Raw genomic sequence first — 72,089 nt, forward strand, 5'->3', positions numbered from 1 at the left:
TACACTGGTAACATTTTGACTAACACCTATATTATTCAAATACTGAGAATAGCATACGAAAAGGGGAGATAAAAGGAAAGGATTGCCATAGATTCTTTATCAAACATCAATAGATTGCCGGCGGGTGTGGCCGTGCTGTTATAGGAGCTTCAGTCTGGAACCGCGTGACCGCTACGGTCGCAGGTTCGAATCCTGCCTCGGGCATGGATGTGTGTGATGTCCTTAGGTTGGTTAGGTTTAAGTAGTTCTAAGTTCTAGGGGACTGATGACCACAGATGTTAATTCCCATAGTGCTCAGAGCCATTTCTACCATCTATAGAATAAATTCAAAATCATATGAACGAAGGTCAAATCCAAGAAAGTAATTCAGTCAAAGATAACATGTACCATGGATGAGAGTTGTAGCCACATCGAAAAGGAAATTCAATACTACTACAATGCAACTCGGATATGGAAATGTTCAGTTAGTTAGTTGCTCTTGAGTCGCTCTAGAGCACTTTTGCGATAGTTGTCTGGACGCAAACGCTATTAGATTGTTTCAGTTTCGCAAGTCTGATAATTCGTGAGGTAGAGACTGAAGTATTGGTCAGTCATTCGGGTGATGAAAGTTAATCTTTACCGTTCTCAGCGCGACGGTACAGTAAGACGATTGTTAGACTTTAGTTGAGTGATATTGGTGTATCAGACTTAGCCTTCGTACTGATGAATAGTTACAAACCTTGGGAGCAATGGATCGACGACAGAAAAACAACTCGTAGTCTTGAGTAGGACTCAATAAAACGAAGACACGAAGAAAGACAAGTACGGCGATTAGTCAAAAGTTGTTGTCAGCGTCACGATTACTGAACTGAGCAGAAGTTAATCTTGAATGACATATCGGTGTGCGTTTGTTGTAGGGACAAACAATTAATTACAGAAAGAACAATAAAATCTGAATCAAAAGGTAGATCTTACGTGTCGCCTAACTCATTAAACGGACAATACAATGTGTATTAATGCACGTTGATTGACATTTAAACATTTTAAGTGACTAAGAGAATACATGAATAATGGACAGTGAAGAGTGATTAGTTTAAACCAGTATTACGGCTTAGTAATAAAAAAAAACATTTACTCCAGCATTAGTTATCTCTGGAGTTACGTCGGACCGTTGTTAATAACTGGACGTAGCAACGGCATAGCAACGGAAAAGTAGACAGCCAATTTTCATCCTCGCTAAGTATGAAGTGGAAAACGACCGTAATTATGAAATCAACAATGAAGATTTTATTTCATCACGGAACTAACCGGGCATAAAAATAAAAATAAACGATTGCAGTTTATCAGTTCGCAAAAACTGAGAAGACTGTTGGGGACAGATAACCGATTATTTCCAAACCATGCGAGGAGTTGTGTTCTTACTAGGGTTACAGGTGCTGTTCCAAGTCACACCGACGGGCACGAACATCGTTACGAGTCACGTCTCTTCCCGGCGAGTGAAGAAGGAGGGAAGGAACGTCACACTAGGTAGCAGAATGCCTTAACTACATCTACTTCGTCATCACCAATCCTGATGTTAAGCATCTCGCTGCTCTCATTTCTGTTACATCTCATTACATTCGCCTTTCGTCCATTTACTCTCAATCTATATGTTGTATTCATTAAACTGTTCATTCTGTTCAGCAGATCATATAATTCTTCTTCTCTGTCACTGGGATAGCAATATCATCGGCGAATCTTATCATTGATATCTTTTCACCTAGAATTTTAATTCCACTCTTGAAACATCGATACATAGATTGAACAGTAGGGCCGAAAGACTACATCCCACTCTTACACCCTTTTCCATCCGAGCACTTCGTTCTTTGTCTTCCACTCCTATTGCTCCGTCTTGGTTCTTGTACATATCGTGTATTATCCGTCATTCTCCACACCTTATCCTTTTTTTTACTATTCCCAAGCTCATTGTCTCCGGCAGCCTTGGCCAAACAGCGCTCCTCTACCACAGGCACTCCGGTCTCATTCCTGCCTAGCGCTCTCAGCTTAGTGTCGATTTGTCCAGAGGTGTGTGGAGGAACAGCAAGGCTGTATCCGGACGCCCTATTGCAAGTACCTCCAAGGATTACCATCTGAGTTCACGAAAAACTTCCGTGATACTTGTGTGCTGATCGCTCCTAATGCAAACAAATCTATCACAACGCTTCTGAATTGCTTCTATGTCTTCCTTTAATCTGACCTGTTGGGGATCCAAAAACTAGAGCAGTATTCGAGAATGGGTCGCACTAGTGTTCTTTAATCTGTCTTCTTTATAGATTAGCTACACGTTCCCAGATTTCTGCCAATGGAACGAAGTGGAGCACTCGCCTTCCCTACTGCCGACGTGACGTGATCATTCTATTTTATGTCGCTTTACGACGTTACTTCTACGTGTTTAATCGACGAGCCTTTGTCAAACAGCACCCCACTGACGATCTATTCGAACATTAAAGGATAGTTTTCTCCTACCCATCCGCATCAATTTACATTTTCCACGTTTAGAGCAAGCTGCCATACATCACATCAAGTAGAAAATCTGTCCTAGTCATCTTGGATCTTGTAATGCTGAAAGGGTATTGCTTTACTTTTCATATAGTTCAAAGCCCATGCAACGTGCTTGTTACGCCATTGCACTATTATAAGCTGGAAAAACATTCATTCGAACATCACTACAATCATTACAACACCAGTCACAAAGACGATATGATGCACTTGTTTTCGCGAGTGAATGGTGACTGAACTTAAGGCGGCCAAACTGGAAATGACTGACTTAGTGTTAAATAGAACAGTGAAAAAAAACTCTTGTGATCGTCTGCACAAATAATTTTAATTCTTCAAGTCTTTTAGTGCAAACGTCAATAACTGGTAACAGATGTGACGAACAAGATTAGTGCTATCAAACAAAAATTAATGATACGGAAAAGTGAACTTCGCGCTGCTAACATGGAACATGTCCCGGAACTCAAGGCACATATTCGTGCCCCATCCATGACTCACGTTTTCATAATTAAAACATTTCATCATGAGTTCTCAAAGATATTTCAAGGTTTTGCACATTGAAAACTGATTCTGATTCATTTGTCAGAGCGTTCTCGCTTTTGCCTGCGGATGTACCTTGTCATCACCTCCAACTTTAGCCCATGAGCCGATTAGCAACACCTGTCTCAGTGACATGTTTGTCCAATTCAGGAGTTCACAAGACCTTTCTAAAATGTTACCAGCCGGCCAGAGTGGCCGAGCGGTTAAAGGCGCTACAGTCTGGAACCGCACGACCGCTACGGTCGCAGGTTCGAATCCTGCCTCGGGCATGGATGTGTGTGATGTCCTTAGGTTAGTTAGGTTTAAGTAGTTCTATGTTCTAGGGGACTTGTGACCACAGCAGTTGAGTCCCATAGTGCTCAGAGCCATCTTTAAAATGTTACCACTGCAGCAACATCCACAACTGCTGAGACAAGCCTTCAAGTTATTTCAATGTTGCTTCAAATTAAGTATGCGAACGGTTTTTATCTGTCATGAAATTGATGAAGTACCGTCAACGATGGGGTTTAACAGATTTTAATCTGCACAACTCCATCTGTTTGACTCTATCACAAACCATAGTTGCAAATATATTACGTGTTCTAAAATCGAAACGTGTATAAATCGATAAATGCCTCACGTAACAGTTTTTTAGTTTTGCTCACAGTGCTAGCGCAGTCTATTGTTCTTACTGAAGTAAGTAGTGAAGTTAGTGCTTAGGTAGAAAAATAAAAACCTTAAAGACTAGAGATAAAGTCCTGCTTAAAAAAGAATGCAGCCAATATTCCCCTGTTGTAAACACGCCTTCAGAAGTTTACCGAGCGTGCAGCCGTCTCATTAACACACCTGCTATGAATAGCATAATGGCGGGGGAAGCCGGAGAGCTGGAAAGACTCGGCTTCGCTCGCTGGGCGCATTTCGTGGTCAGGCTTGGTCTAGGGCAGCAGTGGTCAGCAGAGAACGGTTCGCGAGCCACGTGCGACTTTCTGACGCGTTGAGGGTGGCCCTTCCACAAAGTACCACGTGCATTGAGAACATAGCGTATTGATGCTACTGTAAAGGATTAAATTTTTCTCCCTTTAATACTGACATTGGCAACTATGAAATTCAATTTTTAGAATTAAAAAACAGTTGTGTAACTCGAAATTTGAACGTTTTTGTGTTTATTAAGAAATAATAGAGAAAAACGTAAACTTAATGTGCAGCACAAGCTGTCTGCTTTGAAAGACCTGAATGTGGAAGATATGTTGATATGTAATACCTATAACAGTATTCCTTACTCATATATTCAGCTGAAAAAATTGGGATTTGATTTTCATTTATTATTCGGGTCTACATCTTCACGCGAACAATCATTTTTAAGCTGAACCTTACCAGGAGTAAACTGAGAAGTGGTCTCGTTGATGAAAACCTGGAATCGCGCCTAAAATTAATAACAGAATACAAACTTCACTTACCCAAAATTTACAAGGAGATGCAAACCTATTGTCGACATAAGTATTCGTCAGTCATTGTCCTGTTAAAATTTTATGGATATCAAACAACTTAATTTTATCAAAAATGGTTCAAATGGCTCTGAGCACTATGGGACTTAACATCTGAGGTCATCAGTCCCCTAGAACTTAGAACTACTTAAACCTAACTAACCTAAGTACATCACACACATCGATCCCCGAGGCAGGATTTGAACCTGCGACCGTAGCAGTTTCGCGGTTCCGGACTGGGTGTTGTGTGATGTCCTTAGGTTAGTTAGGTTTAAGTCGTTCCAAGTTCTAGGGGACTGATGACCATAGATGTTAAGTCCCATAGTGCTCAGATCCATCTGAACCATTTTCTACTTAAAATCTATTAATTTTAGGAAGCACCGTGGAGTGAAAAACAGACGTAGTTTCGACGAATATTGACAAAGGTGTGTTGAGAGGGTTTACACATTCGGGGAGAAATGAACGAAAGGAGGTAAATGAAACAAGTATACAAGATGAGTGTGGATGGGAGAGTTAGAATGGATCTAGCTCAGCTAACATTCCTCAATTGAATTGAGGATGTTTCTAGTAAAGTTCGACTTGAGAGAGCCGTAGTTACGTTAATAACAATGCAGCTGCGTACATAGTTTAAGTTTAAAAAACTTGGCTCTCAAAAGAAATTTTAGTTGTTGTACATCGGATATTTGGCTCTGTTGACTAATGTGCTTTGCCATCACTGGTCTAGGGTTTAGCGGCACTGGCTCTGAAGACTGCGGGTCCTGGGTTCGATTTTCGAGCAGGTTGCATGTGTTCTGCGCTCCGGTACTGCGTGTCTGTGTTGTCCTGTCAGGGTTCATCTTTATCACAAGTGCAAGTCTCTGAAGTGGCGCCAGACAGAAAGATTTGCTACAAAATGGCGAAATAACCTCAAATGGTCACTCCCAGACAATATTGTCGTATCATCATTTCTTTTGCTCTCTTATTTGTTGGCTATATTCCAATTCCTGTCTTCTTTTACTGTTTTTTTCCCACTACAACTCTTTGTACCTTCTTCCACATATTTCTTTTCTCGTAAAATCTGCAGAGGGTCTCATTTATTATTTTACAAGTCCACTCAATTTTCAACGTCCTTCCTCAACACCGCATCTCAAACGGTTCAGACCTCTTCATTTCTGTTTGTCCCCCATACAGGAGGGCAATAGTGACTTTAGTTAAAATATGACCTTTAACCGTAGTGTTACCTACATGCAGGAACAAACACATGACGTCATCATGCCCCCACCCTCCCCTGACCCACGCCTCCGTCATAAGTCACATCCCTCCCCCTACCTCCCCTCTCTGGAGAAGAATGTGGTTAAGGACATGTAGCTTCTTCACTGATAAAAAGTGCCTTGTGTCTCAATTTCTCTGGATCCTATCTTTGAGTTCAGGCTTATTAATTTATGAAAGTTTCACAAAGTCACACCTCGATATTCACACAATTATTGCACCTACGTTTGTATATGTAGAATCCTGACAGACAAGTCAGTTACAGAGCAGCCAACATAGTAAGCACTGACAGATTTGCCATATCTCTACATCTCACAATGCATCAAACCCAAAACATTCTCCCAAAAAGATGTGTCACGGCATTTGCTCTTAAATGAATTAAACTGTCTGATTCAAATAACTGTAATTTGTACTAAGACCAAGAAACATGACTTTAAAAACGACCTGCAGTCAAAAGTGAGTGTATAGATTTCTCTAGTTGTCAGAAATAAGAATGTGGGAAATTGTGTTTTACAGTATTTAGTTACGATAATTTCTCTCAGACTCATTCAAAATACTAAAATATCACTTGAAAGTTGTCAAAATGTTTTCGGGCTCGAAATTATGCAACCTGTTTGGGTTGAGGACTTGCTTCGTCGTTTCGCAGTCAGTATAAACAAAATACTACGGCAATAAAACGAATCATTACAAATTTAATCTAAAACTTTGCTAAGTAATGCACTGGTCAGCTAGAACATTATGACCGTCGATCTGCTACCGATACAAACCCGTCCAGGCGATAGCACCGTCACCTGGAAAGGAAGGAGCGGTAGTCAAACACAAGCACGCTGCATCTAGTATCAATGAGCGTGCTGTCTGTATATAGAATGAGGAAGGCGCGCGTTCTACCTGAGTTTGACCGAGGGCAAATTGTGATGTCCCGAAGGCTCATCACGAGAATTTCGGAAACTGTACGACTTGTCGAACGTTCGTGGAGTGCTGTGGTGAGTGTCTTCAACAAGTGGTGAAACAAGGTGTAACCACGTCCAAAGGCCGCGGGTGTGGGCGGCCACCCCTCATCACAGCTATCGGACGTCGTAGGCTGGGCAGACTGGTCAAGCAGGACAGGCGGCGAACTGTGATGGATCTAACGTCAGATTTTAATGCAGGGCACAGTACAAGTGTCTCTGAACACACAGTGCACCGAACAATCCTAACGATAGGTCTCCGCATCGGACGACCCGGCCTGTGTCAATGTTAACACCACGACATCGGCAACTGTGACGAAAATGGGCACGTGACTACCGGCATTGGGAGTTGGTGCAGTGGCAGAGCGCTGCGTGGTTTCATGAATCCTGTTAAGTTCTTCATCATGCCGATGGAAGGGAGCGAATCCGTCATCTACCAGGGAAACAGCTCCTTGATACCAATACTGTAGAAAGAGACAAACCGGCGGCGGTTCCATTATGCCTGGGGAACATTCACGTTGGCATCCATGGGTTCAGTGGAGCTCGTGCAAGGCACCATGGCGGCCAAGCAGTATCATACACTGTGTGATCTGAGGTTTTCCCGGCGTACAGAAATCTTGAAAATTTCTCGGGTATTCAGCCAGGCCTTTTGGACGACGCTACCTGTCCGAATAACCGATAAATTTTCAAGTATGATACACTGTTTGCAGACCATGTACACTCCCTCGTGACGATCATGACAGCAATGGTATTACAACGAGATAATACGATATGTCACAAGGCGAGGAGAGTGATAGAGTGGTTCGAGGAACACAGTGGCGAATTCCAGTGCTGGCCCCCCAACTCACCAGATCTGAACCCTGTTGAACGTATCTGGGATGCGGCTAAATGTGGCGTCTGTTCTTACCTACACCCCCCCCCCCGCCTCCCTCCCTTTCCCCGGAATGTACGGAAATTAGGTGACTTATGTGTGCAGACGTGGTGCCAAGTCCCTCCTACGAATGCCTCATTGCTTCCTTATCACGACGCTTCACCGCTGTTATCAGCGCCGAAGGTGAAACTACCGAGTATTAGGTAAGTTATGATGGATAAGTGTAAGTACATATTTTATGAATATCGTCTGCATGTTTAAAAGAATTATGTACGGTTGTTAAAGTAATCGATCTGTGGTCGGGGGGGGGGGGAGGTTGACTTCCCTTTACGTTAGGTTTTGGGCAACTAGAGTCATATTGTGGATAGCCATAACATCCACAGACATAGATTTCACTCTACAGTCCCGTATTGTGTATACATAATACAGGGTGTTACAATAAGGTATGGCCAAACTTTCAGGAAACATTCCTCACACACAAAGAAAGAAAATATGTTATGTGGACATGTTTCCGGAAACGCTTACATTCCATGTTAGAGCTCATTTTATTACTTCCCTTCAAATCACATTAATCATGGAATGGAAACACACAGCAACAGAACGTACCAGCGTGACTTCAAACACTTTGTTACAGGAAATGTTCAAAATGTCCTCCGTTAGCGAGGACACATGCATCCACCCTCCAACGCATGGAATCCCTGATGCGCTGATGCAGCCCTGGAGAGTGGCGTATTGTATCACAGCCGTCCACAATACGAGCACGAAGAGTCTCTACATTTGGTACCGGGGTTGCGTAGACAAGAGCTTTCAAATGCCCCCATAAATGAAAGTCAAGAGGGTTGAGGGCAGGAGAGCGTGGAGGCCATGGAATTGGTCCGCCTCTACCAATCCATCGGTCACAGAATCTGTTGTTGAGAAGCGTACGAACACCTCGACTGAAATGTGCAGGAGCTCCATCGTGCATGAACCACATGTTGTGTCGTACTTGTAAAGGCACATGTTCTAGCAGCACAGGTAGAGTATCCCGTATGAAATCATGATAACGTGCTCCATTGAGCGTAGGTGGAAGAACAAACTAAAATGAGCTATAACATGGAAATTAAGCGTTTCCGGACACATGTCCGCATAACATCTTTTCTGTATTTGTGTTTGAGGAATGTTTCCTGAAAGTTTGGCCGTACCTTTTTGTAACACCCTGTATGAGTGGGGATTGTGATTGTGAGAAAATGATCGATTTCATGTCAAGCATTTTTGGTTTCATTATCAGTCGTTTCCTGCGATTAATGAAACTGAATGTTTGTTATCACATTCAAAAAAGCCAGTTTTTCAGCCGAATTTTAGTCATAATCCCATTTTGTTAATGGTTTCTCTTCTTCCAGGATTTTCATCTGGAGACAGAAACACAGGGCTTGGTATTTTACTGGTAAGGCTACAGAACGATCCTCAAAGCTTACGTTCGTGGTGCGGACAGAACACCACAATGCAAAAGAACTTCGACGAACGTACTGTCCCCCGAAAATATACACGTTGGCGACACACCAGACCTGCTAACGGTCCCCATTGGTTCCTTCAACGCTTGGCAAGAATCGTGTGAGCGGCGACGCAGCATGCGTCAATCGGCTATTCGCTCCATCGCCACCGGTCAGGAAAATAACTCGACAAGGAATCGATACAAATACGCAGGCACTACGACCTACCCAGCAGCAAAAAGTCTGACGACAGAACTCAGAGGACCTGTAAATGGGTAGGAGGCCACCGCCAGTCAATAGCAGGCCACCCTACTACGGGTCTGAGAATCGGCGCCGTTGGGCTGTCCACGGAATGTAGGAAGCGTGGCGGGTCTTCGTCAAGTCGCTTCGCTTAGCAAACATCTCCTGCACATTACATAGTTCCGCCGTCGCCGTGGGATTTTTCACTGTATTTATTTATGTATAAAGGTGGATCCATATATTCATGAAAAGAGAAAGGGCAGGTAAATGTGATAACTTGGCAGATTGTATATGCATGCTGACCTGAATAACGCGCAAAAGAATGAAAAAGGGTAGGAGGATCTGTTCTCCGACGGAAAAGTAAAGGCACGACAGGTAAGACATCGCGCTTTTATTGGGCATTGGGGAAGCTTATTCAAGAAAAATCAAAACACCTTCATAGGATCTAGTAAAGACACATTCTAATAGATGCATTAATATGCTCTATTAGAAAAACGAATTATTGTATAAGAATGGAGCCGGCAGCAGATATTCTAGAATTAGAAAGAGTGTAACCTGTTTATCGAAGAAGCGGTTAAGGAAATAATAGGGAGAAAAGGCTATCAATAATAAGCTTCGATGACGACATTACTAACCTTGATTAACACACAGGACTTACAATCGGGAGGACAATGGTTCAGCTCCTCATTAGACCATCTAGATTTAAGAAGATTGCATCTGTTCTTTTGAACATGTCCGAAAGAACAGTTGCCATCTTCATATCGTTAAGGCCAACCCGCTGATGACCTTCTTCAGTGCGGATGCCCACGAATTTCCTGAACTCTTACGGGACCCGGTGGTTTGTCTGCCGCAAATAATGAGTATAATGGCAGGGGCACTACGAATGTAGTGTGTGGACTGTAAGCTAAGATTGTAGGTCTCGTGGGGAGCGTGCCAGAGATAAATCCCTGCAGTCGCACTATCCTCTTTTGCCTCGGTGACTGAGATGGATAGAGCGTCTGCCATGTAAGCAGGAGATCCGGGATTCGAGTCCCGGTCGGGGCACACATTTTCAACTGTTCCCTTTGGTGTATGTCAACGTCTGTGGGCAACTAATGGTATTGATTTAATTGTAATTTCATCTAGATTTAGGTTTTCCATGAGCTCCAGGTAAATCCCAATTTTTTTTTTTTTTCCAACCGACAGGCCCGACTTTTGTCCTCGAAACAGTCCGAGCTTGCGCTCCGTCTCTAATGCCCTCGATGTAGAATCTACGTTAAACTCTAATCTTCCTTCATTTATTACTTTTCTGTGAGTAATAAGGAATAAGAACAAGATATGTTTAATGGCCGCGCTGTGTAGCAGCGTGGCCGCGTGGTCAGGGCGCCTTGCCTGCTCCTCGTCGGAGGTTTGAGTCCTCCCTCGGCAAGTGGTGTGTGTGTTGACCTTAGCGTAAGTCAGTTTCAGTTAGATTAAGTAGTGTGTTAGCCTACTTTGGTCCCCACATGTTGAATGTAGTTAACTGCATGCCGATCACAGGATACTAATTGTATGTAAACCAAAGAAAGAGGAAAGTGTTTCAGAACATAAAAAGTCATATTAGGGACAAACTTAACAATCAAACAGGGAACCAAGTACAAGACAAAGCGAAAGAATTCTTCCGCTTTCGGAACAAAATAATGCTTCGCGGTTAAAGGCATGAGAAACAGACCAGCTAGGGTAAATAGAGCAATCTTCGCTAAAATAGGTCTTGTAGAATCACTTTTAGGACTAAATTCGAGACAGAAATTTCGAGAAGTTGCGTCTGGAGCACAGCACAGTATGGAAGTTAAACATGAAGTGTAGGAGAACTACAAAAGAGAAAATTCGAAGCATTTGAGATGTGATATTGTAGACTAGTGCACTGAGTAGAAACAAATAAATTGTGAGGACAGGAATAAGTGGCCAAAATTAGCTAGTAGACGAGACATGATGATGGGGTACATGTTAAGGCACCATGGAATAGCTTCCATGGTACTAGAAGGAGTCATAGTGGATAAAAACCATACGGGAGGAAAGAGATAGGAATCTTCTTCCTCTTAATAATTTTCTTGCCAACAAGGATAAACTTTTAGGGACTTGTTCAGGCTTCATAGGATCTATTTCCATTTTTTCTTCGGTCTTATCACACTTCTTCTACCGATTGGCTTGTATGTACTTCCTGCTCTTGGTACTTTTCTCTCACTCACACATTCTAAATCGTCTCCCATTTCTTTTTAGGTAGTTGTGTTTTAATGTTTATGTTACTTCTTTGCAGTTCTCCTCTAATCTTTTATTTGTAAAGCGATCTCGATTAGAATATCATTTTCCGCTGTTTTTGTGCGACTACTGTCTCTCTCTCTCTCTCTCTCATTATCCACGACTCACTTCCATAAAACAGTAGAGGGACAGTTTTTACTATATTATAAACTCTGAGAAGTGTGTTAGCCCAGATTTTGTTTCTTAATATCCTTCTTATGGAGCGGCACATTTTAACTTCTTTAATTTAGTATCTGTGTCAGTGTAATATACATTTGCACCGCCCGGTTGCCTGTGCGGTCTAACGCACGGCTTTCCGGGCGGGAAGGAGTGCCTGGTCCCCAGCACGAATCCGCCCGGTGGATTTATGTCGAGGTCCGGTGAACCGGCCAGTCTGTCGATGGTTTTTAGGCGGTTTTCCATCTGCCTCGGCTAATGCGGGCTGGTTCCCCTTATTCCACCTCAGTTACACTATGTCGGTGATTGCTGCGCAAGCAAGTTCTCCACGTACGCGTACACCACCATTACTCTGCCACGCAACCATAGGGGTTACACTCGTCTGATGTGAGACGTTCCCTGGGGAGTCCACCGGGGGCCGAACCGCACAATAACCCTGGGTTCGGTGTGGGGCGGCGGCGGGGTGAAGTGGACTGCGGTAGTCGTCGTGGGGTTGTGGACCACTGCGGCTGCGGCGGTGACGGAGCCTCTCCGTCGTTTCTAGGTCCCCGGTTAACATACAATACAATACATACAATATACATTTAGACGACGTCATTCGTATGTGCCAAAGTACCCTTCCAGCACAAGGCATTAAGGTAGGACGAAGCGAATTTATTAATGCCCTGCTGTTCGTTGACGACCTGGTGTTTGTAGGTAAGACAGAAGCTGGTTGCAAAGAGCGTTATATAAATTGCATCTGTGCTCAATTCATTAAATCTAAATATATTTCTTAGGGAGAATCTAAATGTCTTTCTTAGGAAGACATCATCTAAGAGCAAAAATAATGAACAGTAACTAAGTAAAAGTTTTCGATGGTACTGAACCACAGTCATATAGTATTTTTTTAAAGAATGCACAGCCATTTGAGTGGATATTATTGTACTATTCTTCTGTGCATCTAGATTTCGGCTTTTGCGCCATTATCGAGTACAATGATAAAACTTCCTAGAATTAAGAGGTCATATCTGGTACAGTTGGCCAAAGGAGGTAAACATCACAGTCAAATGGCGTTGTATTCTTTCAAATAAATCTTCAACTTGAGCTACCTTGGATATCATATGACTTTTGACAACACCAGAGACAGGTTGGATAAGCAGCTGCAGCAGCAAGTCGTATACTCCTAGCTCACTCATTTCTTACATAGTTTAATTCTTAATTTCTTTGAGTGTTTTTGGTACTTGCATTGTTTGATACATAAATTTCGGGCGTATTATAGTATTTGCGAGTTGTAGCATCGCGTTTTAGTACCTGAATAGTGTAAAATCGCGTAGTCTCCTTCCGCTGCCGAGCAGTGTGTCAGCAGTGCGTTAGTAGCAGCATTACTGCATTTACTAGGCAATCTTGTATTTTAATAACCGTTTAAATTTTGTCGATTTGTTTGCGCTCTCTGTAGATTAGTTCAGACGTTCTTTGCAAAACAGTTTTTAGCATGGATAGGGACTGCAACTGCTGTGTTCGGATGCAGGCTGGGTTGGCATCCCTTCGCTCCCAGCTTCAGGTAGTGTTGGCTTCGGTCACACAGCTTGAGGCTGTTGCCAATGGGCATCACTGTGGGGGTCCGGATGGGGGTTTGTCGGGGACGGCCAGCTCGTCCCACGCATCCCCCGATCGGACTAAGACTGTGGTTGCCCGGGATACTGCCCACATTGAGGCTGATCCCTCACCTGTGGTAGAGTGGGAGGTAGTCTCAAGGTGTGGCAGGGGGCGAAAGACATTCCGGAGGGCTGAACGGAAGGCCTCTCCAGTTTGTCTGACGAACCGGTTTCAGGTTCTGTCTCAGGCTGATACTGATCTTCGGCCTGACATGGCTGCTTGTCCTGTTCCAGAGGTTGCCCCTCAGTCTGCAAGATCCGGGCGGTCGCAGAGGGTGGGCTTACTGGTAGTTGGGAGCTCCAACGTCAGGCGCGTAATGGGGCCCCTTAGAGAAATGGCAGCAAGAGAGGGGAAGAAAACCAATGTGCACTCCGTGTGCATACCGGGGGGAGTCATTCCAGATGTGGAAAGGGTCCTTCCGGATGCCATGAAGGGTACAGGGTGCACCCATCTGCAGGTGGTCGCTCATGTCGGCACCAATGATGTGTGTCGCTATGGATCGGAGGAAATCCTCTCTGGCTTCCGACGGCTATCTGATTTGGTGAAGACTGCCAGTCTCGCTAGCGGGATGAAAGCAGAGCTCACCATCTGCAGCATCGTCGACAGGACTGACTGCGGACCTTTGGTACAGAGCCGAGTGGAGGGTCTGAATCAGAGGCTGAGACGGTTCTGCGACCATGTGGGCTGCAGATTCCTCGACTTGCGCCATAGGGTGGTGGGGTTTCGGGTTCCGCTGGATAGGTCAGGAGTCCACTACACGCAGCAAGCGGCTACACGGGTAGCAGGGGTTGTGTGGCGTGGACTGGGCGGTTTTTTAGGTTAGATGGCCTCGGGCAAGTACAGAAAGGGCAACAGCCTCAAAGGGTGCGGAGCAAAGTCAGGACATGCGGGGACCAAGCAGCAATCGGTATTGTAATTGTCAACTGTCGAAGCTGCGTTGGTAAAGTACCGGAACTTCAAGCGCTGATAGAAAGCACCGAAGCTGAAATCGTTATAGGTACAGAGAGCTGGCTTAAGCCAGAGATAAATTCTGCCGAAATTTTTACAGAGGTACAGACGGTGTTTAGGAAGGATAGATTGCATGCAACCGGTGGTGGAGTGTTTGTCGCTGTTAGTAGTAGTTTATCCTGTAGTGAAGTAGAAGTGGATAGTTCCTGTGAATTATTATGGGTGGAGGTTACACTCAACAACCGAACTGGGTTAATAATTGGCTCCTTTTACCGACCTCCCGACTCAGCAGCGTTAGTGGCAGAACAACTGAGAGAAAATTTGGAATACATTTCGCATAAATTTCCTCAGCATGTTATAGTCTTAGGTGGAGATTTCAATTTACCAGATATAGACTGGGACACTCAGATGTTTAGGACGGGTGGTAGGGACAGAGCATCGAGTGACATTATACTGAGTGCACTATCCGAAAATTACCTCGAGCAATTAAACAGAGAACCGACTCATGGAGATAACATCTTGGACCTACTGATAACAAACAGACCCCAACTTTTCGACTCTGTAAGTGCAGAACAGGGAATCAGTGATAATAAGGCCGTTGTAGCATCCCTGAATATGGAAGTTAATAGGAATATAAAAAAATTGAGGAAGGTTTATCTGTTTAGCAAGAGTAATAGAAGGCAGATTTCAGACCACCTAACAGATCAAAACGAAAATTTCTGTTCCGACACTGACAATGTTGAGTGTTTATGGAAAAAGTTCAAGGCAATCGTAAAATGCGTTTTAGACAGGTACGTGCCGAGTAAAACTGTGAGGGACGGGAAAAACCCACCGTGGTACAACAACAAAGTTAGGAAACTACTGCGAAAGCAAAGAGAGCTTCACTCCAAGTTTAAACGCAGCCAAAACCTCTCAGACAAACAGAAACTAAGCGACGTCAAAGTTAGCGTAAGGAGGGCTATGCGAGAAGCGTTCAGTGAATTCGAAAGTAAAATTCTATGTACAGACTTGACAGAAAATCCTAGGAAGTTCTGGTCTTACGTTAAATCAGTAAGTGGCTCGAAACAGCATATCCAGACACTCCGGGATGATGATGGCATTGAAACAGAGGATGACACGCGTAAAGCTGAAATACTAAACACCTTTTTCCAAAGCTGTTTCACAGAGGAAGACCGCACTGCAGTTCCTTCTCTAAATCCTCGCACAAACGAAAAAATGGCTGACATCGAAATAAGTGTCCAAGGAATAGAAAAGCAATTGGAATCACTCAACAGAGGAAAGTCCACTGGACCTGACGGGATACCAATTCGATTCTACACAGAGTACGCGAAAGAACTTGCCCCCCTTCTAACAGCCGTGTATTGCAAGTCTCTAGAGGAACGGAGGGTTCCGAATGATTGGATAAGAGCACAGGTAGTCCCAGTCTTCAAGAAGGGTCGTCGAGCAGATGCACAAAACTATAGACCTATATCTCTGACGTCGATCTGTTGTAGAATTTTAGAACATGTTTTTGCTCGAGTATCATGTCGTTTTTGGAAACCCAGAATCTACTATGTAGGAATCAACATGGATTGCGGAAACAGCGATCGTGTGAGACCCAACTCGCGTTATTTGTTCATGAGACCCAGAAAATATTAGATACAGGCTCCCAGGTAGATGCTATTTTTCTTGACTTCCGGAAGGCGTTCGATACAGTTCCGCACTGTCGCCTGATAAACAAAGTAAGAGCCTACGGAACATCAGACCAGCTGTGTGGCTGGATCGAAGATTTTTTAGCAAACAGAACACAGCATGTTGTTATCAATGGAGAGACGTCTACAGACGTTAAGGTAACCTCTGGCGTGCCACAGGGGAGTGTTATGGGACCATTGCTTTTCACAATATATATAAATGACCTAGTAGATAGTGTCGGAAGTTCCTTGCGGCTTTTCGCGGATGATGCTGTGGTATACAGAGAAGTTGCAGCATTAGAAAATTGTAGCGAAATGCAGGAAGATCTGCAGCGGATAGGCACTTGGTGCAGGGAGTGGCAACTGTCCCTTAACATAGACAAATGTAATGTATTGCGAATACATAGAAAGAAGGATCCTTTATTGTATGATTATATGATCGCGGAACAAACACTGGTAGCAGTTACTTGTGTAAAATATCTGGGAGTATGCGTGCGGAACGATTTGAAGTGGAATGATCATATAAAACTAATTGTTGGTAAGGCGGGTACCAGGTTGAGATTCATTGGGAGAGTGCTTAGAAAATGTAGTCCAGCAACAAAGGAGGTGGCTTACAAAACACTCGTTCGACCTATACTTGAGTATTGGTCATCAGTGTGGGATCCGTACCAGATCGGGTTGACGGAGGAGATAGAGAAGATCCAAAGAAGAGCGGCGCGTTTCGTCACAGGGTTATTTGGTAAGCGCGATAGCGTTACGGAGATGTTTAATAAACTCAAGTGGCAGACTCTGCAAGAGAGGCGCTCTGCATCGCGGTGTAGCTTGCTCGCCAGGTTTCGAGAGGGTGCGTTTCTGGATGAGGTATCGAGTATATTGCTTCCCCCTACTTATACCTCCCGAGGAGATCACGAATGTAAAATTAGAGACATTACAGCGCGCACGGAGGCTTTCAGACAGTCGTTCTTCCCGCGAACCATACGCGACTGGAACAGGAAAGGGAGGTAATGACAGTGGCACGTAAAGTGCCCTCCGCCACACACCGTTGGGTGGCTTGCGGAGTATGAATGTAGATGTAGATGTAGGTAGGAATATTTACAACAAATAATTGTGGATGTTTAGTGTTAGTGAGAGAAGAGAGAAGAAAATCGTGGGCATCCCCGTCAATCCAGTCAGAAGACCGAGGACGTCCCCCCCCCCCTCCCCCGTCCTCCCTCCCACTCCCTCGCAAAAAATATTTAAGGCCGTTTCGGTGAGCACAGCGTGCAGTGGAAGGAAACATATTCATTAGCTTTCACCGAGATTATAAACCGTGGGGGGGGGGGGGGGGGCGAAACATTGCACGCTAGCGGCCCTTGGGCACGGGGGCCGCTCTCTCTCTCCCGTCTCACTGCACGTCTTCCCCACCATCATGCTACGCTCTCTAAGCGAAAACGCTGGGGGAAGTGCAAAACACGCCGCTTGGACGGGAGAATAGTCGCACACGGAACACACACCGGCTTGTATGCGGCTCGGTTTCATATTACGCTACAGTATGAAATTCGAAATATTAAGCAATGTATCATGAAGAGCAGTATTATACTGTTGGTATTAGCGCAGATACCTACAAAAATGAATTATTAAAATGAAGTTGAATTTGTACTTGCATTAAGTTAGTAATATTGTGTCAGCCACATATTTCCATGCAAAAGTCTTACAGCATTTCTGCTGGGATATATAAAAATATGGAGAAACAAATAGTGTCTACAGCATGCCGTTAGAGATGGAGAAAATTGTCATAGCTATATGTGAAAGGAAAAAAGTTATTATTTAGCACTTATTTACTGACATTGGCATGGCTACAATTCACAACAAAATATATCAGAACAAAACAAAATTTTCACCATTGTTTAATTACTTTTGGTTCGCTGAAGATACAATAAAACTGATATCTGGTGCAAACAGTCAGCACACTGAGAGGCGTAGGCTGTTTATCAGATTGTCATTACTCAGGCTGCCACGTCATTAGGACCCTTTTAGTTGAACTGTTGAAACAAGTCTTTCATACATATAAGTCTATTCAAACATGGATATCATAAGGGATATAATGGAAACTTCCCGACGAAAATATTAGTAGAAATCCAGAATGGTTTTCACGTAATAGCATTTGTCTCTCAATATAAAATTACACTGCAGATCGGTCAGTTCAATCCGCAAATGAACAGGGGTGCTTTCAACTGATATGCCAGGAGAAAGAGTACAGCATCGCTCCACTACATGAAATGTCGGGCCGTACCGAGTAGTTCAAAGAAGCCGAGACAGACGGAACATTGGCCCCCACGCGGTCCGCACATTGGGGACTCGTGCACTTTGGCAGGCCGTGACCGGTCCTGTGACAATCCCTTTTCGGAACCAGGGCTCCATTCCACCTGGTGTACACAACCAGTACTGCCAAAACACATGTTGTCTTTTTTTGTTTTTAGGCCTCCTTTATTCCCCAATCACAGTAATGCAAGCAAGAGAGGTTGTATACCATTTTTTACGACTGTAATAAAATTCGTCATACTTACGCCTTCAAAATATACTTTATTACAGTCACGAAGAAAGGTATGTAGACTGGGTGTTGTGTGCTGTCCTTAGGTTAGTTAGGTTTAAGTAGTTCTAAGTTCTAGGGGACTGATGACCATAGATGTTAAGTCCCATAGTGCTCAGAGCCATTTGAACCATTTGAAAGGTATGTAGCCTATATTACTTCCAAAATATCTTTGACGAAATCTGGATGACAGTAAAGCTTGAGATGTATGCAGTCAGTTGAATGTACACATAAAGCCTTTCGTATTGTCGGTCTAAAGGTGCTCTGTAGGATATTGTTAGCCCCTACTCTCTTTAAATGGAGGTAGAGATATAGTTTCAGAAAAAAATGCTTTATGTTAGATGATTAATTCGGTCGTTATATCGTGCACTAACAATCAGAGCAGCTATTAATTTCATGCATGTGCTATCGTCTGGTTACTGTGTCTTATGTGCTACATGTTAGCTTGCAAAAATGCATGCGCAAACACTATAAAAGTTTGGTTTCGTCCCCGAGACGCAATATATCACTTTTCTTTTATTCAAAAACATCGCTGACGCTCGAAATCTCAGAGCATGATTTAAAACACCGTTCAAAGTGCCTGACAAAGATGTGGAGCACCCAGAAGACACGGCTGGATATCACTGCAACTTTGTGCATGAATATACCATCGCCAGGTATTATGCATTAATGTTGAGATATCTGATTTTTACTCTGCGCGATTGATTGATGGTATGGTATGCTTCCTGGAATTCTGCGGAGTTGTTTCCATTTTACGTGCCTAAAGATGACGTCTGCGCCGGTCGTCAAAATACTGTGCATATAACGGAACAACTAATCGGCAGAGCCCAGACAGCAAACCATTAATACATTAGTGTTTCTCGTCTTGCTACCAAGCCTGTAGGGTATAAGGGGAGTGACCAGCGTCACAACTTGAGTGATCACTGTGAAGGACACAAAATGATGCGTGCTGGTGTGAGACAACATTGCCAACACGAGACAGAGTTTGAAAGGGCCGTCGTTGTATATGATGTGTCGACAGAAGTGCCGACACAGTGTGGTTTGAGGAGACCGAAATACACGCTATAAGCTCACGCAGGATGGCGTGAGGTCTGAAACAGGATACGTAATGAATGCTATAAAGAAAAGTACGTAGCTGCTGGAATACTTAACTTTAATCCATCATTGTTGTACATCGCTCTTGACGATACAAGTGAGACTCTTTAGATACATGCAATGTTACTAATGGCGCCTTGCTAGGTCGTAGCCATTGACTTAGCTGAAGGCTATTCTAACTATCTGCTCTGCAAATGAGCGAGGCTTCGTCCGTGTAGTCGCTAGCAAAGTCGTCCGTACAACTGGGGCGAGTGCTAGTCCGTCTCTCGAGACCTGCCGTGTGGTGGCGCTCGGTTTGCGATCACTAACAGTGGCGACACGCGGGTCCGACATGTACTAATGGACCGCGGCCGATTTAAAGCTACCACCTAGCAAGTGTGGCGTCTGGCGGTGACACCACAGTATATCTTCATTTAGCGGTTGATCGACTAGTGCAGTATCAGAATTGTGCGGCATTCGGATGTAACACTGGCCGTATGTTGGACTGCGTGGGGACGTGAGAGTAGGAGTACTCTTCGCCAATGTTCTGATCGACCAAGTCTGACAATCGCAAGTGAGCATCACCGCATTGTGCACCAAGATCACCGTAACCACTTCACATGTGCGTCTCCTGACCGAGGATAAGTGGTGGATTCCCTGCAACATTCTGTGCTATCTCGCGAGACTAGCAGCGGCCGAAATAGGATATCACCGTCCCGTGCGCAGACTGCCCATCACACAACAACACAAATGGCTGAGTTTGGAGTGGTGTTCAGCGATGAATCGTGATTCTGCACTAATCCCGATGAACATCGTCGGCGAATACGGCGGCGACCTGGGAAGACGACACACTCGTCCAGTGTCTTTCAGAGGCACAGCGGTGTTACTCGTGGAGTCCTGGTGTGGGGAACCGTCGGATATGTCTTCAGGTCGTGGCTGGTGGTGACCGAGGGAACTATGATGACACAACAGTACGTTACGGCCATCCTGCATACTCATGAGTCATCTCTCACGCGATAGTATTTTCATGCTTTTCACCGAGCGAGGTGGCGCAGTGGTAAGACACTGGACTCGCATTCGGAAGGACGACGGTTCAATCCCGCGTCCGGCCATCCTGATTTAGGTTTTCCGTGATTTCCCTAAATCACTCCAGGCAAATGCCGGGATGGTTCCTCTGAAAGGGCACGGCCGACTTCCTTCCCCATCCTTCCCTAATCCGATGAGACCGATGACCACGCTGTCTGGTCTCCTTCCCCAAAACCAACCAACCAATCATGCTTTTCTTCAATAGGACAATGCTCCTGCACCCAGGGCACATGTTTGTATAAACCGTCTGCGTCATGTTGAGTTACTCACATAGCCAGCAAAACTCCCAGATCCGGCCTCGATAGAAAATGTGTACGACAAAATCGCATACCAACTCCGTGGAAGTTCCAATATCCACAATATCATGGACCAATTACAATTGTAGGACAGATTGCCCCAGGAGATTATACAACGGCTTTATGAGACACCTCCTAGTCGAACCAGCGCAGACATCCAGGCCAGATGCGATGCAACGTTTTGCTGACATGTAGGTTCCTTTCTAAATTCGATTCGATTTTGTAATCACTGAAATAACATCACATTAATCCCAGCTTGTGATGAATTACTTGATTTCCCCAACCCTTTTCAGGTGTTTAACTGTTTTTGACAGATAGTGTAGATTGTAGGTTTTTATGACCAGCATCAAATTGAATGAAAGCATTTTCGGTATCAGGTCGCATCATTATCAACCACAAAACAAATTATACCACCGACTGATGTATGTCCTGGTTTCAGACAGCTTTGTTTTCCTCTCTTCGGGACTTCGGTATGTTTATTCCTTTTATTTATCGATAGATGACTGATAAAGGTCCATTGATTTATGTTATGTAATTGCATAAATAGTTTACTTTATTTATACTCTTATGCACTGAAATTGAGCCTTCTCACTAAAGTTGTACTGTTCATTCCCTTAACATTTTCAGAGTGTTGAGGTACAGTTGCAATGTTATTCATGTTGTGATTTACAGCTGTACTGCTCCCATAAAGATACTGACTTCCGGAAATATCTCCAAGTGTTGAGGTACAGACACGCTAAAAGATATTGTTAGTCACATGGCAATGCTTCATAAATCGAATACGGCAGTTTTCATAAACCTTCTGGTGCAGGCTGAAAATTTTGCCAGTATGATTAAACAGCAAGATAAAGATTTAATGTGAGCAATGAGATCAGGAATATACTACTAATTTAAACAGTTTCAAAGAAATTTTCACGTTAATATAATAGTGGAATGAAATAGTTTCTAATCCTGATCACCATAGCTTTTTCCCCCTGCTTGTACTGTAGTCACTCTCTGACTGCCATCTGACCTCTGGGTCTTTGGCTTATCAATCTTGATTTGGTTGTTCTTCAAATTCAACCATGTGCACTTGTTTTTTTTTTATATTTGACTGCATAGATCTCTAAATGTGCTTTGCACAACTACCTTATAACCCGGAATCTCTTGGAAATGTTGGCCAGTTGTCACATTGGCTCACTAAACACTGGCGTTTGCACTGGTCTCAGATTGTCTGGTTTTCTCTCTTTGCGGCTTCCAGTCAGTTTCTCATTCTTACGTAGTTTATGTTTGTAACCTATGTGCATATGATTGAAACAGATCCAGTGTTTCATGTAATGCAGTTGTATACACAGTTTCCTTTTGTTCTGTTGCAACAGTCTATTTCCTACTCACTGAAGTTGCACCTTATCACAGACTGTCGTACTGCTCCCATAAAGAAGTACATTTCCTTATAGACTCCCAGTTTTGAGATATAGTTGTACTTGTTGTCTTCGTTATATTTAGGCCTCTTCTTTCAGCAATTGCATCTATACAAGTTGTATATGTTAACTGCCATTTTTAGCAACTATAATAAAAGTCTTATTAAGGCCAGATTCGTTTTTTTTAAAGCATCTTCAGTTGTCACTGCAACAAGTACAGTGAAAGTGCTATCTTCAAAAACTCAACATATGTAAGTAGAAGACGAAAAAGAATGTAATAAACAACAAAAAAACTGTGAGTAATGAAAAGAACAAAAACTGTTTATAGTAGTAAGTAAAATATGTGATAATGATCATAACAAACAGAAGTGTAAGAAAAAACCCATATTGTTACAGTGACCACTGGAGATGCTTTAAAATAACGCGAAACACGTATGGTATTAAGAAGACTTTTATTACAGTTGCTAAATACGGCAATTAACTTACACAAGTTGTGCGTTATACTGTCTCTTGCTTATGTTATTCACATGTTGTGATCTAGATTCTTAATGGAATGCTCTTGCTAAGAGCACTTACTTGTACGAGTATTCTTTACACTTAAATATATCCACCAGTAAAATTTAAACAGAGGAGCCCTCGGTTACAATTATTTAGTCTTATTAACCAGGTTTCAACATTTCTTAGAGTCAAAACTGTGTGCCCGACCGAGACTCGAACTCGGGACCTTTGCCTTTTGCGGGCAAGTGCTCTACCATCTGAGCTACCGAAGCACGACTCACGCCCGCTCCTCACAGCTTTACTTCTGCCAGTATCTCGTCTCCTACCTTCCAAACTTTACAGAAGCTCTCCTGTGAACCTTGCAGAATTAGCACTCCTGAAAGAAAGGATATTGCGGAGACATGGCTTAGCCACAGCCTGGGGGATGTTTCCAGAATGAGATTTTCACTCTGCAGCGGAGTGTGCGCTGATACGAAACTTCCTGGCAGAAGTAAAGCTGTGAGGACCGGGCGTGAGTCGTGCTTCGGTAGCTCAGATGGTAGAGCACTTGCCCGCGAAAGGCAAAGGTCCCGAGTTCGAGTCTTGGTCGGGCACACAGTTTTAATCTGCCAGGATGTTTCGTATCAGCGCACACTCCGCTGCAGAGTGTAAATCTCATTCTGAAACATCCCCCAGGCTGTGGCTAAGCCATGTCTCCGCAATATCCTTTCTTTCAGGAGTGCTAATTCTGCAAGGTTCGCAGGAGAGCTTCTGTAAAGTTTGGAAGGTAGGAGACGAGATACTGGCAGAAGTAAAGCTGTGAGGAGCGGGCGTGAGTCGTGCTTCGGTAGCTCAAATGGTAGAGCACTTGCCCGCGAAAGGCAAAGGTCCCGAGTTCGAGTCTCGGTCGGGCACACAGTTTTGATCTGCCAGGATGTTTCGTATCAGCGCACACTCCGCTGCAGAGTGAAATTCTCATTCTGGATTTCTTAGAGTGCCTTCATCAGAATTTAGACATTTAAAGTGGTCTATAACATACTTACAAATTTGTGGGAAGAAAAAATTATTTTTATATACAAATTGTAAGTACTGACTAACGATACAAGACGGAGACAGTACCTAAATGTCACGTAGAAAATAAATAACAGGCCAGAAGGACTTAAGTCGCAGAGTATTTAAAAGGGATGTGTGAAGGCGAGCCTCTAAGGGCTGCTCATAACTGTACAGCCACAGCTTGCAACGGACTGAGGCGCCCGCGTTAACAAGCGCTCCAGGTGAACATGACATTGCAGCAAGAGCGCCATTTAGTAGCCGCAGGTACAACTTGGCTACTTAACATTTAAATGAAGACAGGCAAAATTATTATGAATATTGTTCAGTACATAATGTAAAAGGCAATATTTTGTTTAACAGTGACAGATAAAGTAACATTTTGTCTACATCGGATCTTAGAAATACAGTTTGAAGCATAAAAACGTCATTATAGAAAATACAAAAAGGCCCGAACGATAAAGCGTGTAGAAAACGATATAACATGAAATACAGCCTATAAACGTTTTAATACATGAAAAATTATGAGATAACGTAGATGGAAAAAAAGCTTTCCGTTAACTGCACGAGGAGGCCCAAAATTAAATGTCAATTAATGGCTTTATACCGTTGAAGAAATTTTTGTTACGCAACTGTAGCTGCTCTACATCTACATCTACATCTACATTTGTACTCCGCAAACCATCCAACGGAGTGTGGCGGAGGGCACTTTACGTGTCACTGTCATTACCTCCCTTTCCTGTTCCAGTCGCGTATGGTTCGCGGGAAGAACGACTGCCGGAAAGCCTCCGTGAGCGCTCGAATCTCTCTAATTTTACATTCATGACCTCCTCGGGAGATATAAGTAGGGGGAAGCAATATATTCGGTACCTCATCCAGAAACGCACCCTCTCGACACCTAGACAGCAAGCTACACCGCGATGCAGAGCGCCTGTCTTGCAGAGTCTGCCACTTGACTTTGCTAAACATCTCCGTAACGCTATCACGCTTACCAAATAACCCAGTGACGAAACGCAGCTCTTCCTTTGTATCTTCTCTATGTCCTCCGTCAACCCGATCTGGTACGGATCCCACACTGATGAGCAATACTCAAGTATAGGTCGAACGAGTGTTTTGTAAGCCACCTCCTTTGTTAATGGACTACATTTTCTAAGGACTGTCCCAATGAATATCAACCTGCACCCGCCATACCAACAATTAATTTTATAAGATCATTCCACTTCAAATCGTTCCGCACGCATACTCTCAGATATTTTACAGAAGTAACTGCTACCAGCGTTTGTTCCGCTATCATATAATCATACAATAAAGAATCCTTCTTTCTATGTATTCGCAATACATTACGTTTGTCTATGTTGAGGGACAGTTGCCACTCCGTGCACCAAGTGCCCATCCGCTGCAGATCTTCCTGCATTTCGCTACAATTTTCTAATGCTGCAACTTCTCTGTATACTACAGCATCATCCGCGAAAAGCCGCATGGAACTTCCGACACTATCTTAGGTTTTATATATAAAAAGCAATGGACCCATAACACTCCACTGTGGCACACCAGAGGTTATTTTAACGTCTGTAAACGTCTCTCCATTGAGAACAACATGCTGTGTTCTGTATGCTAAAAACTCTTCTATCGAGCCACACAACTGGTCTGATATTCCGTAGGATCTTACTTTGTTTATCAGGCGACAGTGCGGAACTGTATCGAACGCCTTCCGAAAGTCAAGGAAAACAGCATCTACCTGGGAGCCTGTATCTAATATTTTCTGGGTCTCATGAATAAATAAAGCGAGTTGGGTCTCACACGATCGCTGTTTCCGGAATCCATGTTGATTCCTACAGAGTAGATTCTGGGCTTCCAGAAACGACATGATACGCGTGCAAAAAACATGTTCGGAAATTCTACAACAGATCGACGTAAGAGATATAGGTCTATATTTTAGCGCATCTGGTCGACGACCCTTCTTGAAGACTGGGACTACCTGTGCTCTTTTCCAAAAATTTGGAACCTTCCGTTCCTCTAGAGACTTGCGGTACACGGCTGTTAGAAGGGGGTCAAGTTCTTTCGCGTACTCTGTGTAGAATCGAATTGGTTTCCCGTCAGGTCCAGTGGACTTTCCTCTGTTGAGTGATTCCAATTGCTTTTCTATTCCTTGGACACTTATTTCGATGTCAGCCATTTTTTCGTTTGTGCGAGGATTTAGAGAAGGAACTGCAGTGCGGTCTTCCTCTGTGAAACAGCTTTGGAAAAAGGTGTTTAGTATTTCAGCTTTACGCGTGTCATCCTCTGTTTCAATGCCATCATCATCCCGGAGTGTCTGGATATGCTGTTTCGAGCCACTTACTGATTTAACGTAAGACCAGAACTTCCTAGGATTTTCTGTCAAGTCTGTACATAGAATTTTACTTTCGAATTCACTGAACGCTTCTCGCATAGCCCTCCTTACGCTAACTTTGACGTCGCTTAGTTTCTGTTTGTCTGAGAGGTTTTGGCTGCGTTTAAACTTGGAGTGAAGCTCTCTTTGCTTTCGCAGTAGTTTCCTAACTTTGTTGTTAAATCACGGTGGGTTTCTCCCGTCGCCCACAGTTTTACTCGGCACGTACCTGTCCAAAACGCATTTTACGATTGCCTTGAACTTTTTCCATAAACACTCAATTGTCAGTTTCGGAACAGAAATTTTCGTTTTCATCTTGTTGGTAGTCTGAAATCTGCCTTCTATTACTCTTGCTAAACAGACAACTGAGAATGAGGATATCACTTCGAGAAATATGTTTAAAAATCTCTAATTCTTCAAGAATATCTAGTCTACGCCCTTTCTTCCAGTTGTGCAAGATGTTGATATAGGAAATAGCTTTAGGGGCGTGACCTGTAATCAGAAGATGGTCGGCAAAAGACGAATTTTGGGGGCTAGTTCCATTTTTTCTTAAAAGGTGTTCTTTATATCTGGTTCTAAAGGCACGTTCTGTTTGTCCTATATAGTAAGAAGAGCAGGTATCGCAGAAAATCTTATAGACGCAAAAATTTTCTCGAGTGGAAAGAATTGATTTTAAAATATGAATGAAGTGATTTTCTAGTTATTATTAGTAGAAAAGGCCACGTTGCAGTTGTTTTTATTACGCGGAAGACGTTGGATCTGATAGGAGATGGGCCCCAAGAAAGGAATAGAAAAATACTTTTTTGGGTTAGATTCAATGATAGAGGTGCCAAGGGTAGTAACTCTTTTAACAGTTTTCCTTCTGAGGATGTCATCTACTATTCCACGTTTATATTCGTTATTAACTGCTATCGTTTTGAGTAAATTGATTTTGTCTTTGAACTTTTCTTTCGAAAGTGAAATGGAACGAGCTCGGTGAATAGCAGAGTGAAAAAAGGCGTTTTTATGAGACTGTGGATGCATAGAAGACGCAGAAACGATCTGATCAGTTTGTATTTCTTTACGAAAAATAATGAAATAGATTTTATTTTATCCTAATGTAAGGGTCAAGTGAAGAAAGTTGTACCTGCGGCTACTAGATGGCGCTCTCGCTGCAATATCATGTTGTCAGTGTATGGGTGTTATGCTGACGAGTTTCGCAACGGATTGATCTGACAAGTACCCTTTGGCTCCTGCAAGAAGCTATTTCCATCCCACACTACTACAGATGTCAGACAGACGCCCCTAACGCACCAAAAAGAAATGCATGAAAGACTTTCAGCAATAAATATCTTCTGGAGTCTTCCGCTGTAAGGAAAAGACACAAAAATATTCCATTTTCTTACGTAACTAATGGGAACTTGGGTACTGGAGTATTGCTAGTTAGTGTAAGAAAAACATTTAACGAACGGAAAATCTTATTTTTTGCAAAATTTAAGAACTTTTTTTTTCTTTATTGTGATTTTAAACACCTTATACAAAGGCGGGCTGTCAGCAGCACAATACGCCGCTATTCAGCCTTGAGTTTGACAACAAGTAGTATATAAAGGTGGCACAAAATAGACAGTAAAAACGGTGGGCAAAAAATGGAGACACTAAAAATCGAAAAAACATGGAGCCGATCACGCTGGACGAGAAACATCACTAACACTAGGCGACACGGTGCACATAACATGGATGATGCCGACGGCACGTGAACGGTGGTGGCGTGACGGTGAACAACACTACACACAAACGATGCCACACACACGAAACACTGACGGCGATGATCTCTGGTGCGCGAATGTTCACTGAGCGTGTTCGAGTCCGGGGACCTGCCAAGAGAGGCGGAGGAGGAAGGGGAGTGGGAGAGCGAGAGGGGAGAGCAGAGATGCCACGGGCAGGGGAGAGATGGGGAGGGAGGAAGGGGCAGGGGAAGCCCGGAGGAAGAGGGGTGGAGGGAGGGGATGGGGGAAAAGGAAAGAGAAGGGAGGGGAAGAGAAGGGAGGGAGGGTGCCTAAAGGAAAGGACACCGGAAGTGGGGGCTGGGGCAGGGTCAAAGTTGATAGGAGGGGTAGATGGAGGGGAGGAGGACATCATCAGGGAGGGGGAGCTGGTGGAAGCCACCTTGGGAGAGGGTAAGGAGGGTGGAGAGATGGAGACCGGGTGGGACGTGGGAATACAGGCGCGGCAGCGGGTGGGGGTGGGAGAGGATGGGCAAGACAAGTGGGTGAGGAGGATCGAGTTTACGGGAGATGTACAGGATCCGTATCCTTTCAAGGAAAAGGAGGAGGTGGGGGAAGGGGATGCGATCGTACAGGATCCGCGTGGGGGAGGGGAGACGGATGCGATAGGCGAGGCGGAGAGCATGGCGTTCAAGGATTTGGAGGGATTCGTAAAAAGTAGGGGGGGGTGGAGATCCAAGCCGGATGGGCATAACAAAGGATAGGGCGGATGAGGGATTTATAGGTGTGGAGGATGGTGGAGGGGTCCAGACCCCACGTACAGCCGGAGAGGAGCTTGAGGAGACTGAGTCGGGAGTGTGCCTTGGCTTGGATTGTCCGGAGGTGGGGAGTCCAGGAGAAGCGACGGTCGAGGGTGGCGCCAAGGTACTTAAGGGTGGGAGTGAGGGCGAGAGGACGGTCATAGATGATGAGATAGAAATCAAGGAGACGGAAGGAAGGGGTGGTTTTGCCTACAATGATCGCCTGGGTTTTGGATGCAGCAAACAAGAAAAATAAATCTGGCTTAGCAGAGTAACACAAATTAAAATTCATTAGCACTATGCCTGGCAAACAGCATAACTTATACCTAAACATGACAAAGTTCAAGCAGAAAAAGTATTACACTAAAAATGGCCATGTCTAATACCTATGTCACATCTTAACACTAGAGTGATGCATCACAATTTATTCTACAAAAGAAATTAACAAGTACTTGAAAAGAAAACTATGATTGCAGTTCCTGTGAAGGTAAATGTCTTTTCGTGCTCCCTCATTTTTTTTTTGAAAAAATTATTATTTACTCGATCTGTAGACAGAAAATATTTATATTAGTACATCTATAAAATTTTATTTTAACCAATGCTGCAGTGCAGCTAGAAACTAGATATCAAATAAAATAAGCAATTACGCAAACCAAAGCATAAAAATATCATTCAATAGTCATGTGACATTTCATAAGTTAGTAGAAATTCTCTCAACTCTCGTAGAAAGACGCTTGTCATAATCAGGTGTGCAGATGTAAAAATATTTCTCGTCATTTCATTAGGCATTTGTGTAAATATCATAAATTAAGAGCTCCACAGTGTCAACATATGTTTTCAAGTTCGACCGTGTCGTTTTTGCGATGCTCTCTACAAAGGAACGTCAAGAGCGAGGATAATGGCCTCCCTTTTTTTTCTACCTGTGCCGCTGAAAAGGGCTCGCAATAATGGCTTTTTCTCCAGGCGTCTGACACACCTGGCCGCTCACAACGAATTACTTCATGGTCACTTACCTTTCTTAACGAAATATTTACGACAGCAGTTTTTGCTACAGCGACAGTCTCATATAAAAATTTCATAGGTCAAGAATTTGCGTTACAAATCTGTAGAAACAAAATCGTATGAATATAACAGTGTCCAAAAATTTTTGCCGGCATTGTGATACATTCACGCATTTACACACATTTCATAACTCTTAAAGTACGATTCTTGGATTCCAACATCCTTTTTCACAAGTCAGAGTCCCTAAACACTGTTAATTACTCCTTACCTTATTACACATATACATATTCGTCGACACTTCTTCAGTATTTCATCATAATAAATGGATATCATAATAAACATTCCTCATATAGCATCAGCTTATTGATCATAAACATACCTCAACAGCATAATACACATCTTCGTCGTAAAAATAACATCATAACACCTCAGTCAACTCTCAAAATCGTCGTAGCTTTCTGCAGTAATTTCAAATCCTAAAAAAATATTCTCTGCTCATTTCAATACTGTCATCTACCTCAAATGTACTCTAAAATCATGCTCCCTTAGCAAATACATCATTCAAAGCTCTCATAGTATCACAATGGTTCCGAAAAAATATGAACATTTCACAAAGTACAGACAAAATACAATTTCATAAGTGTGAAGTTACCCAACTGTGAAATTGCGTAAACATGTGTCACTGATGTAGTAAAAAAAAATGTTTATCTCTCAGTTAAATGATCAGATAGCTGTGTAATTTGTGTGTTAGAGAAATATGGTACCGATGTGTAAAGTTGTATAAGCAAATACCATATTAGCTAGGGCTCCTTGTGCTTGCCAAACACATGGTACACAAAGTAGGCGTGTACCCCCCTGAGGATAAATGAATAATACCCTCAGGTGTTACAGATTACAGCAATGGAATGAAATGTATCGCGGAATACCTTTGTATCATTGTACTTCAAATATCTTTAAAAATAAATGTTTTAAGTACAAAATTAATCACTCAAATGCGTGTACTGTAGCGCTAAACTGTGCGTCTTGTTGTAAGATAATCTCTGTGGAAGTGTCGTAGTTATCGTCCTCCTAAAGCTAAGTTCTGCTGAAGTCAATGTACTTACCTCATGATAAACAAAAGTGAAATGCTTTGCGTATAGATATCGTAGTTATTACGCTTATTGTTGTGATTAAGAAAGTACTGTACTGTAACGTATTGTTGTGCCACGAAAAAGGCTGTCTCATTGTTGCTATACCACAAAAGCTACTACTAAAACATGTTTTTCTTTCCAGAAGAATTCAGAAAACTGTGCAGATATAAAACAGATACACCGCAAAAGCAACATTGTAAATTGTCACTCATTAGTAGCGTCGTGATAAAAATCGTGTAGCTGTCACATAAACTAACCTCTGTGTCATCTGGTATCTCTCAGAAAGCACTTTAAATTCAGAATGTATTTTCAAGTAAACCAAAATGTTGCATTAGCATCTCATTAGCAGTACCAGTATGTGTTCTAAGTATGTTACGTAATCGTGCAACCAACAAGCAAAAATGTACACACACAATAACACTGTGTCGTCTGTTCACTATAACAATGCATTTGAAATTACTGTTTAAATAAGTTCTCTTGGTTCTTGACTGCATATTTAACTTCAAACATTGTTGCATGGTAACAGTTTCTAAGTCTGACAAAGCTTACTAGTAACTTGAAGTGAAAAGTTTCATAGCAAAGTCAAAGTTAAAAAGTAGATTATCTTTAAATAAACGGTTTTACATGTGAAATGTAGTGTAAACCTTTACTCTTCATAGTACTCAGACTTTCAACTGAAAAGCAATTATCATGTTTTATACATCGGTAAAGAATGCTAAAAGTTTTCTCAAGGCTAGCGTCTTATGTTATTTTTCTCGGAGCCAGCGGGCGCACGCGGCTGCCTGCTGTGCGAGTCATTGTCTGTCTCTTTGTTGGCGCGCGCCGTTATTGGGATTAGGAGACCTAACTTCTACAAATTCACGTTGTCGAAAGTACCCTGCTCTGTTTAAATCCCGCCAGTTTTGATGCAATTAAGGTCTGTCGTTACGAATATATCGTCCTACGTCATGTCGCTAGTTTACATAGTTTCTTGTTTGTCGGTCATGTGGTGGAGAATTTCTCCCTGAATCGTAACTGTGCGCCGAACTGTTGCGTCTGAAGTTATTCTGTCTCCCTTTTTTTTCTTTTTTTTTTTTTAATGAACAGCTTATAGTCAAAATCATCGTGTCGGCGAGTCGCATGTCGGTCATTGTTACGTCATGTCGGCGGTTCAATCTCAAAATTCGGTGCACATTGCCAATTTCTTTCACAATATCCGGAATGCGCTGTGTTATTATTTTGCGGCTGTTCCGTATTTCTATGTCCCTCTTCCCGTATTGGGGCGCGAGTGTCCTCTGAAATACGTAATTCTTGTAGTACTTGTGCCAACTGATCTTGCACTTCCCGGATTTCACTTTTGTACTGTGTATTGATTTGATTTTGATTTTGTTTGAATTTTCTAATTTCTTCATACTCTTCAGTGTCAGTGAAGGCTACAGGTGTTGTGTCATTTAGATCATCATCTACCTTTGTAGATAAGTTAGTGAACTGATCTGAAAGTTCGGCTACTTTATCCGATAGTGTACTTATTTCCTCAGTGTGTTTTTTTGAACCAAGTTTCAGAGTATCTACTGTGTCCTTTAAGTTTTTCTGAGTTTTTGCAAGTTGCGTAACCGAATCGGTAGATGCAACTGAGTCAAATTTAGCTTGCAAGGTCTCATGATTTTCATGAACAATAGTTTGCAGTTCTTTTATGGCTGCTTCGTGATTCTGTAATGTATTTTCATGCCGCGAAAAAATAGGTTGAAAATGCTCACAAATTTGAGTTTTTACGTCATTACAGACTTTTTGACATTTCGATTCAATGTTACGTAACTCAGTAGTTAAATCTTCACGTGTTTGTTCAAGACTTTGTTCCAATGAGTCTAACTTTTTAAGATTTTGTTCCACTGTGTCTAACTTTTGCTGTGTTTGTCTCTGATTTTGTTCCATTGTGTCTAACTGTTGCTGTGTTTCTCTCTGATTTTGTTCCATTGTGTCTAACTGTTGCTGTGTTTGTCTCTGATTTTGTTCCATTGTGTCTAACTTTTCAACCTTTTGTCCCATTTGTTGCATTAATTGTAATAACAATGCACTGGTGTCTGAAACATGTTCCTCAGTGCTTTTCGGCAGTGAATCTGCACCGACAACATTCACATTTTGACAAGTGGAAAATGTGTCTTGACTCATTTGAGAAAACGGTGAGGACCCAAAACCTGAATCTACAATATTTGCAAAATTGTGTCCTGTCATTCCCGATTCCTGAGGCGAGCTGTTGCCGACCGATCGATCGATAATGCTTCCCTCTGCACTAATTGTTTCACTGTCCACGCCATTGTTTGACGCCCGCTCCATTTCCCTATGCACAGTTACCAAATTACTACTTTGAATGTCTGTTAATTCATTACACAGTGGTGCTGGCAAGCTACGCTCGTCGTCACTATTATTTCTCAGTTTACTTTGGAGCCTAGTGTTACGTTTTTCACACGCCATTATTGTCACAGTATTTCACACGACAACACAGAAAAACACAATTTGAAGACCAACAATAAGAGAACACATTAACATAACACTGAAAATAATATATAGTTAATTGCAGCTGCGAAATACTTGGTGCAAATCTACATGCATGCCACAACTGTTTTACTGTACAACAATGAAAGACTGCAACTACAAAGGAGATTTTCTCTACAATTACGCGCTAGCAATAAACAAAAGCTACACTAATTACACAAACTACAAGAAAAAAATCAGAAGATCTGACACACAGTATTTTTTTAGCGCAACGCAATCTGACTTTCAAAAATCCCTACAAAAGAATGGCCCTGACTAACATTAAACTATACCTTTCACAAATCACTAAGTCACTTACCTCACAATAATCTTCGTTTCTCCCACTACTGCAATACAGCAAGCACCACTACTGCCAGCTAAATAAAAGATTCAAACTATGGAAGGCACTAACTACTGATAGGGATAGTTAGCAACTGAAAGATATTAATAGAGAACAAACAATGTATTTACCTTAATATATATATATATATATATATATATATATATATATATATATATATATATATATATATAGCAGTTCATGACAAATTTCAAAACTCCGCCATCTCTCTCCCCACATCCACCACTGCTGGCAGCTCACCTCCAACTGCGCAACGCTACGCGCTGTTCACAGCCAGCTGCCTAACACTACAATGGCGAGTATTACAACAATGTAAAGCAGCCACAGACTGCACACAGCACAGCCAGTGATTTTCATACAGAGGTGGCGTTACCAATAAAAAAACCTAAACAGCCTACTTACCAACACACATTACCAAGAAATGGATTAAGCTAAATGAATATCGTTATCCATACTTCATCACCGAACTGCCATACCAAACCAGGTGTGGAGTACTAAGATTTCACTGCACATGTAATGGGTGACAGTCGTCGGCAATCCTCAACTTACTGCAATCATTGGACTGCTATACCTCACCAGGTGTGACAGTAAAGGAGTACAAGGTAATAACTGTATATTCAATAAACCACGTACATCAACAACCATCGGTTAGAAGTACTACTTCATGATGACAACGTGTAAGTAGGCTGTTTAGGTTTTTTTATTGGTAACGCCACCTCTGTATGAAAATCACTGGCTGTGCTGTGTGCAGTCTGTGGCTGCTTTGCATTGTTGTAATACTCGCCATTGTAGTGTTAGGCAGCTGGCTGTGAACAGCGCGTAGCGTTGCGCAGTTGGAGGTGAGCCGCCAGCATTGGTGGATGTGGGGAGAGAGATGGCGGAGTTTTGAAATTTGTCATGAACTGCTATATATATATATATATGATGATATTAAGGTAAATACATTGTTTGTTCTCTATTAATATCTTTCATTTCCTAACTATCCCTATCAGTAGTTAGTGCCTTCCATAGTTTGAATCTTTTATTTAGCTGGCAGTAGTGGTGCTTGCTGTATTGCAGTAGTGGGAGAAACGAAGATTATTGTGAGGTAAGTGATTTAGTGATTTGTGAAAGGTATAGTTTAATGTTAGTCAGGGCCATTCTTTTGTAGGGATTTTTGAAAGTCAGATTGCGTTGCGCTAACAAAATATTGTGTGTCAATTTAAGCACAGTCCTGTAAAATTGTTCAAAAGGGGACGTTTCAAACTATCCGATTGAATTTTTCTAAGTAAAGTCGAGGGTGTCACGTGAGATATGTAATGGAGTGATGTGAATGAAGTATGTTATTTGTAATGGAGGAAAGATGGGGCTCGCCTATGCTGTAGCGCACAATACCATGAGCTGCGACTACTGCTGGCTGTGTCGTTCGCTGCAGAAAAATAACAAAACCATCAATTTCTATCTGGATTTACCTTTACCAATCGAACTCTCACTACGCCTTGATGAAGTCAAGGACTTTTATCTGCCCCTAGTCTAACTATTGGCGTGTTGCGCAGGTCAGATAACCAGTCCACCGCGGTGCCACTCAATGTTCTCTCGTAGGTGCTAACTAATAATCTGTCTGTGTTCACACCGCACATTAAGTGTCGCGGCCAACACAGTGAACAAATGCTTAATCGCGAGCGACTCAGTATAGAGTATCACTCACATTCGCTAGCAAAAAGAGGTGGTCTCAGTGTAGTACTGACAAGGGAACCTCCCTATCGCACCCCCCTCAGATTTAGTTATAAGTAGGCAGAGGGATAGGCCTTGAAAAACTGAACACAGATCAATCGAGAAAACAGGAAGAAGTTGTGTGGAACTATGAAAAAAATAAGCAAAATATACAAACTGAGTAGTCCATGCGCAAGGTAGGCAACATCAAGGAGAGTGTCAGCTTACGAGCGCCGTGGTCCCGTGGTTAGCGTGAGCAGCTGCGGAACAAGAGGTCCTTAGTTCAAATCTTCTCTCGAGTGAGAAGTTTAATTTTTTATTTTCAGATAATTATCAAAGTTCAGGCACTCACACATAATCAACTTCGCTTTCCAAAATTCCAGGACATGTTCAGATTTGCTTGGACATATGCAGGATTTGACGGTCTACGCACGGAAACATTTGAAAACGTAAAAAAACATATGTTTTGACAGAGCGCAGGGAAAACTGTGCGACTGTGAAACTGTTGCTTTCATTTGTTGCAGTTTATGTTTTCATCGCTTTTTTGGGAGTGATTATCACATCCACAAGAAAACCTAAATCGGGAAAGGTAGAAGAAGCTTTTTACCCATTCGCCAAGTGTGCAAGTTAGGTGGGTGGACAACATATTCCTGTCATGTGACGCACATGCCGTCACCAGTGTCGTAAAGAATATATCAGACGTATTTTCCTGTGCAGGAATCGGTTGACCTATGACCTTGCGATCAAATGTTTTCGGTTCCTATTGGAGAGGCACGTCCTTTCGTCTACTAATCGCACGGTTTTGCGGTGCGGTCGCAAAACACAGACACTAAACTTATTACAGTGAACAGAGACGGCAATGAAAGAACGGACAGATCGTAACTTTGCGAAAATAAAGAAAGTAGAATTTTTACTCGACTGAGGATTCGACCCAAGGACCTCTCGTTCCGCAGTTGCTCACTCTAACCACTTTTTTTTTTTTCTTTTAAGTTTCGTTTCAATCGTTCGTGGCGGACGTCACCTGCCGCCCGTTGAAGTTCGTTATTGATCCATTCACTCAGTTTTTTTATTACAGAGGGCAGCTAACCCTCTGACCGAACACGCTCAGCTACCGTGCCGGCTAAACCACTGGACCACGGCGCTGCTCAGCTCAGTTTGTCCTTGATGTTGCCTATCTTGCACATGGACTACTCAGTTTGTATATTTTGCTTATTTTTTCATAGTTCCACACAACTTCTTCCTGTTTTCTTGATAGATCTGTGTTCAGTTTTTCAAGGCCTATCCACTGTGTCAATTTATAACTAAATCAGGGGGGTGCGATGGGGAGGTTCCCTTGTGAGTAGAGACTTTATTCCTTGATCTCTGCGTAAACGCACAGCGCACTCGCTCCCACTACGTGTTCCTGCTACAAGAACCTCACCAGTATGACTTCCCTCCATGCAAAAAGCGAAAGGGTATATCATCCGCTGTCTTTCCCTCACTCCTCCGGCTCATTGCGTCAGAAATAGTCCAGCAAACAGCGTTACTCTTACAAACGGGAGAATGGCTAAGCCGATTACTCTGGAAAACAATAGCATCTGCGTTAGACGTTTACTGTCCACTTGTGACAACTCTGAAACTGTGCACTAGGTCCGTCAAAAATTGTCTATGCAGAGGCTCTCCCAAACAATACAACGGGTTTTGCTTTTAAGGTGAACACGCAGGCCATTATCCCTTTTCTCTGGCAAAAATTGTTTTGGTCTGTGGGCAGTTGGCTGGGCAGTGCAGCTGCGTGCTAACCCACCCTCCTACGGACTTTCCAGCTGGTTGCCTCCACCGAAAAAAAACTCCTCTGGCTGTCATGTCTTGAATGTTTGTATATGCCAGCCTCGACTTTTTAATCTCAGTTCACACTTGCGATTTATTTATTAGATTTACATATCAGTTAAATCGAAATATGTAAAACTGACTCTACCCTATCGAGTTTGGGCTTGAATGAAACGTCTTGATACGCAGAATACGATGGTGAGGTCGGAATATGTATGAAATGAATGTCAGGAGATTACGCCACCTTACATATCCCCCCCCCCCCCCCCCCCCTTGAGACAAAATTTTTGTCTGGAGTTTGTGTGAATGCTCTGTGGGCATAGAAAAGAACAACACAGCAAACGGAAACCAGGGGTAAAAGTTAGGCCAACGATTCCTGAGAAACGTAAAGATTGATAGGAAAATACGGAATAAGTTACGCAAACTAACTTCCACCCATTAACACATTCAAAACAGAGCATTTGTTTTTTCGAAGTAGATAAATCAAAATTATAAAAACTGACAATAATCACAATTCAGATACACAGGTACTTACAAAAATTTCCGATAAAGAGTCAGCACCAGATACACTTGAATTACGCTTCATAGCCTGGGAAAACATCATAGAATTTGAAAATTTTGAATGTGAGGATAAACTGCCACCACTTCCATGTGCTAAAGAATTACGCGATGAAGTATTTTTGACGGGACTTAGCTATATATATGACGAGAATCAAGTAAAAGAACGTGGTGGTACAGTGCAGATTACCCAAATGAAAACAGAACACAGACACCACATAGTACCACAACTTATCCACCAATTACAGTATTAAAGAATATAGATCCACCAAAATTATTAAATTTCCAATGATTCCCCGAAAGCAACACAGGCAAATCGTCGGTTCTGCCTTACGGAACATTCACTCAGCAGCAATGAGACGTACGACCACCCAAGACATGTCTGCCACAAAGAAGCGCTTCACCGTGGACCAGAAAGTATTCGTATTGACTCATTACCTTTCACACAAGAGCCAAAATAAATGCTGTAAATTTTTTGCAGTCTATAAAGGGCCGATGATAATTTCCAGAATCGCTCACGAAAATGCCGTAGAGCTAATGAACCTCAAAACAGGTAAGTGTATTGGCATCTACCACGTGAGTTATTTAAAAGTATGAGAATGAAAAGAACAGTAAAAGAAAAGAAAACGAAAGGTACAAAGGGGCAAAAGAAATCTCATATCTTATACTAATCACTAAATAAAAGATACTTAAATAATCAACAAATTAACACATTAATTAAAAGAAAGAAAGAGAGACACAAAACAGACTAACAATTTTCTTGTATCATTGAGTACACTGCAACATGCACACAAACAATAAAAGATACACAACTAATAAAAAATGAAGGTTGGTAGGATATGTATATATATATATATATATATATATATATATATATATATATATATATATATATATATATATACTTTAATTAGATTATATTTTTGCAACTGTTAAAAAATTTTTGCATTATGTACAGTCATAAGTTGTTGCAAATATCAATAATAAACGCCTATAAAACCAAGGGGAAAAAATCTACGTGTCAGAGGGACATCGCCACCAACATTAAGCACCAGCTCCCTAAACACCAGATTCTTCGAAGTAGCAATGGAGAGCGTACAGACATGTTGAGAAAGCACTTAGGGCAATGATAAAAACATGAAGACCAAAGCGATACTGGAAATGCAGGGGAACCAGGTTGGACTTCTGGACGACAATGGGCATCCCGGGCATTTCATATGTCATGACACTGCTACTCAATTGACGAGCGTGGGGAAAATCATGATACGACAAGACTACAATGAAGGTACAAGAAATACTAAGATCTACAAACATCAAATATTATTTGGGAAAGGCAATCGGATCCTACAAATCCAATATCTCTATTACATTAAAATTCGTTTGTTCCTAGCCTAAGAAGAAGAGAAGAATGCAAGAAAGAAGAGAAGACCAGAAGACGCAAGACGAAGAAGAGCAGAAGAGAGCAAGATACCTTTCTCTCCTATTCCAAAAATTATTACAAACCTCTTTCCATGAACTTTGAGGTATGGTAACCACTATAGCTATCTCTCAAAATATAAATCTTGCATACCCAAAAGAATGTGAACGAACGTCAAGAGCATATTAATATTGTGCCAACAAACATTATCAAGAAATGGATTAAGCTAAATGAATATCATTATCCATACTTCATCGCCGAACTGCCATACCAAACCAGGTGTTGAGTACTAAGATTTCACTGCACATGTAATGGGTGACAGTCGTCGGCAATCCTAAACTTACTGCAATCATTGGACTGCTATACCTCACCAGGTGTGACAGTAAAGGAGTACAAGGTAATAACTGTATATTCAATAAACCACGTACATCAACAACCATCGGTTAGAAGTACTACTTCATGATGACAACGTCAACAAATAAGACTCAGCATTGGATGCTATAGTGCTTATCACATGATTTGTGACACCCATATAAATGAGTCAATGCCTTCCAGTACTTCAATGGGGATTATCGAGCACAGAAATTGACAGAGCAGCACAAAACGAAAAGACTAGTTCAAAAAAATTTTAAATAAATTCTCTCTATACTAAAACAAGTGTAGATTTATGAAAATTATATACATTTGTTATATGATATTTTTCTTCTCTTTCTTTGTAAAAGTAATTATTTTTATTATATATGTTAAGTCCATAATTCATAGATACCTTAAAACCTTTTCTAAAGAAACTTAATTAGTATAGATATATAAACTCATGGAAAGTCAATTTATTTCTTTTATATGTAAAATTAGAAAATGATTTATGCAGGATTTTTCTTCTTTAAGTAACATTCAAAACCACCTTTTTGGGGTAATAATTTTAATATCAAGGAAACGCTTCTCCATTCATACTCAAAAAAATGACACATAAAAGAAAAGATATTGCCTAAATAAATAAAACAAGGTAACACAACAGAGTTTTGCGAACAATTATGCAAAGCCTAACTAAAGAAAACAGATAACCACACCAAGACATAATACACTGTACACTAACAAGTTTGGATAAACAGAGGATTGTAAAACAAATTTTGAAAAGAAAAACAGACACACGTAATGGCAATGACAAAGAAAACTAATTTTTGTAAAGTCCATAAAAAAATAAGTATAAAAATTGTTAAGAATGGTTGAGAAAGTTAATTGGAAAATCCGAACGAACAATTTTTGCCTGAATTTGTCAATGTTTTCATTGGCATTGACAAACTCCAGACAAAAATTTGGTCTCAAGGGGGGCGGGGGGAGGGTGGTATGTAAGGTGGAGTAATCTCCTGATCTTCATTTCTTACATATTCCGACCTCACCATCGTATTCTGCGTATCAAGACGTTTCATTCAAGCCCAACTCGATAGGGTAGAGTCAATTTTACATATCTCCATCATGTAGGGATCAAACTGTAAGGGACCAAAACAACAATGCATGACACTGCATGCCACAACACAGTCACAAACAACACAACAATCATAAAACAAATAAACACTGGCACCACATACTAAGACTGTGGTAATAAGGTAACGTCGCTTGGCGCTTGGAAGGAGAAGGCTCGAAGCACTTTTATTCTGCGGCTCCTCCTCTCCAGTGACATCCTGCATAGTGTTTAAAGTATATTGCACACAAGCAGTAGACTGTATTACACATCCAAATACAGCATATCACTTCCCTCTATGTACTACAAATTATTTTCACCATGCTCATTGTGTTACATTTTCTTTTTTTTTTTTTTTGTTTTCTTTCACATTTGCATTATATAAATTATACATCATCAACTATGTAGTAACACATTATATGGAACCATTTTAACAGTTGTTAAGCATGCTATTCGCTGTTGTTGTTGTTGTGGTCTTCAGTCGTGAGACTGGTTTGATGCAGCTCTCCATGCTACTCTATCCTGTGCAAGCTTCTTCATCTCCCAGTACCTACTGCAACCTACATCCTTCTGAATCTGCTAAGTGTATTGATCTCTTGGTCTCCCTCTACGATTTTTACCCTCCACGCTGCCCTCCAATGCTAAATTTGTGATCCCTTGAAGCCTCAAAACATGTCCTACCAACCGATCCCTTCTTCTAGTCAAGTTGTGCCACAAACTTCTCTTCTCCCCAATCCTATTCAACACCTCCTCATTAGTTACGTGATATACCCACCTTATCTTCAGCATTCTTCTGTAGCACCACATTTCGAAAGCTTCTATTCTCTTCTTGTCCATACTGGTTATCGTCCATGTTTCACTTCCATACATGGCTACACTCCATACAAATACTTTCAGAAACGACTTCCTGACACTTAAATCTATACTCGGTGTTAACAAATTTCTCTTCTTCAGAAACGATTTCCTTGCCATTGCCAGTCTACATTTTATATCCTCTCTACTTCGACCATCATCAGTTATTTTACTCCCTAAATAGCAAAACTCCTTTACTACTTTAAGTGTCTCATTTCCTAATCTAATTCCCTCAGCATCACCCGATTTAATTTGACTAAATTCCATTATCCTCGTTTTGCTTTTGTTGATGTTCATCTTATATCCTCCTTTCAAGACACTGTCCATTCCGTTCAACTGCTCTTCCAAGTCCTTTGCTGTCTCTGACACAATTACAATGTCATCGGCGAACCTCAAAGTTTTTACTTCTTCTCCATGAATTTTAATACCTACTCCGAATTTTTCTTTTGTTTCCTTTACTGCTTGCTCAATATACAGATTGAATAACATCGGGGAGAGGCTATAACCCTGTCTCACTCCTTTCCCAACCACTGCTTCCCTTTCATGCCCCTCGACTCTTATAACTGCCATCTGGTTTCTGTACAAATTGTAAATAGCCTTTCGCTCCCTGTATTTTACCCCTTCCACCTTCAGAATTTGAAAGAGAGTATTCCAGTTAACGTTGTCAAAAGCTTTCTCTAAGTCTACAAATGCTAGAAACGTAGGTTTGCCTTTTCTTAATCTTTCTACTAAGATAAGTCGTAAAGTTAGTATTGCCTCACGTGTTCCAACATTTCTACGGAATCCAAACTGATCTTCCCCGAGGTCCGCTTCTACCAGTTTTTCCATTCGTCTGTAAAGAATTCGTGTTAGTATTTTGCAGCTGTGGCTTATTAAACTGATAGTTCGGTAATTTTCACATTTGTCAACACCTGCTTTCTTTGGTATTGGAATTATTATATTCTTCTTGAAGTCTGTGGGTATTTCGCCTGTCTCATACATCTTGCTCACCAGATGGTAGAGTTTTGTCATGACTGGCTCTCCCAAGGCCATCAGTAGTTCTAATGGAATGTTGTCTACTCCCGTGTCCTTGTTTCGACTCAGGTCTTTAAGTGCTCTGTCAAACTCTTCACGCAGTATCTTATCTCCCATTTCATCTTCATCTACATCCTCTTCAATTTCCATAATACTGTCCTCAAGTACATCGTCCTTGTATAAACCCTCTATATACTCCTTCCACCTTTCTGCCTTCCCTTCTTTGCTTAGAACTGGGTTCCCATCTGAGCTCTTGATATTCATACAAGTGGTTCTCTTCTCTCCAAAGGTCTCTTTAATTTTCCTGTAGGCAGTATCTATCTTACCCCTAGTGAGACAAGCCTCTACATCCTTACATTTGTCCTCTAGCCATCGCTGCTTAGCCATTTTACACTTTCTGTCGATCTCATTTTTGAGACGTTTGTATTCCCTTTTGCCTGCTTCATTTACTGCATTTTTATATTTTCTCCTTTCATCAATTAAATTCAATATTTCTTCTGTTACCCAAGGATTTCTATTAGCCCTCGTCTTTTTACCTACTTGATCGTCTGCTGCCTTCACTACTTCATCCCTCAGAGCTACCCATTCTTCTTCTACTGTATTTCTTTCCCCCATTCCTGTCAATTGTTCCCTTATGCTCTCCCTGAAACTCTCTAAAACCTCTGGTTCTTTCAGTTTATCCAGGTCCCATCTCCTTAAATTCCCACCTTTTTGCAGTTTCTTCAGTTTCAATCTGCAGTTCATAACCAATAGATTGTGGTCAGAATCTACATCTGCCCCTGGAAATGTCTTACAAATTAAAACCTGGTTTCTAAATCTCTGTCTTACCATTATATAATTTATCTGATACCTATTAGTATCTCCAGGATTCTTCCATGTATACAACCTTCTTTTATGATTCTTGAACCAAGTGTTAGCTATGATTAAGTTATGCTCTGTGCAAAATTCTACAAGGCGGCTTCCTCTTTCATTTCTTCCCCCCAATCCATATTCACCTACTATGTTTCCTTCTCTCCATTTTCCTACTGACGAATTCCAGTCACCCATGACTATTAAATTTTCGTCTCCCTTCACTACCTGAATATTTTCTTTTATCTCGTCATACATTTCATCAATTTCTTCATCATCTGCAGAGCTAGTTGGCATATAAACTTGTACTACTGTAGTAGGCATGGGCTTTGTGTCTATCTTGGCCACAATAATGCGTTCACTATGCTGTTTGTAGTAGCTAACCCGCACTCCTATTTTTTTATTCATTATTAAACCTACTCCTGCATTACCCCTATTTGATTTTGTATTTATAACCCTGTAATCACCTGACCAAAAATCTTGTTCCTCCTGCCACCGAACTTCACTAATTCCCACTATATCTAACGTTAACCTATCCATTTCCCTTTTTAAATTTTCTAACCTACCTGCCCGATTAAGGGATCTGACATTCCACGCTCCGATCCGTAGAATGCCAGTTTTCTTTCTCCTGATAACGACGTCCTCTTGAGTAGTCCCCGCCCGGAGATCCGAATGGGGGACTATTTTACCTCCGGAATATTTTACCCAAGAGGACGCCATCATCATTTAATCATACAGTAAAGCTGCATGTCCTCGGGAAAAATTACGGCTGTAGTTTCCCCTTGCTTTCAGCCGTTCGCAGTACCAGCACAGCAAGGCCGTTTTGGTTAATGTTACAAGGCCAGATCAGTCAATCATCCAGACTGTTGCCCCTGAAACTACTGAAAAGGCTGCTGCCCCTCTTCAGGAACCACATGTTTGTCTGGCCTCTCAACAGATACCCCTACGTTGTGGTTGCACCTACGGTACGGCCATCTGTATCGCTGAGGCACGCAAGCCTCCCCACCAACGGCAAGGTCCCTGTAACCTCACATAAATCTTTATATATTATTTTCTTTATATTATTAAAAAAGAAAGCATTAACACCTGTATACCAATAAGATTGTAACAATGAGAAGTCTTTGCTATTAGATCCAGAAGCATCCGACCCTCCTTACATTTCAAGGCGGTGGATTACACTGTACTGTTAATAAAATAAACAAATAATCTTCTTCTCCTATAAGGATTTGATCTGTAGAGAAGTGAGTGGACACGATTGAACAGGATAAGAACTGGCCACGCCAGAGCAAAACTGTGATTGTGGGGCGCAAGAACAAACAGTTCAGCCTATCTCTGTATGTCCATCTTTTCGTAGGTGGTTGCGGGACTCGGCTGTTCGATACTGGATGTCAAATTAAACACCTTTCAGCCGTCCAGTTCCCAAACTTATTTTATTTGGCTACCTGTTTCGGTGATTTAATACACCATCTTCAGGCCCATGACCGACGTGTTGGAAGATTCCACCTCGGTTGTGATAAGTATGCATATGATGGTTGAAGATATAGTTTTAGCAAGCAGAAATCTACTAATATCAGTAGTGCCGGCCCTGTTTTTATCAGAACCGAGACGTAATCTTCCTACATTTCAGTTAGGGGCCTGAAGATGGCGTATTAAATCACCGAAACTGAGAGCTAAATAAAATAAGTTTGGAAACTGGACGGCTGAAAAATGTTTAATTTGATGTCCCGATCAGCATATTGCCAGAGACTGCCCTCTGAGAAAGTACGCAGGGCTATTCACTGATTTTATTAATGCTGCTGCATCTGCTTTCAGTTGGCTTCATTGAACAGATGTTGAACTCTAAATGTACCTGTTTTAATTAACAGTCCTAAGTTTATAGTTTAAATGTCCTCCTTTTAGTATTATTGATTTTTTAACTTTAAGATTTGGAACATATTAGCTCTGTGTCTAAATCCTTAAAGATTTATACAAACTGCATGTCTTTCTCAATATTTGCTGTTATCGCCGTAGATAAATAATAAATAGTAAATACTCCTTTCACGTATACTTTGCCACTGACAGAGGGTAACAACTTACCTCAAACATCCTATATGTGCTGATGTAGGCAGGTGAAGGGCAGCAAATCGAGTCTTTCTTCAAAGCACATTCTCAGCACTCTGTGTAATTGCAGCAGGGCATTTATCCAAAGAAATTCCCGATTGCCGGAGCGACAGTGGTCGTAGATGCGGAGTGGGCGGCCGTAGAGCGACTCGTTCGATCGCGCGATTTACGCGGCTCGCGGAATTTATTCGCCGCTCCGGCGGAGCAGCGCTAAGCGTTGCGTTCCACAATTTACGCACCACTGCCGCGGCAGAAGCGCCGTGATTTACCGTAATAACGGCCGCGCCACACACGCATCAAGTTATTTCGAATTTATGTTTCGGAATTAATTGTATCCGCGTTTCACACGTGTTGTTCAAACGCGCCTACGGCTGCAAATTGCGGTGCGCGTCCACTAATGCGCGATTTCGCACAACATCGATCTGTGAGCTACGCAGCCAGTACGTTCACACTGCACCCGCCGTATGTGGTCGGCTTAGTTCTTATTTTCATAATGCCTGAAACACAGTCGCCTAACTGTGTTTTCTACAAGGTCCCTTTAACCTTTTGGGTCAAGTTGAAACGGGTTACAGCGTTTCTAGAATGACATTTTCAAACTGCAGCGGAGTGTGCGCTGATATGAAACTTCCTGGCAGATTAAAACTGTGTACCGGGCCAAGACCCGAACTCGGGACCTTTGCCTTTCGCGGGCTAGTGCCCAACCGCCTGAGCTACCCAAGCACGACTCACGCCCCGCCCTCACAGCTTTACTTCCGCAACTACATCGTCTCCCACCTTCCAACTTTACAGAAGCTCTCCTACGAACCTTGCAGAACTAGCACTCCTGAAAGAAAGGATATAGCGGAGACATGGCTTAACCACAGCCTGGGGTATGTTTCCAGAATGAGATTTTCAGTCTGCAGTGGAGTGTGCGTTGATATGAAACTTCCTGGCAGATTAAAACTGTGTGCCGGACCGAGACTAGGGACCTTTGCCTGTCGCGGGCAAGTGCTCTACCACCAAAGGCATAGGTCCCGAGTTCGAGTTTCGGTCCGGCACACAGTTTTAATCTGCCAAGAACTTTCAGGTTATAGCGTATCTGCAACCTGTTATATTGAGACAGGGAACCAATGGTCGGAAATGTACACGTATTGTGTTATGGATATACATAGCGAACACCACATAACAACAACATAGCTCATAGAAATTATTCAAAGTGACCCGCCAGTCCCAGTGCATTCATAGCAACGGCGCAACAAGTCCTGTCGCACTCTCTCAAAGATCCCTGACATCTGTTGTACCAGGAGAAACGCTGCTTCGAACCCACGAAGCAGGTCTTCACCCGTATCTACAGGTTTCCACACACCAACGTAATGACGTAACCCCAGAGGATCCGGAGCTGTGAGACTGCGTCGCGCTGGGCGTGGAACAGGACCGGCTACCATTCCAAGGGAACTCCAGGTAACGTGGACCATTCATCTACATCCAAATCTACATTTGTGCTCTGCAAGCCACCCAACGGTGTGTGGCGGAGGGCACTTGCATTCCACAGTCGTTACCTCCCTTTCCAGTTCCACTCGCGTATGGTTCGCGGGAAGAACGACTGCCGGAAAGCCTGCGTGAGCGCTCTAATTTTACATTCGTGATCTCCTCGGGAGATATAAATAGGGGGAAGCAATATTTTCGATACCCCATCCAGAAACGCACCCTCTCTAAACCTGGACAGCAATTTACGAAGCGATGCAGAGCGCCTGTCTTGCAGAGTCTGCCACTTGAGTTTGCTAAACGTCTCCGTAACGCTATCACGCTTACCAAATAACCCTGTGACGAAACGCGCCGCTCTTATTTGCATCTCTATCTCCTCTGTCAACCCGACCTGGTACGGATCCCACACTGATGAGCAATACTGAAGTATAGGTCGAACGAGTGTTTTGTAAGCCACCTCCTTTGTTGATGGACTACATTTTCTAAGGACTCTCCCAATGAATCTCAACCTGGCACCCGCCTTACCAACAATTAATTTTATATGATCATTCCACTTCAAATCGTTCCGTACGCATACTCCCAGATATTTTACAGAAGTAACTACTGCCAGTGTTTGTTCCGCTATCATATAATCATACAATAAAGGATCCTTCTTTCTACGTATCCGCAATACATTATATTTGTCTATGTTAGGGCAGTTGCCACTCCCTGCACCAAGTGCCTATCCGCTGCATAACTTCCTGCATTTCGCTGCAATTTTCTAATGCTGCAACTTCTCTGTATACTACAGCATCGTCCGCGAGAAGCCGCACGGAACGTCCGACACTATCTACTAGCTCATTTATATATATATTGTGAAAAGCAATGGTCCCATAACACTCCCCTGTGGCACTCCAGAGGTTACTTTAACGACTGTGCAGGTCTCTCCACTGAGAACAACATGCTGTGTTTTGTTTGCTAAAAACTCTTCCATCCAGCCACACAGCTGGTCTGATATTCCGTAGGCTCCTACTTTGTTTATCAGGCGACAGTGTGGAACTGTGTCGAACGCCTTCCGGAAGTCAAGGAAAATAGCATCTACCTGGAGCCTGGGTCTCACGAACAAATGAAGCGAGTTGGGTCTCACACGATCGCTGTATCCGGAATCCATGTTGGTTCCTAAAGAGTAGATTCTGGGTTTTCAGAAATGACATGTTACGCGAGCAAAAAACATGTTCTAAAGTTCTACATCAGATCGATGTCAGAGGTATAGGCCTACAGTTTTGCGCATCTGCTCGACGACCCTTTTTGAAAACTGGAACTACCTGTGCTCTTTTCCAATCATTTGGAGCCTTCCGTTCAAACGGGGAAGCAGGAAATGAGGTCCTATTAGGTGATTCTGGACGATTCCCACCCACACTTTGACAGAGAATCATTACAGGTGGCCATCGATATGATTCGCGTGAGAATTATCCTCACTCCAGACATGGCTGCTGCCGCTGTTGAAAACACCATCAGGTGAATGAGGCCTCTTCCATGAACAGTACAAAGTGGGTAGGGGTCTATGCTGTTTAACACTCGCTGCCCGTTGCACTGTACAGCAAACACCCGGGATCCTTTGTAATATATTGATTATTCCTTGCTACTGTAGTGTTATCATGAAGCTGTGAGAAAGAAGGACAGGCGCTCCAAGGCGCGGAAGCAGACACGATGCTGAGGGCAGACGAAACTAGGAGAGATATTGTTACATGAAGTAAACCGTAAGGGGAGAGCCTTGCGAAAATGCAGACGCCCCCAGACGCGGTCCCAGGGCGCTAGTTTCTCTTCAAGGAATTAACATGTTACTTCATATGTCGTCTAGACGCTGTGGTACTTTGCCATCGTAGAACTTTGTAACCAACAGGCACGTACTAGCGTATAAATCCAGCTTTATACCAGCCCTGAGAACAGCAACGTCAGTAGGCTCATAAGGGTTAGAAAGAGAGCGAAAACGCCAAACTCTGTTGACCTAGCAGCCCCTACTCCGGGGAGCCAGAGGGGTGGGGCTAATAACAATAATTTTGCAAGCCTTATTTGGTAGAGCAGTTACGTTTAGATTTCAGCTGAACAATGTTGATACCAAATACGGACTTAGTGCAACAGCATTAACATCCGCCGGCCGAAGTGGCCGTGCGGTTAAAGGCGCTGCAGTCTGGAACCGCAAGACCGCTACGGTCGCAGGTTCGAATCCTGCCCCGGGCATGGATGTTTGTGATGTCCTTAGATTAGGTAGGTTTAACTAGTTCTAAGTTCTAGGGGACTAATGACCTCAGCAGTTGAGTCCCATAGTGCTCAGAGCCATTTGAACCATTAACATCCTCGCCTTAGGAGCAGGAGATGGGACCTAACTAAACCGTGCTTGGCAGCCCCCTGCAAGGGACCTGCGGGATTGGCTGGGTGGCTTTAATTGGGAAAAATATTGCCCCCACGCGACTCTTTGAAACCCATAGGTTCCGCATTTTGGCGGAGTTCTCAGTCAGACGATTTGGGTGTCGAATCCGCGTCTGTCGACTTCAGCCTTGGTCCAGCTCCGCGTAAGTCTGCTCTTTCACATGGAGTGCCTCAGTGAACAGTGTCACATTCAGTATGTTTTGTTTTGCAACTAAGTTGTTGCCTTAAGGTGCTGCTAGTGTTTGCTCCTGTGGTTAGCATCCACTCCTGGGACTTCTGCACTGGCTTCTGTTGTAACAGTGTTATTCATGTTTTTTCTAACCCTAGAACTAGCCTGCAGTGTATTGGTAAGTCCTGTCTGTAATAAACAACTATGTCAAAACCTTATTTGTCCAATAGTCTCCACGAGTTGTCTACCAAGTCTCACCACCTACATTTCTAGTAAATCCCTGTACCAGTGTTGGCTCAATAGAAGAAAGGAATCAAATGCCTTCACTGTGAATTGTCCTTCTGCCTTCTGCTCTGTACCGCTCGGGAGCGCCGACTGACCATTAACCCCTTTTCTCCCTCTCCCATCTATGTCAGGACACGACACTATGCGAGAGTGTGGCAGAACTGCATAGGCCGTAGCAGTACACGCATTAAGACTAGCAGTCACTATGAGCTACGTTGTTATTATGATGGCTACGCTACATACAGGGTGTACATAAAATACGGGGACACTTTCCAATTATTTATTGCACAAGAACTACGCATTGTACAGATGTTATACATATTGAATTTCGAACATAAACTCTGAAATTTTTTTTACAAACTTTCGATATGCGTAACATGAGTGACCCGGTAGGCGTAAATACGGTAATCGAATTCTTGCCATACCCGTCCCAGCAAGGCATCGTCGACTGTGGCAGTCGCTTCCCGTAATCTCTCACGTAGTAGAAGCGGTACATACGCCAGATCTTTAATGTGTCCCCCACAGGAAAAAGTCACACGGAGTGAAACCTGGTAATCGGGGAGCCCATTTTATGAAACAGGTGTCCCCTTCTGTAGCACGGTAGATCCATCGATGCGGCAGCTCCGTATTCAGGTACCCACGAACTTCACGATGAAAATGGGGTGAGTTTGATTGCATTTGAGGTATCAACCATTGCTGCAACATGTCCAAGTAGGATTATCCAGCGACAGTGCTCTCGGCGAAGATGAATGGTCCGTACAGTTCTCGACGTGACAAGGCACAAAAAACATTTGCCTTTGGGGAATCACGCTCAAATTCAATGCATTGGTGTGGGTGCTTTGCATTCGAGATTCAACAATTATGCCTGATCCCTTTCCCATTAGCGTGAAAAGTGGCTTCGTCGCTAAAAATTAAGCGACTAACAATACCATCCCCATCCTCATTCTGTTGTTGCAACTGCAACCAAAACTCAAAACGCTTGTCTTCGTCATCGTCATTGAGCTTCTGCACTAGCTCCAATTTGAATGGTTTCATAGACAGCCTCGGTCACAGGACTTTACACACTGTCATGGGAGCCATTTCGAGTTCACGGGATGTACGACGCACCGATTTCCTTGGACTCCTTATGAATGTCTCTCATACGCGTTCCACATTCACGTCACTCAGACTGGGTCGTCCGCTTCTCTTTGTCGGGCACAAGCAACCCGTCGTAAAGAATTTGTTGTGCCAGGGTAAATGGCCTTCCTTGTTGGTGGCTTCTTACCGTACTTTCTTCTAAACATTCGTTGAACAGCTGTAGCACACTTGTTTTTGTCGAGCTCCAACACACAGGAAGCTCGCTCAGCACCTGAACTCGCCATGTTTGCGACTAGCGATGACTATCGGCAAATTACCAAACTACGGTGTGGCAGTATACCTGAAGAAAAAACTTTCAGAGTTTCTCTTCAAAATGACATATGTACGATATCTGTACAATGTTTGATTCTTGTGCAATAAATAACTGAAATTGTCCCCGGACTTTATATACACCCTGTACATCCGTATCACAAAAAATACTCATTCCCGAACTTTGATTCCCTGTCTCAATAAAGTAGTTTGCGGAGCCAAAAGCACCTGTTTCAATTTTACCCGAAAGTTTGAGACACCCTGTATAAATGCAGACTTTCGAATTTTGAAACATGTTTGTTGCTCGCATTTTATGACATTTACGTAGACGGAAAATCTCCTCTGTAGGAAACATCACTGCTTCCGAAGCGAAACCCAGCTGCCTCAGTTCGTTCATGTGACCCAGAAAGCAGTACATACAGGACCGGCGTGCTCCATTACTTCCGAAAGACGTTCGATGCAGTACCACATTGCCACCTAATGAAAAGAATACGAGAGTAGGCCTACAGAATATCAGACCAACTGAGTGATGGGCTGAGGGGTTTCTAGCAAACAGGACACAGAATGTCATTCTGAACTCGGAGAATTCTTCATCCGTGAAAGTAATTCGGGCACGACCCAGAAAAGTGTTATAGTACCATTACTTTTCACCATAAACACAGACGACGTAATCGATAGCGTCGGAAGTTCCATGAGGCTTTTCGCTGAGGATGCTGTTGTGTACGGAGAAATCGCAAAGCTAATAAAATTGTATAGCAATGCAAGACGCACTGCCGCACATCGACAGTTGTTGCGCGGACTGGCCATTGTCTCTCAACACAAAAAAATCCAGTCAGACGTGTGCATTGTAAAAGGTGAGGTATGTGCTATATGCGCTGCCTGCAATAGGCAAGACATAGGAGAGTCTCTGACCAGAGAGCAGTATGTCGTTAGTTGTTGCTTGTCGCTAGTGGGCAGTAGTCGGTAGGAGTCTGCGCTAGTCCGCGCGAGTCGTCAGTCGGCTTTAGCAGTCAGTCGGTTTTAGTCTCCTGTCCGTGATAGTAAGCAGTAGTCGGCAGTAGTCGGCGTGTGCGTGCGCGTGTCGGCAGTCTGCTCGGGACTCTGGTCAGAACTCTGGAGGATGAGTATTATTGTAGAAGGTAAAGAACCAGCCTTGCGCATATCTAGTAATGTATATTAATTGTCAATTTGTTCCCAAAAAAATGCCCCAATAATAATTTTTATAATATAAAGTAACTTTTTTAAAGAAAAGCATTCATTTAAATTTAAAGAATATTTCCTATGCATGATCATTCCTTCCAAGAATCAAAAAAAAAAAAAAAATACGCCAGTATTGCACGAAGCTGTGTCGAAAAATTTCTACATAAGAGCAGATATATTTGCAGTTTTTTATTGAGGTAAGAATTTCTGCTTTTTTTATTCAGAATACATGGCCGAAGGGCAGCGCTGCTGTCCTCATAAAATTTATCAGGTTAGTGTAACCTCCCCACACAAATTAATTAAATGATGAACCATGAACCAAGTGTAACCTTCCCACAGAAAAATAATAATGAAAATGGACCAAGCGTAAACTCCCCACAAAAATAATAATTAAATGAATTTGTTAATCTTGTAACCTCAGAACAAAATTGGCTCCCATTTGTAATCTGTGTGCAGAAATGCATTCACATTTAATGTTCCCACAAAAATTATTTTCTCATTTAATGTTAAGTTCGAAACAGAAAAATTCCTAAACACCAAAATAATAAAACAAAATTTAGTAACCTGATAAATTTTATGAGGACAGCAGCGCTGCCCTTCGGCCCTGTATTCTGAATAAAAAAAGCAGAAATTCGTACCTCAATAAAAAACTGCAAATATATCTGCTCTTATGCAGAAATTTTTCGACACAGCTTCGTGCAATGCTGGCGAATAGTTTTTTTTTTTTTAATTCTTGGAAGGAATGATCATGCATAGGAAATATTCTTTAAATTTAAATGAATGCTTTTCTTTAAAAAAGTTACTTTATACTATAAAAATTATTATTGGGGCATTTTTTTGGGAACAAATTGACAATTAATATACATTACTAGATATGCGCAAGGCTGGTTCTTTACCTTCTACAATAATACTCATCCTCCAGAGTTCTGACCAGAGTCCCGAGCAGACTGCCGACACGCGCACGCACACGCCGACTACTGCCGACTACTGCTTACTATCACGGACAGAAGACTAAAACCGACTGACTGCTAAAGCCGACTGACGACTCGCGCGGACTAGCGCAGACTCCTACCGACTACTGCCCACTAGCGACAAGCAACAACTAACGACATACTGCTCTCTGGTCAGAGACTCTCCTAAGTCTTGCCTATTGCAGGCAGAGCATACAGCGCATACCTCACCTCTTACGTAACCCTCCACTGGGACTGGCAAAAATTTGGCAGCGATGGTGAGTCAATTGGACTTGCCATGAGCAACAAATTTTTCCTAATTAACTAAGTTTACAACCACAGAATATACACATATATATAAGTGCAGAACATAAGATATAGTGCACATGAACTGAGTACAGAACATATCAAGCAAAGAAAAAATGTGTACACAATGAGTACAAAACATATTAACAACTGACAAAAACTGCACACTCACTGTAGTGCAGAACATATCAGGAAATCACAAATGTATAGTCAATGAGTACATATCATATTAACAAATGACATAAAGTGCACACGCACTGTAGTTCAGAACATATCAGCAAATCACAAAATGTTTACGGAATGAGTACAAATCATATTATCAGATGACATAAAGTGCACACGCATTGTAGTTCAGAACATATCAACAAATCACAAAATGTCTACGGAATGAGTACAAATCATATTAACAAATGACATAAATGCACATGCACTGTAAAACTCTTTAGCATTTTTACAACAAATAAACTTAGCAAGGAGTGAAATAAAGTGCACACGCACTGTAGAAGTCTTTAGCATTTTTACATATCATATCGTGGAGTGAAATAAAGTGCACATGCACTGTATTAGTCTTTAGCATATTTAGGACAACTGATCTTGTTAACAAATGAAATGAAGTGCACACGCAGTTTATATGTCTTTTTCATTTTACAAGAATTTAAACGCATTGTATAAGTGTTTACCATTTTACAACAACTAGGAAAGGAATGGGAAGGATTGCGTCATGGTTGTAGCACTTTAGGTTGCACGCAGCTGCACTGAAAGTCCATATCGTTCTACAGAAGCACAACACCAAGTGAGACAATCTGAAGTTCTTTTCCTTGAAGTATTAATCAGTGTAGCCAAGACACTGAAATGTAATAATATTCCATGTTATCATTTTGGTAGTACATTAGGTACACCAAACAGTGGGACCATAATAACATCTCCATCGCTCAAGGTGGTGGACAGCATGTCGTGTGAACACCACGTTCTTGTAAGGTACACCAACGTAGAATTAGTGCAAAACCCAAATATAGTGCTCCATGATCATGAGGATAGACAGGACAAACAGATATTGCAGTAATTTCTGGTAATTAGGTCAGAAGGTGAAGGACATTAAGTCACATACTAGTCTTCATTGAGAATTACGCTAGTCTAACAACTGATTTGAGTAATTGGTGGCACTCATCTCCTAGTTACTGAACAATTCTGTACCATGTATGAAGTATTACAGAATAATGTTCATAAGTAATCTGTGTTCAGACAACATTGGCACTCATTGGCCAGTTACAATCTATCAGAAGTCATCATTCAAAACAGGAGCTAATGAATGGCATAGTATTAACATAATTCACTTAGTTATAGTAATTATTGGCACTCATTGGCCAGTTACAAAACATATAGCAAGTATTGAATACTACAAAACATTTTTTCATCATTCAAGTGACATACAACACATTTAAAATGTAACATACTATAACTATTATTCAAGGTCTGTGACTAGAAAATATTATTCAGTATTACTCAGAACTGATCATTCATGTGACATAGAACATATTGAAAATGTAACATACTGTAACTATTATTCAACCTCTGTGACTGGAAACATTACTCAGTATTACTCAGAATTCATCATTCAAATCACATTTTACTCAAAACTGATCATTCCAGTGACATAGGACATATTGAAAATGTAACATACTGTAACTATTATTCAAGGTCTGTGACTAGAAAACATTATTCAGTATTACTCAGAATTCATCATTCAAATGACATATTACTCAGAACTGATCATTCCAGTGACATAGAACATATTGAAAATGTAACATACTGTAACTATTATTCAAGGTCTGTGACTAGAAACATTACTCAGAATTACTCAGAACTCTCTTTTTTTTGTGCTAGCAATGCATTGCGTTGAGATCGATAATTAATTACTGGGGCATAACAATATTTGCTTTTGAGTTATTGCTGCAAATGAAAATGTGTAACGTCATTCGTCATGAGTCAGCTGTAGCAAGGTTATGAGACAAATAGAGTATATGTGATCATATTCATAAATGACACAGGTTTAATGACCAACTGCTTATAGCACATTAATTTCATGAATAATTTCTCCTGCAAAAAATACAAAATGGATTATTAAACTGAAAGAAGGAACGCATATTATGCTGAAAAGTAGTGAACTTCAAATTAACAGGTAGTGAAATGTGTATAAAATATATATGTTCCCTAGCTGTCCCTTCCAAAACCTTCAGTCATCATACCGTGCGACATAAGACATACTGTCAAAACGAACTGCAACAAATACTTAAATAACTACATAGCATTTCTTAACTAACAGTAAATATATAAACTTCATCATTATTTTCATCTGCAAAGAAAAACTTCGTAATTCATATAACTATAACTCCATTATTATCATCACCTGTAAAGAAAAACTTCATTATCCATATTAGCATATTCTTCATCATTATTCATCACCATTCATTATCATCTGCAAAAAGTCCCTTCATTATTCATTATACAACTATTCCTTATTTCTAGCATATTTCATCACTACAACTAAGATGTGTAGTTCTGTCTGACAGCCTGCATCAATCGCCTCGTATTATGAGAGAAAAAATTAGTTATGACTGCTATTCTACGATGTGTATAGTATATTCTTGTTAATGCTTGTTAATTCTGATCCATTTACTCTTCGTGACGAGGTATTGCATCTTCTTTCGTTCATTCCGAAGATGAAATTTCCATTTCTGTTTAATTTATTTCTTTTACACGTTATTGCTTTCTGAAAATGATGAACAAAGATTAATGTCTTGCATTTAAGTCATATACCCACTAAATAAAAACTGGTTTATAGTAACATAATTGAACATACAGCATAGCATGACAGAAAACGTAATATGTCAAAAACATAGACAGTGTGCAGGTGCAAAAATGTGCACAGAGTATCACAATGTAGCAGCAAAAAAAAAAAAAAAAAAAATGTAAAATAGTCACGATGTTGAGATATCATAAGGCAAAAATGTCAAAGTCAACTGGTGTTTGTTATATCTTAAATATTTCATAGTGCATACAAACAAAACAGGAAAACAATCACACATACATGAAAAATGGAAAATATGCACGGTCTAATATATAACGAGAAGAAATGTGACCTCCTTTGTGTTCAGCTTGTATGTTGTGTAGTTAATAGAGGCGAGAATTGAAGACTTTAATGCACAGAGAATTTAATAAAATTAATGTCACTAGATAGAATTGCATAATTATTCATAAGATACGTAAGTTTATCTGGAAAAATGTGCACGGTCTGATGTGTAACGACAAGAAGAGCGACCTGCTAACCTTACCTTGCCGGGCACTTGCCAAGAAGAAATACGATAATCATCAGTAAGTGTTCATGTGAATACAATTGCATAAGTGGTCATAAAAAAAATAGGAAATGGCATTACAGTGTGATAAATTATAAAGTATGTTCATTCAATAAAAGGTTTGACGTTGGAGACGTGATGGTTCCCTTTGGTTTTTCTGGTTCTCAAAGATTCGGCGTGTACTACATTGGGATGAGGAATGCTGCGAATTCGATATGGACCTGCGTATAGACGCTCAAATTTACTGCATCTACTCTTTCCTCTGTTGGATAAATAGTGTGTACGTACTAATATCTTCTGTCCAATGTGAAAGTCACGGCGTATACAAAACCTGTTTTTGCTGTCTTCTCCGGCGCTCTGCCGCACGTTTGATGTTGTTCAGCGCAATGTCAATTATTTCATGGTGTCGTAGTCGACGAGATGTAGGAAAGGTTACTAATTCTTTAATTTTGCTAGGTGGTTCAACATTTTTCAGTATAACAGACGGAGATAGCATAGTAGATTCATTTGGTATGGAATTAATTACATTCTGGAATGAGAGTATGTACGTGTCCCAAAAAATATGTCTTTTATGGCAGTATATTGTACACAGTTTACCAATTTCTTTCATTAATCGTTCACAAGGGTTCGAAGAAGCATGGTACCTGGATATATAGATCGGAGAAGTGTTTCTAGCTCGTAACATACGTGTCCATATAGCAGATCGAAACTGTGATCCATTGTCAGAAATTACTTTCAACACATGCCCTACATGAAATAGAAAATGTTTTACAAATGCTTTCGATACAGTTTTAGCAGTAGCTTTGCGTAACGGAGTGAAGGTAACAAATTTTGAAGTGAGTTCAACAGCGACAAAGATGTAGCAAAAAGCTCTATTAGTTCTGGGATTCGGACCAAAAATGTCTACAGCGGCCATATGTCTCAATTTAATCGGTACAATAGGATGTAACGGAGGAACATGTGAAGTCGTGTCTGATTTAGCTTTCTGGCAGATTTTACATGACGCTAAAACTCGTCGTATACGTTTCTCCATGTTGGCAAAATAACAGTTCTGTTTCAATATAAGAAAACATTTTCTTGCTCCGTAATGTGCGTAACTTAAATGAGTATACCAGATTAATTTGTTAACAAGTTCGTCAGGAATGCATAATAACCAATTGTTGCTGTCAGGGTGAGAGCGGCGAAACAGAATATTATTGCATACAGTGTAATGGTTTCTAATGGTAACATTATTCCTATCTTGCCAAAGGTGTTTAATTTCTTTCCACACGTTGTCTTTACTTTGCTCTTGTGCTATATCTTGTAATGACGACGAAATGAAATTTTCAAATGCAACTTGTTGAATGTACATGACGCTGAAATTTGCTTTGCAGAAGTTGGTTGCGATGTCTTGCTGATGGTTGCTGAGAGAGCGGGATAGTGCGTCTGCTACCATATTTTGTGTGCCGTGAATGTGAACAATTGTAAAATTAAATTCCTGTAAATAAAGTTTCCATCTACTTAATCTGTCGTATGTAAATTTATCCGAAAGTAAAAACTGTATCGCTCTATGATCAGTGTAAACGGAGGTATGTCTTCCATAAAGAAAATGCCTAAATCTGGTAAATGCCCATACAACACATAATGTTTCAAGTTCTGTGACAGAATAATTGCGTTCAGCAGGTGACAGAATGCGACTTGCAAAAGCGATGTTTTTAATTACTATACAACCATCTTCTTCAATTTCCTGAAAAATGTGTACGCCTAAAGCGGTGTTAGAAATGTCGGTGGCAGTGGAAAATTTTCTAGTAAGATCTGGAGGTGATAAAAGTGGTGCATTCAACAAAGCTTCTTTCAGGTTCACAAATTCAGAATGTGCTTGCTTATCCCAGGACCAAATAGTATTTTTACCTGTCAATTGACATAATCTAGGGGTTTCTAAAGCAGAGTAATGAATAAATTTACGAAAAAAGTTAATTAAACCCAAAAAGCTGCGTAGTTGTTTCTTCGTCGTAGGAACAGTAATGTCACGTAAAGCTTGATGTTTTTCCTGGTCAGGCGTAATGCCCTCTGCTGAAATTACATGTCCAAGAAATTTTATAGAAGTTTTACCAAAGTGCGATTTACTGAGATTAACTGTAAGTCCTTGTGCACGAAAAGTTCGTAACATTTGTTCAAGAATCAGATTGTGTTCAGACCAGTTAGCTTCTACAATAAGAATGTCGTCTACATACGTTATGATTCTGTCTTTAAGTTCTGTCGAAAGTATTGTATTCAAACCGCGAATAAATGCTGCTGAAGAAATAGTTAAACCGAACGGTAATTTACAAAATTGATAACAGTCACCAAAACAGAGAAAAGCCGTGTACTTTCTGCAGTTCGGATGGAGTTGAATTTGCCAAAACCCCGATTTCAAATCTAATGTGGAATAAATAGCAGTACCATGAGATTTCTGTAGAAGTTCTTCTAGTGTTTGAGGCCGATCTGTTTCATTAATAATAATGTCATTGATATGACGCGAATCAAGTACGAGGCGAAGTGAACCATCCTTTTTCTTAACAATATGGAGCGGGTTTATGTACGGACTAACTGCCGGTTCAATAATTCCTTGGTCAAGCATAGCTTGCAATTCTTTCTTAACTTGTTCTCTGTGAATATACGGAATGGGATAATGTTTCGCTTTAAATGTGTCATGCTGTTTAACTTGAAATTCATACATAAAACCGGACATAGTACCAGGAACATTGTCAAAAACTGGAGCTTGCTGTAAAAGAATTTTGCGTAGTTGTGTGCGTTCGTCGTCTGCATCTGCACTGCTCTGTTTATCAGAAATCATCTGTATAACGTCATAGTCGGCTTCGTCTGGAGTATTATAGTTGTGTACGTACGTATCTGTGAACAATGTGGAATGACAGTCTAAGTTACGTGATGCGGAAATGACCTCTGTACGATTAATTGTTTGTTCTTCTGCAGATAAAGAGTGCTGAAATTGTAAAGCCAGTTGTACATTTTCATCCTTTAACATTAAATAGGAATTTTGAAAGTAAATAATTGCGTCGTGTTGTACCAGAAAATTCGTACCTAAAATAATGTCTGTCGTCAATAAGGGAACAATCCAAAAATTTGAGTGAAATGTATGACCTGCAATACAAAATGATAAATGTGTCTGTAATTTTACATCCACTCCTTTACTAGATACTGCTCCTTTTATACGGTTTTGCCTAATGGTAACGTAGGATAGGTATTCTCTTTGCTACACTCGTTGAAACTTTCCTCATTTATGACTGACATAGGAGATCCAGAATCGATTACTGCTGAAAATTTCGATGATCCAATTTTAACTTCGATGACAGGGTGTGAAATGGTTTTTTGAACAACTGGTCTTTCCTGCAAAAGAGTGTCTCGTCTGTCGTCAAAAGTAATAACATTCTCGTGAACAAGACTCTGCGTATCTGAAGTATGGCTTACGTTGCTGGAAGATGCAACCTGTACTGTATCTAGTCAAATTCTATCTGACGTGCTATTATTTGCAGGAGTATACTGTAGTATTTCAACTATTTGTACTGTTCTGTTATTTCTTCCTGACGTATTACGTTCGGGATGATATCTACTGTCTGGTTCATTCATGATAATATGTTGTTGCGGATGATTTTGCTGCTGATAAGGCCGACTGTTATTAAACGTATGCTGAAAATTGTGCTCATTACTTTTACGTCTGTAATGATAGTCATTTCTATACGGTGCATTGCGATACGACTTAAAATGATGTGTTTTCTGTACATACTGATTTCCTTGTTGCTGTGCAGTACTATTTGTTGGTGCCGACACTATACGCGTACGCGGCGAAACATTAAAGCTTGGTTGACCTTGTGCATTACATTGTTGGTTAGGTATGCTAACCGGTTGACTTTGATGCTGTTGCGGTGAAAAACGTCTATTGTTACCAAAATGTGGTTCCTGTTGCTGATAATTCTGACGATTGCTGAAAATGCTGTACATACTGATGATTACAATTTTATCTGTTATTAAAATTACGGCGATAGTTGTCATTTCGGGAGTGTCTAAAGAGAACTGTCACTTTCGGTAAAATTTGTCATATCAGGTTTTCTTTACTCATTCTTAATCCTAGATAGAGCGATAGTTGAAGAGCTGTTTTAATAGATATAAAGGATAGTAGAAGAGAAGGCAGCAGTGCAGAAAACTAAAGATGAAATAGCACTACTACGGCTCAGGGCCCTGTGCACGCTACGGCACATATTCATTAAAGCGTAATGAATCCCCTGAGGTCTATTACGCGCTGCAAATAAATTTTAGCTTTTGCGTTACAGGCAATGCCGGTTAAAATTCAAAAGCAAATTGCTGTATCCATGATAATTCTAGTTTCTGCATTACAGGCCACGCTGGTGAAAATACAAAAATAAATCGACGTATCCAGTTCAAAGCGTGTACTTGTGCTCTGTCATTTTCAAATACCTTAGATTTTCTTACGGACATAAATTGCTTATAATCAACGTTATCGTCACTGAGTGTGTGAACAGGTTCAAGATTGCATAAGAATCTGTTTGTCTGTGTCTTTTCGGATTTTAAGTCACGTAGTCTCTGTAAATTACTTAAGTTATACTGGCTGTACGAGTGTGAGAAATGTTCGGAATGTGGCGTATGCTGTGCCGTGTTATTGACTGAAACATTTTTCATTTCTGTTACTTTAATACGTTCCTCAACTTGATTGTTCTGTTGTTCACATTTCTTATCGACTTCCGTATCCAGAGTGTGTGAAAGTTCTGGTGACTTTAAATTAAACTCGTCGCGTATCTGTGTTGCGTTTTCTGAACTGCATTAATTTCGTCTCTTTGTGATTCTGTTGTGGCTGCATGTTCATTACTTAATTCTTGTGCAACAGATCTAGTTTCTTCACTATTGTTTGTAGCACAAGTCTGAGTATCCTCACGTAATTGTTCTTTAGTATCATCACGTTGCACGGTAACGGCTGTAATCTGTTCACTAAGTTGTTTGTTCTGTTCATTAAGGTTGTCGTGTTTTTCATTCGACAGTTCGAAACTTTCATTAAGTTGTTTGATCGACCAGTCGTATTTTTCATTGAGTTGTTTGCACGATTCATTAAGTTTGTCATATTTTTCACTAACTTGTTTGAAACTGTTGTTTAGTTCTTCACTGAATTGTTTGAAATTTTCATTACATTGTTTGAAATGGTTGTCGAAACTTTCATTAAGTTGTTTGAAATGGTTTTTCGGTTTTTCATTAATTTGTTTGAAATGGTCGTTTTGTTCTTTCTTGAGTTGTAGTAATAATGCCATAACATGATCCAAGCCAATATTACCAACTCTATTCTCTGTGCTGTTTGATGGCGTACCTGCAATTGTCACGTTTTTGTAACCATTCGGTCATTTTGTGATTCTTGAAAATGTTTGCTAATCGGATGTGCACTGTTGGTCACTACCTAGGAATCAAATAAATCTGTCGTACTTTGAGTACACTGTTTATTTTCGTTAGAAAAATTTATCTGTTCGTTACGTAAATTTTGCAAACCGGGTGTGTCAAGCTGGGCAGCGTTCATTGTAACAGAACGTGCCGCGTCATCAATTATCATTAAATTAACAGAGGACACAATTGAATTTGTTTGCTCATCACTAGGATCAAAATCATTACTAGTGGTCTGTACGCATTGATTGTCTGTAAATGGAGAATTGTCATCATTACACTGAGTGACGCAAGTACTATCGGACAAATTATTCGAGTCGGTTATTTCGCTCATTACACATCGCGATGTACTGTTAACAGTTTATCGCGGCATTTTTCACAAATCAAAATTAAGCACAAAAATGAAACAAGGACAATGCAAAAAAATGCAACAAACACAATTACAACAAAGAGCAACAAATTGCCGATGATCTGTGAAAGAAAGAGTGACAAATTAGTAAATGCGCTGCGCCAGATGCAAACTACGTTTAAGTAAATAAGAGCAGATATATGACTACTTCTCAGAAGATTCACAAAGAAATACGATCCTGGCCGGATGTCGCCAAGTGTAACCTCCCCACACAAATTAATTAAATGATGAACCATGAACCAAGTGTAACCTTCCCACAGAAAAATAATAATGAAAATGGACCAAGCGTAAACTCCCCACAAAAATAATAATTAAATGAATTTGTTGATCTTGTAACCTCAGAACAAAATTGGCTTCCATTTGTAATCTGTGTGCAGAAATGCATTCACATTTAATGTTCCCACAAAAATTATTTTCTCATTTAATGTTAAGTTCGAAACAGAAAAATTCCTAAACACCAAAATAATAAAACAAAATTTAGAACTCAATAAAAAACTGCAAATATATCTGCTCTTATGTAGAAATTTTTCGACACAGCTTCGTGCAATGCTGGCGAATAGTTTTTTTTTTTTAATTCTTGGAAGGAATGATCATGCATAGGAAATATTCTTTAAATTTAAATGAATGCTTTTCTTTAAAAAAGTTACTTTATATTATAAAAATTATTATTGGGGCATTTTTTTGGAACAAATTGACTATTAATATACATTACTAGATATGCGCAAGGCTGGTTCTTTACCTTCTACAATAATACTCATCCTCCAGAGTTCTGACCAGAGTCCCGAGCAGACTGCCGACACGCGCACACACACGCCGACTACTGCCGACTACTGCTTACTATCACGGACAGAAGACTAAAACCGACTGACTGCTAAAGCCGACTGACGACTCGCGCGGACTAGCGCAGACTCCTACCGACTACTGCCCACTAGCGACAAGCAACAACTAACGACATACTGCTCTCTGGTCAGAGACTCTCCTAAGTCTTGCCTATTGCAGGCAGAGCATACAGCGCATACCTCACCTCTTACAGCATATGCAGATGATATTGCAATGTGGCAAGAGATGTAAACACCCTTAAGGGGAGCCGGAGGTGCCTATGCTGCCCATATTAAAATCACTAAGTTTGAGGAACTTTTATGAATAAACTACCAAATAGAAAAATTTGAATTGTTTTTTACATATAGAGTGGTTTAGTATTGTAGTCATGACAGAGGGATTTTGGAGTATCTTTTCTAGTTTCCTTCCAATTATTTCTTTTATTAATGACACAATTTTTTTTACAAATAATTGCTTTATAATTAAACTGAAATGAAACTACGGAACATATTGTCAGATGTTTGTGTTACAATGTAAGTTTTACCACTAGGAGTGCTGTATAAAAATTTCATCTCTCTAGCTTGAGTGGATTTTGAGAAAATGTTCCTTATATTCGAAAAATTCTAATTTACGGGAAATGCCTATCAAAGTTTCTCAATACATTCCTGCATTATAGGATGGATTATCAGGGTCTTCTTCTTCATCCTCCAAAAGCTTCCTCTTCTGTCTTCTTTTCTGGCCTGTTGTTCCATCACACTTCATATGCCTTTCTCTTCTTTCTGCTCCTCTTATCCTTTCTCTGTCAATATTTCTTAGTGCTCGTACAGTGTTCACCCCAGCTGTAAATCCTAATGCCTTCAGAACTTCACACTTCACACTGTTCCCTTGTTGTAGGTTGCTATTGCATCATAAATGCCAAAGTGCAGTGTTTTTATGCTTACAAACACCCTTTTAGGAATCACTTTCCAAATCAAATTGTTTACGCTCTCATTAGGATTCTGCGTCTTTCCGTGTAGACATTTGTGTAACAATTCTGGCTGTGCTAAGTCATGAAAAATTGGTTTTATTGCATTTATCACAGCTGCTGGCAAACCATGTTTGTGATCATAGTCCTTTTTTGCATTATATTTGCACCAGGAATCTTTTGGGCACAGGCTGTGTTGAGGGTATTCATTGGAAAAGGCAGTATGAAGGAACAATGCCCACACTGCTTTTCGCATGTCACTAACATTAGTAGTATTTTGCCTTATAGCGTACCCATAGTATCTCTGTAGACGTTCAATCACCTCATCAGTAAGCCTGCCTCTCCCTCCTATTGTCTTTCCATCACTGAGCTTACTTGAACCCAAAGTTTGTTTGAGCCTTCGAAGCCGTGCACCCATACTCTTTTGCACATGCCCAATGCATTCCAACTTTTCAACTACAAATTCATTTCCATATGGTTTCAGTTAACCTATACTCTTGAAACCTTTGGAGTCACCATCCACAAGGTAGTATTTGTACCTAATGTTGTATCTGGGAACTGAACATTCAAAAATTTGTTTCACTCCATCCACTTCCATTGCTCCACTTGATCCACTAAAATTTGCCTCACGGGTTCCACTGTGCTCTCCTTTGATCTTATTTTTGCACCTACAACGTTTTGATGATATTGCAACATCTATCTCTTTTGTGCTATCACCACAAGTAGCAGTTACAACCCCATTCAGGGATTTATGACCCCTCTTTTGCCAGGAACCATCTAATGCCACTACCAAATCCCTAGAACCACCGTTCATTTCTACAGATTCCTCCACTGCTTCCTTCATGGTTTTCAAAGCCACATCTTCAACAGAGGATCCTAGCAGTTCACAGTAGTACCCAAATTTGCTTGGAGGCAATGGCAAGTTCATAATACCACAGTTTACCAGCAGCAGACCCTTTTCCAATGGATCGAAGACCATACACAAGTCGAACATTCACATCAAACACTCTAGATCGTCCATTTTCACCAAAGAGACTGGCATGTGAATTGTAGAAAGCCACTTGATACTTGCAACATGCACAGATTATCCTCATCTCACAAGCTAAACCAAAGTGCTTTGTTATCTCTAGTCCCACTCCTACACTTGAACACATTTTGCACAGAACACTTTCTTTCAGCACAGAAGATAATAATCCAATATTCAGTACTTCGTTAATATCATCACTGTCACTAACATATTCAAAAAATCTGCCACACTTCCACCAGTCAGCTTCTTGCTAGAAGATGTCACAGGGCTATGGCCGGCCATGTGTTGCTTAGCAGAAGAACGCACTGTTTCAGTAATTGTAGTATCGCAACTTGGTATTACTGTTAATTTTCTTTTCCCTACATTCTTCCTCTTCTTATATACACAGTTACTAAAACGTGGCATCGTAGCCAGAACAATGCTTTACACAAGAAGTATAATACTACCAAAAACAGGCGCAACACTGAACTAATTCGAAACGATAAACAGCAAAGAGACGATGTTCCGCGCTCTTAGCGCTTCATTTGTCACAGAAAACAATGTGGCCAACCCTTGCACACTCGCTGTATGCGTAACATAAGGCGCTGTATGCGTAACAGGCCGAGAAAATCTTAAGCAGTTCGCCAGGAAGTCACGAGAGGGTGTTACATGCACTCAGCGGCCGCCCATTTCCTCTGCAGGCGTGGGGGAAAATGGTAATAACTCCACTTCTAGGGCGAGTAGAACAATAATTCAAAGTTTACACTAAAGAGGAATGTTCCAATTAATTTTCGGTAGCAAAAAAAATTGTAATTTTTTGTATTTGACCACCTCCGGCTCCCCTTAAAGAAATGTACAAAATAATGGAGCAGAAGGACCAAAAGTTGGACTTTCGTTAAACGAAAACAAGCCCAAATACATGGTAATGTTGAATTCTAGGGCAAGAAGAACTCCACATGACCTGGAGGCCTCTAGTAAATGTTCTAAATCTGTCAGCTGCTGCCGTTATTTAGGAAGTAGTTTGAGACAAGATGTTAGAGAAACGACACAAGCAACAAATGGCGGCTCATATGCAAACTTACAGGTATTCTATATTTCTTTAATTACAAGATCTACCAAGTTGCGAGTATAGTACTTCCTTATGCGACCAGTTGCCACATACAGGTCACAAATGTGGACAAAGGCAGAAGCAAATATGAAAAACCTAACAGCATCTGGACGGAAAATCTTGCGAAAAATTTATGGGTCGGTGAGAGAGGCAGAGGTTTCGAGAATAAGGTACAACCATGAAATACAAGAGCTTTTACAAGGGAACGACATAGTGAAATTTGTTAAATCTCAAACAATTTGCTGGTTAAGATATATGGAGAGAGTGACAGACAGAAATTACAATGAAATGAATACCCCTGGATGCATACAGGCGTTGATATAAGTCAACGGGGACAGTTGAAAATGTGTGCCCCGACCGGGACTCGAACCCGGGATGTACTGCTTACATGGCAGACGTTCTGTCTATCTGAGCCACCTAGGACACAGAGGATAGTGCGACTGCAGGCGCTTATCTCTGGCACGCCTCCCCACATTCGCAACTTATTGACCCGCACTATATTCATAGTGCCAGTGCCCATTACACTCATTACTCGCGGCTTTACTGCCGATTCCCGTAAGAGTTCTGGCACTGTTTGCGCATCTGCACAGAGGAAGATGGCCGGTGAGCCTTAACTTTATATATATGTCAGAAAGAACAGATACCATCTTCATACATACACTACTGGCCATTAAAATTGCTACAGACGCGAAATTTGACAGGAAGAAGATGCTGTGATATGCAAATGATTAGCTTCGCAGAGCATTCACACAAGGTTGGCGCCGGTGGCGACACCTACAACGTGCTGACATGAGGAATATTTCCAACCGATTTGTCATACACAAACAGCAATTGACCGGCGTTGCCTGGTGAAACGTTGTTGTGATGCCTCGTGTAAGGAGGAGAAATGCGTACCATTACGTTCCTGACTTTGATAAAGGTCGGATTGTAGCCTATCGCGATTGCGGTTTAACGTATCGCGACATTGTTGCTCGCTTTAGTCGAGATCCAATGGCTGTTAGCAGAACATGGAATTGGTGGGTTCAGGAGGGTAATACGGAACGCCGTGCTGGATCCCAACGGCCTCGTATCAATAGCACTCGAGATGACAGGCATCTTATCTGGATGGCTGTAACGGATCGTGCAGCCACGTCTCGATCCCTGAGTCAACAGATGGGGACGTTTGCAAGACAACAACCATGTGCACGAACAGTTCGACGACGTTTGCAGCAGCATGGACTGTCAGCTCGGAGACCATGGCTGCGGTTACCCTTAACGCTGCATCACAGACAGGAGGGCATGCGGTGGTGCACTTAACGACGAACCTGGGTGTACGAATTACAAAACGTCATTTTTTCGGATGAATCTAGGTTCTGTTTACAGCATCATGATGGCCGCATCCGTGTTTGGCGACATCACGTTGAACGCACTTTGGAAGCGTGTATTCGTCACCCGGCGTGATGGTATGGGGTGCCATTGGTTACACGTCTCGGTCACCTCTTGTTCGCATTGGCGGCACTTTGAACAGTGGATGTTACATTTCACATGTGTTATGACCCGTGGCTCCACCCTTTATTCGATCCCTGCGAAACCCTACATTTCAGCAGGATAATGCACGACCGCTTGTTGCAGGTCCTGTACGGGTCTTTCTGGATACAGAAAATGTTGGACTGCTGCCCGGGCCAGCACATTCTCCAGATCTCTCACCAACTGAAAACGTCTCGTCGATGGTGGCCGAGCAACTGGCTCGTCACAATACGCCAGTCACTACTCTCGATGAACTGTGGTATCGTGTTGAAGCTGCATGGGCAGCTGTATCTGTACACGGCATCCAGGCTCTGTTTGACTCAATGCCCAGAAGTATCAAGGCCGTTATTACGGCCAGAGGTGGTTGTTCTGGGTATTGATTTCTCAGGACCTATGCACCCAAATTGCGCGAAAATGCAATCACATTTCAGTTCTAGTATAATATACAGGGTGTTTCAAAAATGACCGGTATATTTGAAACGGCAATAAAAACTAAACGAGCAGCGATAGAAGTACACCGTTTGTTGCAATATGCTTGGGACAACAGTACATTTTCAGGCAGACAAACTTTCGAAATTACAGTAGTCACAATTTTCAACAAAAGATGGCGCTGCGGTCTGGGAAACTCTATAGTACGATATTTTCCACATATCCACCATGCGTAGCAATAATATGGCGTAGTCTCTGAATGAAATTACCCGAAACCTTTGACAACGTGTCTGGCGGAATGGCTTCACATGCAGATGAGATGTACTGCTTCAGCTGTGCAATTGTTTCAGGATTCTGGCGGTACACCTGGTCTTTCAAATGTCCCCACAGAAAGAAGTCACAGGGGTTCATGTCTGACGAATAGGGAGGCCAATCCACGCCGCCTCCTGTATGTTTCGGATAGCCCAAAGCGATCATCGAAATATTCATTCAGGAAATTAAAGACGTCGGCCGTGCGATGTGGCCGGGCATCATCTTGCATAAACCACGAGGTGTTCGCAGTGTCGTCTAAGGCAGTTTGTACCGCCACAAATTCACGAAGAATGTCCAGATAGCGTGATGCAGTAATCGTTTTGGATCTGAAAAATGGACCAATGATTCCTTTGGAAGACATGGCGGCCCAGACCAGTACTTTTTGAGGATGCAGGGACGATGGGACTGCAACATGGGGCTTTTCGGTTACCCATATGCGCCAGTTCTGTTTATTGACGAAGCCGTCCAGGTAAAAATAAGCTTCGTCAGTAAACCAAATGCTGCCCACATGCATATCGCCGTCGTCAATCCTGTGCACTATATCGTTAGCGAATGTCTCTCGTGCAGCAATGGTAGCGGCGCTGAGGGGTTGCCGCGTTTGAATTTTGTATAGATAGAGGTGTAAACTCTGGCGCATGAGACGATACATGGACGTTGGCGTCATTTGGACCGCAGCTGCAAGACGGCGAACGGAAACCCGAGGCCGCTGTTGGATCACCTGCTGCACTAGCTGCGCGTTGCCCTCTGTGGTTGCCGTACGCGGTCGCCCTACCTTTCCAGCACGTTCATCCGTCACATTCCCAGTCCGTTGAAATTTTTCAAACAGATCCTTTATTGTATCGCTTTTCGGTCCTTTGGTTACATTAAACCTCCATTGAAAACTTCGTCTTGTTGCAACAACACTGAGTTCTAGGCGGTGGAATTCCAACACCAGAAAAATCCTCTGTTCTAAGGAATAAACCATGTTGTCTACAGCACACTTGCATGTTGTGAACAGCACACGCCTACAGCAGAAAGACGACGTACAGAATGGCGCACCCACAGACTGCGTTGTCTTCATATCTTTCACATCACGTGCAGCGCCATCTGTTGTTGAAAATTGTAACAACTGTAATTTCGAAAGTTTGTCCGCCTGAAAATGTACTGTTGTCCCAAGCATATTGCAACAAACGGTGTATTTCTATCGCTGCTCGTTTAGTTTTTATAGCCGTTTCAAATATACCGGTCATTTTTGAAACACCCTGTATTTGTCCAATGAATACCAGTTTATCATCTGCATTTCTTCTTGGTGTAGGAATTTTAATGGCCAGTAGTGTATATAGAATGATATACGACTGGATTCCCAAAGGAATAATGAAAGGGGGATTGTATTTTAGCCGCAGGAAGGGCCGGACAAGAGCTAGATCGCTGGATAGTGTGTTGGCCGATCTTACCAGCACAGGATGGAAGAGAAAAGCAGAGAACAGAGACATTTGGGGGAAATTGTTTGTAATATAATAAAATAAAAATTTCTATAAATTGTGACTCTTTTTCTCTGCTATCAGTGTAATGTAATAGAGTGAACATATGAGCCATGACTTTTATAAAAAAGAAACACACATTAATGCAATGGCTCAGCATAAAAGAGAAATAACTAACGTAGGAATATTATTAACAGTGTAATATGTTGTTTAATTTAGCCCGACATGTATAAGCACTCAGTAACTAGCTCAGTTCTCAGGGTAGTTATCGTAATCGTCGATAGTTAATTGTTGTTGTTGTTGTTGTGGTCTTCAGTCCTGAGACTGGTTTGATGCAGCTCTCCATGCTACTCTATCCTGTGCAAGCTTCTTCATCTCCCAGTACCTACTGCAACCTACATCCTTCTGAATCTACTTAGTGTATTCATCTCTTGGTCTCCGCCTACGATTTCTACCCTCCACGCTGCCCTCCAATACTAAATTGGTGATCCCTTGATGCCTCAGAACATGTCCTACCAACCGATCCCTTCTTCTGGTCAAGTTGTGCCACAAACTCCTCCTCTCCCCAATCCTATTCAGTACCTCCTCATTAGTTATGTGATCTACCCATCTAATCTTCAGCATTCCTCTGTAGCACCACGTTTCGAAAGCTTCTATTCTCTTCTTGTCCAAACTATTTACCGTCAATGTTTCACTTCCATACATGGCTACACGCCATACAAATACTTTGAGAAAAGACTTCCTGACACTTAAATCTATACTCGATGTTAACAAATTTCTCTTCTTCAGAAACGATTTCCTTGCCATTGCCAGTCTACATTTTATATCTTCTCTACTTCGACCATCATCAGTTATTTTGCTCCCCAAATAGCAAAACTCCTTTACTACTTTAAGTGTCTCATTTCCTAATCTAATACCCTCAACATCACCCGACTTAATTAGACTACATTCCATTATCCTCGTTTTGCTTTTGTTGATGTTCATCTTATATCCTCCCTTCAAGACACCATCCATTCCGTTCAACTGCTCTTCAAAGTCCTTTGCTGTCTCTGACAGAATTACAATGTCATCGGCGAACCTCAAAGTTTTTATCTCTTCTCCATGGATTTTAATACCTACTCCGAATTTTTTCTTTTGTTTCCTTTACTGATTGCTCAATATACAAATTGAATAGCATCGGTGATAGGCTACAACCCTGTCTCTCTCCCTTCCCAACCACTGCTTCCCTTTCATGTCCCTCGACTGTTATAACTGCCATCTGCTTTCTGTACAAATTGTAAATAGCATTTCGCACCCTGCCACCTTCAGAATTTGAAAGAGAGTATTCCAGTTAACATTGTCAAAAGCTTTTTCTAAGTCTACAAATGCTAGAAACGTAGGTTTTCATTTCCTTAATCATTATTCTAAGATAAGTTGTAGGGTCAATATTGCCTCACGTGTTCCAACATTTCTACGGAATCCAAACTGATCTTCCCTGAGGTCGGCTTCTACAAGTTTTTCCATTCGTCTGTAAAGAATTCGCGTTAGTATTTTGCAGCTATGTCTTATTAAACCAATAGTTCGATAATTTTCACAGCTGTC

This window comes from Schistocerca nitens, chromosome 2 (assembly GCF_023898315.1).
Source record: "Schistocerca nitens isolate TAMUIC-IGC-003100 chromosome 2, iqSchNite1.1, whole genome shotgun sequence".
Taxonomy (NCBI): Eukaryota; Metazoa; Arthropoda; class Insecta; order Orthoptera; family Acrididae; genus Schistocerca; species Schistocerca nitens.